This window comes from Pezoporus wallicus, unplaced genomic scaffold (genome assembly GCF_028554395.1).
Source record: "Pezoporus wallicus isolate ANWC-B61680 ecotype Strahan unplaced genomic scaffold, APGP_CSIRO_Pwel_v1 contig_3815, whole genome shotgun sequence".
Lineage (NCBI taxonomy): Eukaryota > Metazoa > Chordata > Aves > Psittaciformes > Psittacidae > Pezoporus > Pezoporus wallicus.
Window position 1 is genome coordinate 776,674 of NW_026637911.1, and position 66,023 is coordinate 842,696.

The 66,023-nt window shown below is 39.7% G+C and overlaps 1 protein-coding gene and 1 long non-coding RNA gene across 5 annotated transcripts; both read right to left on the reverse strand.

Annotated features, from left to right (window-relative positions):
• Positions 1–27,186: 27,186 nt before the first annotated feature.
• On the reverse strand, positions 27,187–60,433 carry EMC2 (ER membrane protein complex subunit 2). 4 transcript variants are annotated; one of them, XM_057408199.1, is made up of 11 exons: positions 60,302–60,433; positions 56,417–56,530; positions 54,245–54,309; positions 49,840–49,925; positions 47,251–47,308; positions 38,111–38,196; positions 37,888–37,947; positions 36,050–36,131; positions 34,834–34,944; positions 33,297–33,401; positions 27,187–27,331 (listed from the first exon to the last, which is right to left on the reverse strand). In XM_057408199.1, exons 1-11 carry the CDS (start codon positions 60,339–60,341, stop codon positions 27,245–27,247), a joined length of 894 nt encoding a protein of 297 aa, XP_057264182.1. In that variant the 5' UTR covers positions 60,342–60,433; the 3' UTR covers positions 27,187–27,244. The 4 variants fall into 4 exon arrangements, with proteins under 4 accessions (XP_057264182.1, XP_057264184.1, XP_057264185.1 ...); XM_057408201.1 differs by lacking the exon at positions 33,297–33,401 and having other exon boundaries at positions 60,302–60,356; XM_057408203.1 differs by lacking the exons at positions 27,187–27,331; positions 33,297–33,401 and adding an exon at positions 34,673–34,714 and having other exon boundaries at positions 60,302–60,356.
• LOC130598621 (uncharacterized) lies at positions 54,471–55,644 on the reverse strand. Its single transcript, XR_008972039.1, has 2 exons — positions 55,489–55,644; positions 54,471–54,816 (listed from the first exon to the last, which is right to left on the reverse strand). It is a non-coding gene; the product is annotated as an uncharacterized LOC130598621 (long non-coding RNA).
• Positions 60,434–66,023: the final 5,590 nt, after the last annotated feature.

Consider the following 66,023-nt stretch of genomic DNA (forward strand, 5'->3'; position numbering starts at 1 on the left):
AAATTATTTGGCAGAAGCCCAACATCCATAATTCAATCTATTAAAGCTTAAAATGTCTCAATTAGTCTTTATTGAAAAACCTGCAGTCAAAACACTTTAAAGCAAAAAAGTTTATTGCTCCCCTCAAAAAGATCTGTGAAACATTTACCCCAAAGTACCATCAACCAGAAGCGCATTGAAGGCTTCTGATGAGCCTTCAGTCAAAAGAAGATTTCCTCTGGAGAAGGACAGGAGCAGCAGATAAACTTCAGAGGAGGAGAAAATCCCATTGTAGCAGCAGCAGCTGCAGATCCTGCCTTAATCCACAGCTCGCCTCACCCCTTGGTTTCAGGGAGAAGGCGCAGGACCTAATCTATCCCATATGGTGAACTAGCTTCTGTGCACTGCTGCACAGATATCTGCCCGGAGTCTATTAATTTTAAGATAAAGTAGCACATGCAATGCTCATTCTTCATGTGTCATTGCTATCTCTAATTTACAGGCACAGGGAATTGCAGAACTAAGCAACAAGTTGTTATTAATGCTAAAAGTGGCTCCCAAAGGCCTGCTTGTGCTTGCTCCCCCACCCATCCAGGATGCCCACCTCAGAGTAGGCACAGCACTTGTGCCCCACAGCGCGTACCCCACACCTTGCACCCCACACATGCACAGCCACCCTAGGCAGAGAGGCTGAGGTGGAAAGGGGTCTCTGGAGGTCCCCTGGCCCAAGCCCCCAGCTCAGGCAAGGCCACCCAGAGCCAGCTGCCCACACTGCCAGCCCTGGTCTGCAGGGGAACACAGCCCAGTGAGGGTAAGAACCGCTGCTGGCAGTATTTGCTGTTGTGTTGTGGATTACCATGCGGCAACCAGAGACATCACAGGTATCAGTTTGCTGGGATGGTGGTAAAGCTTTTATAGAACCATAGAATCATAGAGCAGTTTTTGAAGGGACCTTCTAAAGTCATCCTGTCCAACCCCCTGCAATGAGCAGGGACATCTTCAACTAGATCAAGCTGCCCAGGACCCCAAGCCTGGCCTTGAGTGTCTCCAGTGATGGCGCATCTACCACCTCGCTGGGCAACCTCTGCCACTGTTTTACCACCTTCAGTTTGAAGAGTTTTTTCCTCATATCCAGCCTGAATCTCCTTCTTTTAGTTTAAAACTGGTTTCCCTCACCTTACGACAGCAGGCCCTGCTAAAAAGTATCTCTCCATCTTTCTTTTTGGCCCCTTTTAAGAACTGAAAGGTCACAATAAGGTTTCCCTGGAGTCTTCTCCAAGCTGGACAACCCCAACCCTCTCAGCCTTTCATCACAACAGAGGTGCTCCATCCCTCTGATTATTGTTGTGGGCCTTCTCTGGAGCCCCTCCAACAGGTCCATATCTTTCCTATGATGAGGCCTCCAGAGCTGCACACAGTACTTCAGGTGGGGTCCCACAGGAGTAGAGTAGAGGGGAAAATCACCTCCCTCAACCTGCTGGTCACGCTCCTTTGGATGGCAAGAATCAACATTTTCTGACTGTGGCCTGCTGGCTTATTTTTAATGAACGTAGAATCATAGAATAGTTAGGGTCAGAAAGGACCTTAAGATCATGAAGTTCCAACCCCCCTGCCATGGGCAGGGACACCTCACACTAAACCATATCACCCTAGGCTTTGTCCAACCTGGCCTTGAACACTGCCAGGGATGCAGCATTCACAACTTCTCTGGGCAACCCATTCCAGTGCCTCACCACCCTTACAGTAAGAACTTCCTTATATCCAATCTAAACTTCCCCTGTTTAAGTTTTAACCCGTTACCCCTTGTCCTGTCAATACAGTCCCTAATGAAGAGTCCCTCCCCAGCATCCCTATAGGCCCCCTTCAGATACTGGAAGGCTGCTATGAGGTCTCCACGCAGCCTTCTCTTCTCCAGGCGGAACAGCCCCAACTTTCTCAGCTGAGGTTAACTGTTGCTATTCTTTGCAGTGTGCAAAGCAGTGGCAGGATATTTTCCACCTGCAGCCTCGCAACGTTTTCTTGCCCTTGTTGTAACCCATTGGCCATGGCTGAGCAGAGCCAAGGTAAGCTGCAGGCCTTTTTCCCTCTTTTAAGTAGACACTACAAACATATAAATTTTGTATTCCTTATGCAGACGTCCCTATTTTATCACTGCTGCACACATTTAAATGTGTCTCCAGCATAACATTTGTACTGTCCTGCATACAAGATCTCTTCTGAAGTGTCAGAGATAATTCCTCAGTCTCAAGAGTACGAACATACTGCATAGCCCTGGACTTTTCAGCTTGATAAAAATAATCATTCTTTTCCAAATATTTCAGAGCTCTGTCAGCAAACAAAGAGGAAATCTTCACAGCCCTCAGCATCCATCCCCAGGGTATTAACTTTGGGTACTTTTTTAAAGATATATTACCTTAGGATCAAAGTATTCACAGGGCTTCAGCTGCTTTCAAACTTCCACCTGAAAGTTTGTCCCCATGGCTGGGACCAAGGAGCAGGTAACTGCTTAGAGCACACCTGCACCCCATGGCCCCCGGAAGAGTACATGTTTCCTCTCCATGGCCCCTGGAAGAGTACATCTTCCCTCCCCATGTCTGCTCCCAGGCCTGCCACACACCACTCATACAGGAGGGCTGGCAGGGCTCCTAAACTGTGGGAAAGTTGCTGGCTCATCCATGGCTCCCAGATGACACCAAGCCATGGCAGGAGGTGCCAGGCAAGGGCATGTGAACCATGGTGTGTGGGGTCTGTCTCATGTTTGTGCATCTGCTCCTCTCTCTGCCTTACCCTTGTTCTTGTTAGCGCCAGGCACAGGCAGCGGCCAAGCGTCTGTCAGGCAGATTGAGCATATGGCACATTCCTGAGCAACTTCAAACGCCACTTCCAAGCATGTGCAAGAGCTTCTACGCTGTATTCCCGGCTGTTGCTGTATCGCCCTAGGTGGGCTAATGAAAGAGAGACCCTAATGCTCAGGGGCTTTCTGCAGGTGCTTGGAGTCAAAGTATACCCAAAGAAACATCTACACCTTGTTATTGCTGCTTCTCTCCCCTTTTGGTCTGAATCCAAAGGGGAAAGAATGCAAAGATTAAAATAGATATTCACATATACGAGTTATGTTTATAACATCAAGGCATATTCATGCAACCATCTGGCCAACCCTGGGATCTGTTGCTGGTCAAAATTCAGTAATGTTTATGTTTGCAAAGCAACACTAGATGTTGAGAAGACATATGACCAATGTAGATAGACACTAAGAAAACAATCAGTGTTAAAGAAAGGTAAAGGTTAAAATTACATGATAGTTTAGTGGCATTTGCAACTTTGGAGTAAAAATTTTTGTTTATCCTTTTAGACATATTAAAGTGAGTAGTTTATGTTGCAGAACTCCGGGACAGAAAGTAATTACATATAACATGTTAATCTAGATGAGGAATTTTGCAGTACCTGTAATTAAGGAGAGTGATAGCATGCTAAATACTAGCTACCTAACCTCTGGCAGGGAACCCGGCTCCTGGAACCTGGGGAACCCAGTGGTGATCCATCTCCTACATGCTTTTAAAACAATACTAGAAAAGTTTTAACTTTTCCAGATTCTTGCAATGAAATCTCACACTACACAAGTGCTTCCTGCAGCACACTCTGCACTAACAAAAATTGCACTTGTGCTTTGGAAGGGGCATTGGCACTACTGTGACCAGAAGGAAAGCATTTGAGAATGCAAAAAACTTAAAAAACTTCATTTGAATAAACCACCAAGAAAAAAAGTTATCTTTAGAAGTACCAAAGATTGACCTAAATATTCTCTTCTAGAAGCAAAAAGAGGTGTTTTGAAAGACTTCGTTAAAAATGCCTCATGGAAAGCTGGCTTTGACATTGGGATTCAAATTCATGCAGAGGAGATTCAATTGTTACTAAGGTAAACTGAGCTTCAGTTTGATTTGACTGGTCTTGGGGTTCAGCAGGTCATCTGTGCAGCAACCCAGCAGGCTGACACCACAATTCCTTCTGCAGCTGGAAGGTGAGCTGGAATAAACCAGCAGGGGTTTTGGTCCTGAAGCTGGGAGAGGAATCCTAATTCACACTGTGGATGATAAACGTACTCCCTGGGCTGAGGGAAGTAGTCGGTGGCTGCCTGCTCCACCTAAGCCAGTGAGTGTAATGTGAGTAAGGGGTGTGAAGTGTCATTTCAAAACACGTGTGTCAGAGAACACAGGATTAGCCAAGGAGCTGAAGAGGTGAGGTACATCACCCCTGCTGCTTCCTCCTCAGTTCTATGCCCTGTCTCTGGTGGGACCCCATGCAGCAACACCCACTACAGCTATAAGGAAAAATCAGCCCAGGCTAGGAACCAGGCTCAAACACTGTCATGCAGCTGCCCACACTGTTTAGTTACGTTTCTAGGTGCCAACCAGGGAAGTGAATGCTTCATGGGGATGGGAATGCAACATGCCAGGCACTGTTAGCAAGACAGGGAGCGCTATAGCCCTGCAACCCCCCTGGCCCCTGAGCTTCTTGTGAGTGTGAATGCAGAGGAAGAGTTCATCTCAACATTTACAAGGAAGCAAACAAAATATCTTCAAAATTCTAAGGCACTTCAACTTGGCTTTGTCAGTTGTGTGGTGCTGGCACAAGGCATTTTTTACAAAGACACACTGTTTTGAAAAACAGAAATTATCCTATCCTAAATCATCATCTAACATTTATTAAAGCCACTTTCTGAATAAATTGCATTTTAAGCATGGTGAAATGTCAGACCGGGGGGGGGGGGGGGGGGGAAGTTTAAATGGACCAAATACATTGCAAAACTCAGTGATGACTTTTATGACTCTCTGGGAATGAAAATGACTAAATCCTTTTTTTACCCCTGTTATAAACCAAAGTTCAAAAATTGGAACAAGGTCACTTTTAAACAGACACATTCCACCCAATCATCGTTTAGGTGAAACAAAATATGAAAGTCACTGCAGATTTATGCAGTAGCCACCAATGAAATTCTGTTCGATATAAATCAATGAAATTGGATCTATTCAGATTGATGGGGATAGGGGTCAGGGAAGCATGCCCGTTCCTCAGCAGTCAAAGTGACAGATTGTGTAGGTTTTCTGCAAATCTGACGTGGTTTCTTAATTAGAAACATAAAGGAAGCGGATATACAAATCCCACTGGTATCCGGTGGAAATGAGAGGAGAATGCCAAATGATAAACCAATATTTACAGGGGATTCTTTCCAAGAATTTATTACATTGTTTTTCCATTTAATTACCTTGAACTGGTCCTATAGAAATATTATAAAGAATATAAATGTGCTCTTCTTTTAAGAAAATGGCAAATTCCTGTTTAAAGTGAGCTAATTAAGCTTACTAAATACATTTGAGATCTGCTTTGAAATCCCAAGGCTTAGTCTGCTTACAGCATAATCACCTTAGCTGACATCTCTCAATGGAAAAGTCTAACCTTTATGGGGCACTGGAAAAGATGATTTCATATATTATTCCAGCATTTACAAATCTCTAAGGCAGCTGGATCCATTTTTAGAATAAAATCATACATATTGTATGATTTGAGGTTCATTATTTGCATTGAAGAAGTTAATTGTGCTTTTGTAAGAGAAAGAAACAGGCATCAAGAACGCTGTTTGCAACAAAAATCACCTGGGGGGAGGGTTTAGGTAAATTTTTCTGAAAGAAAGTTTTAAGGAGGGACTGTTTTTTTGGATTTGGTTGGTTTTGGGGTTTGGTTTGTTTGTTTTTTTTTTTTTTCCTAGAAGTGTTCAGAATTAAACAGCAGCAAATTTGTGCCATTTCCTCTCAGTCATATCCAAGAACCCAATTCTGGTACGATTTTTAACTTTAAAAAAAAAACATCTCGGGAAATTGCTGGAATCAACACCTGCTTTGAAATCAGAAATGGTAGTCAGGAGCTACTGTTTCAGACCAATAAAAGTGTAGCAGTACATATGAAAACAGACAAACACTGTGAGGCAGCAGGAGACAGGGTGTATTTCCTGAAGGAAGAAATAGGAATAGGCATTTTTCCAAGTATTATTGTTCTTAAAAAATACTCTGCACTGCAGTAACACCTAAGAGTTTTATTCCTAGACCTGTCACATTTAAAAAAATGTATGATCCCTTCAGAACTTAAACCCACTTCACAAAAAAACACTGAGCTCCATATGTCCTATTAAAATTCATAGGTCTGACAAGCTTAAACATGTTTGCAAACCTCAGCTTTTCAATCAAATTTGAAACAAAAGGCAATGGCTAGATATAGATCAGCAAGACTGGTAAATGAATATGAGCTATCAATAGTCAGTGAGACTTATTTGTCTAGTTTTCCATCGGCAGCAGGTAAAATGAAGATCCACGTGTAGCTGTAAAGAATGGGAATGTGGACAGAGGTCCTGCCTGGGCTGCAGGACAGTGCGGGATAGAGCTTGACAGCGTCTGTCTGAAAATCCGCTGTGTAAGCAACGGAAGCTGGGGCCCATTTTTGATACTGAATGATGGGCAGGATGCAGATAATGTTTTGAAAATTTTTAAGAACTGAGACAAAGGGGCTTATTTTCAAAATGATGAAGAGGGAGCCAGGGAATGATTGCAAAGGGAAGTATCACAGTCATGGGAGCAAGGCAGAAAGATGACCCATGCAGGAATACACTCAGTGGAAGGGAAAGGCAAAACTTCATTTATCAAAAGTGGAAAAAGTGCGTAGAGAAATCACAATGCGAGCTGATGAAAGCTATGGGGTGAGGTTAGCTGTGCAGTTAGATAGCAAAGGACATTTCTTAGAGATGCTGGGCAGACTTCAACTGTTTTTTCTCACCTCACTCCTCTTTCCAGGTGTGAAAATGTTGAAAGATGTGGGAAAAGGATTTGTCAGTTAGGGGGAATGACAGACACATACTGCTGCTGTCTGCAGGAATGATGATGGAGTTGGGAGGCTGGTATAGAAACATAGAATAGTCAGGGTTAGAAAGGACCTTAAGATCATCAAGTTCCAACTCCCCTGCCATGGACAGGGATGCCTCACACCAAACCATGTCACCCAAGGCTCTCTCCAGCCTGGCCTTGAACACCGCCAGGGATGGAGCATTCGCAACTTCCCTGGGCAACCTATTCCAGTGCCTCACCACCCTTACAGTAAAGAACTTCCTCCTTATATCCAATCCAAACTTCACCTGTTTAAGTTTTAACCAGTTACCCCTTGTCCTGTCACTACTGTCCCTAATGAAGGGTCCCTCTCCAGCATCCTCGTGGGCCCCCCTCTGTCCTCCAAGGTGCTCTCATCCATACTAGCTCTTGGAACAGTTCCTTGGCTGTTTTTTTCCCCAGACTGTTGGGGATGCCCTTTCCATGGACATCTTTCCATGAAGAAACATGGGTTGCCACAGCCCAAACCATGCTAGAAATTGTGCTACCATTTATGCCATTGACTGACTGAACATCAGAGCCGTTGCCTTGTTTAGTTTACTAGAAGTTGTAAAGGCTAATTTAGTTTACCAAACTAGTGCTACTTTACCAGTGCCAAACTGAGAGTGTCCACTTGGGGGAAGTGGAATGAATGGAAGGAAATGTATAGTGGGTTGAGTTTACAAAAGAAACTTCTTGAACAAATCCCAAGTTTACCTAACTCACATAATCTCAAGAAACAACATTAGCAAAAGCCTCCCCCACTGCATATTTACTACTAATCTGTGGGCCTGCCTGTCCACTCACTGCAGGCTGTGGGGGGGATCAAATTGGTTCTACCTGTTACATAGCACTTCCTACATACTTACCAATCACCCTAGTACTGGGGAGACATGAGCAAGCTCACCACCCTTGTCTTACCAGGAAAATTAGGGCCAGGTTGTTTCACAAAGCTATAAGCTCATTGCAAAAGTCACACCTTTAAAGTCTCCTATTATTAGTATTTATTATCTGCACTGCAGTACAGCCTATGCACCCTTAGCCTCAGTGTATGAGGTGCTACATACAAAACCAGAACAAAAAGATGTTCCCATGCCCCAGTGAGCTTATTCTGATCTGGCTGCTTAGCAATCTTGAAATGTTTTGTTGAATGTTAAGATTGAACAAACAGACAAGGTATGTGGCTTGTACTCAAATATTTTTTAATGAAATTTTCTGACCCAAATGACCCTTGAAAGGTAGAAGTTGTCATTCTGAGAAATGTGTAGGGGCAGGCGTCATCTTTTATGACACAGAATCCGACACGCTTTCAAAACACTGGCATCAGAAGTAAGAGAGACTTGGGGACAATTTTTGGCATGAACATTAAGGAAAACTGTCTAAACACTGGAAGAAACTGAAAAGTTTACACCTTCTTGAGAATTTAAACTAATCTATGGTACTTTGGGGTATTTTCCTGTAGAATAAGTATTCTGTCTTCTATGGCACTGTACAGTACATGCAGCAGAGGATACCACTTTAGAGAAAGAAAATAAACCTTACGACAAAAATCCTGCTCACCACACTTAAGCAAACATCCTTCATATTGAATCCAATAGGACGACTTATGAAAAGTAGAGAAGAGAATTTGGTCCATTATGTGGCTATCAAATTTAAATTACACCAATAACTGAGATGCATGGTGTATCAGTGACAGGAATACTGGACCCAGAGTGTATGATTACTCAATTACTCCAATGTCTGTTGGATGCTTAAAGGCTAAAACAATTTTGGGTTCCTTCCAGTTAGTGCATATCACTGTCAGCTCTTCAGACAGTTTACCTTTCCCAAGAAGCTTTTGCTTACCTTATCACCTTCCCAGATCTGCTGCCTGCGTTCTCCAATTACTGCACTTAACTGCAAGCCACGTTACATATACTTTACACTTCATCTTTATCTGTTCCATTTCGGTGATGCGATATTAGGCAAACATCTTAAACTTACAGCGCTGGGCTTTAAGTCACTGACATCTTAGATTTATTTCCCCCAGAGCTTTCAGTTCTAGCAGGAGCTCAAATGGAGCTGTCAGAAAGCAGAGAAGGGAGACGTAGCCACAAATGTGGAGGCAGTTTGGCGAAAGAAAGTATTCTTAGCATGCAAGGCAAAAGGGAGCAAAAATCTGCAATGCTCTGTAGTTCTGCCTCATGAAAGAAATCACAAAATTGAAAACAAGCTGAAGCAAGATGATCTAAATCACAAAGGAGAAATGCGTGAAGCAAGGGATCTAAGTAACCTAAGTTAAAAGAAATCTGTAAAAGAGAACACATTAGCTGGAAACATTTCCTATTATGATGTATTTCTACTTAAAAAAAAACAAAAAAAAAACTTAAAGAAAAATAGCTGTTCACAGAATGAGCAAGAAATAACCTATTTCCTCCATTAAACAATTTTATCTGATTCAGATTTACCCTGCAGTACCAATATTTGAAATGTAATGCACCATCCATGGGAATAACAGCCAACCCATAGCTCACTCATAAAAGGAATGTGGTTAATACTTAATACCTAAAAATCAAACTCGCTTGTTTGTTCTAATTTGTCACATGGGTCTTAAACTGGCTTCTGTGTGCTGATAAAATGAATCCATAGCCAAGTGGCTTCTGCTTCCATCATTTTTTTAATGAAAATTTAAGATTACACATTTTGAACATCAGTCATCACTTCTTACAAATGCTCAATGATATTTTCCTCAGTTTGCTGTTTCTCTGGATGCTTTTTCTGCTCCAGAACTAAAGCAACAGTTTTGTAATGCAAATCAGAAAAAAAAGTTTTCAGAGACAAATGAGACAAATTGCTTACAGACAATATGTGCAGAAAACTCACACCAATAAAGAGAAATAATAAGAAAACCAGCAATGACTACAAAATAACCAAACTATTAAACTTCTTTTCTAATATTTTTAATATTACAATACAGTTTTAATATGAGATAATAATTGGCACATTTTTAATACTGTCTAGAGAAAGTGGGACTCTTTGTGTAACTCTGGAGTATTTCTAATCCTTGTGCTTTCAGGGTAAGAGCTCAGGCCCACAGAGCTATTCAAGGAAGGCTAGAAACCTAGATACTTCTTCAGAGCCAGTGTACAGTCAGAACTGGGTCTCTGAAAAAGACTTTACAGTCATGAAATGCACTGATTTAAAAGCATCTTTGGATTTCAGGTAAGCACCTAAGCATTCACATGACCATAAGTGAATGCTTATTGTTGCTGACTGAAAACGCGTGCTTTCTTCATAGGGTACCATCAGCACTACTGGTTGCTTAGCAGCTCTGTAAATCACGTTATTCCCTGGAGGTGATCCTATTTAAAATGAAAGGCATGAAATTTTAAAATATCATGTCCAAGTCACACACACATAACCCACCCATCTGTACATAAAACCAAATCATACAAATCCATGGAGTGCCTTGCCCAGCAAGGCCACATAAACACACTCCATTATTCACAGTTCAAGAAAAAAACCCTCTCTAGATAGTTATATTAATCATTGATTGGAACTTTGGAGACTTCAGAGCCGGTAACCCAAAACCTGCCTCAAATTAGAAAAAATGGATGTGGTAGTAGTTAACGTTAAGGTGGAATTCTTCTGATTGAACTATTTATCTGGTAGTGTTTCAGATAATTAAAATTAGGCTCTGAGTAATATGAAAGGGTATAGTTATGGTCAGTTTTCTATCTTCTAGCACTGCAGGGCTGTTGGGACTTGAAAATTATATGCAGGCAGGTTTGGAGGGGGCCCAAGGTAGACCACACTGGACTAAGTAACATCTGGTGTATAGGGCTTAGGATTTTAAAAGTGTGTCTGGACAGCTGTAAAATGGAAATGACATACGTCTCTGACTAAAGGCTATACCTAAAGTTGGCAGCAAGTTAACTGTATGTTATTAGGAAAGGCACTGTTCTCATCTCAAAGCTGGGTGCAACCAGGTACAACCTGGAGTATGTGCAAAGACATTCCAGGTACACTTGTAAAGAATTTATTTTACATCAAGTGAATTAGAAATACTTGTAAAATCTTTATCTTTGACTAGCATTTCTCCTGCCTCCTTTTCATGTTTAACAAGTTGAAAAAAACCCCAAACCAAAACAGTTCTAAGACCTTGGTCCAGCCCCAGGATGTCACCAACACAGACAACCTACAGATGACTTCAGAAACTGTTTACATGGCATGAAGTGCTGATATATATCAATCTAGTCATTGCTGAATTTAAACAGTTATATTTTTTACTCAAAGTTTTCAAAAAAAAAAGACTTTTCTGTAAATGATAATGTACAAGCAATGTCTGCCATCACTGTCTCTGTATTTTTCTCCATACTGGTGTAATGACATGACAGTGTTTTCTTCTGTGAAGCCATAAAATCACCTTTCCATAGATAAGAGCAAAAGCCAGAGGAAAACAGATGCTTTCCTGACCCCTACCCTGAGCACATACTGCATGGTGAGGAAGGGTGTCAATGGTGGAAGGGTGGCAGCAGAGGCTAAAGTTTATTACCATCTGTTTCTGGCCAACTCCATTCCCAAAATGTATATTTGCATGTTTTCTAAAAACAATAGCTAAAGAGTTCCCAAGTGATTATAATCACTCTTGGGAACAATGGCCAGTGCCCACTTGTGTGTTTATTACAGTCAACCTGATCTCCATTCCTCTCTCCAAATGTTCGTTGCATTTCCCTGTTGCATGATGTCTTAAATAGAAATGCTCCTGGGAAAAGTCACATATCACATGTATGTCCAAACAGCAACTTAGACAATAAGAATAATATATCGTTATATCATAGAATCACAGAATGGTTTGGGTTGGAAGGGATCTTAAAGCTCACCCAGTTCCACTTCCCAGTCAGGGGCAGGGACACCTTCCACTAGACCAGGTTGCTCCAAGCCCCTGTGTCCAACCTGGCCTTGAGCACTGTCAGAGATAGGGCAGCCAGAGCTTCTCTGGGCATCCTGTGCGAGCGCCTCAGCACCCTCACAGGGAAGATTTTTTCCTCATATCTAATCTAAATTTCCCCTCTGTCAGCTTAAAGCCATCTCCCCTTGCCACAACATGCTCTTGTAAAAAGCTGCTCTTCAAATTTCTTGTAGGTCCCCTTTAGGTACTGGAAGCTTTTCTTGAATTACAGGTCAGTGTGAAGCCACCCCTGGCTATGCTGTTCTGGTCTGAATTCAGATATGTAAATATAACATATATGTACATATAGAAACCAAAAAAATGTCTCATTCTCTCTTACTCATCACCTGACAGGCCCATGGGTCTGCTGAAAGCAGACCTCTCCCAGCTAACCACTGGTCTGGGTGCCCAGCTAAGTTCCAGTTGTGGTAATTAAGTCCAGTCAATACTTCAGTTAAGAGTGGGCTGCACATATGCACCAGCCAACTAGTCCTTGAGTCTACCAGAAGTGAATCCTTTTTCTTCTTCTCTGCAAGCAACACAACACATCTTTTTCCCAAGGAATCACCACAGGCTGTCACCTGCTGCAGCCATGCAGGCAAAAGGTTGGGCTGGTGGCACCCTGTGAGAGCAGTGGTACACATGCACACCAGCAATCACATCTGCTCACTCCTGGCTGGACGGAAGCCACTTTATGAAGGTCTGTGACCCATTGCCTTCACAAAGAGTCACACTGTAAAACTCCAAGAGACACCCCAGGACAAAGCACCTGCAAAATACACTTACTCCAGCAATACTTTTTTCATTTAACAGCATCTGAAACCATTAAATCAGCAAATAACAGTGTTCCTGAAAGTGGAAAAAAATAAGCCAAACCATTTTCCTTCCAAAGTCTGAAACATAATTCCTAGGCTGTGAACATCGCCAATTTTTATCCCACAATTACATTTTTGCTCGTTTTAAAACTGAATCTATTGCAAACTGTGACTGAGATTTTATATCATATCAACTCAGTACTTAAAACTCAGTCACTAATTCCAATATGACAGATTCCTTACAATAGGCAAAATGGACCTTTAACAGCAGTGGTTTATATTAAAAAGTGTTTAAAAAGGGTTGCAGGACTCTTTACCATAGGAATGATCATTGCAAAGGTAAAGCAGGGAGAAATCAAAATGCCAGAGCTAGAAATAGTACTGCCTAGGAAAACATTTCCAGTGCCCAGGGTAAAGAATGAGGAAAAGTTTTACTATCAAGAAATGAGACTTGGTAACAGTCTCAGATGAGCAGTGCCTCCTTATATCCACTGGCTAAGGGATGAAGAAATGCAGGGAGCTGAAGGGTATTACAGGTGAAGGAAAGGGCACAAAAACTTTCTGTGCCACAGTGTCACTGGAAGTTTTCTCTTCTACACTCTGCCTCTCTTGGTTGAAGTAAAGCTCCTGCTTCATGAAATGGCTGCAGCCATTTCAGCGTGGAAGATACTAACAGAACAGCCACATAGCAGTGTGTAGTAGCATGCTGAGCCACAGACTTGCCAACATTGTGCTCTTGCTTCACCATCTTACACTGTGCACTTATGCTGGACACTTTAACATCAAAATCTTCCTTTAGCAGAGACAGCTACTCCCACTAAGCCGCAGAGCTGCCTACCTGCTTGCTTCTGCAAGTACCAGTGCTGTAAGGAAGCTGCTTCCCTTCAACCTTCCTCTGCAATGGTGAGGGGGAATTCATCCCTCCTTTGAGCTCCCATATACACTATCTAAAAGAGTCACATTTTAAAATACTAATAGCTTATTATTTCACTATTTTTCCACTTTCACATAGAAAATACTATTACTTGCAAAGTACTTGCAGCTTTTTGTCTCTATCTGAAAATATTCTTCCTAATTTGAAATACAGGGAGCATGGACGACATCCAGCTACAACCTGAAATTCATACCAGCTTCTATGTAACACCACAGCCAGGGGTCGCTTCACACTGACCTGTAATTCAAGAAAAGCTTGATCAGTTTTCATAAGGCCCAAATATCCAGAAGGTGAGGAAAAAGGCAAATATACTTTCTACAATAAATTTCAGAAGGCATAAAAATGACAAAAACCAACATCTCTGGGTGACCTATAAGTGGATTCAATCAGGAGGTACAAGCTGCAGCTGTGGACTACTGGAGGGAAAACCAGCATACCTCTATAGCATACATCCAAGGCATCCCTGAACCTGCTCACAGCCCTGAGTGTGTCTCACAACCACACTGGGTGGAAACAAGCAAGCCCAAGATAGGAGGCAATGTTTTTTGTTGTGACTGAACATCAGGAGCAAAACTCTGGGCTCACTAGCGTGTCCCTGTGGCATGTGGACACAGCATTACAAACCAGCTTGCCCTGTGTTGTTCTGTGCTTCCAGGATCCTTTCATTTGCTATCTGTGGTTAGAGATGGTTTAGATTTGCATGGAGTAAATTTTCCACATCTTGGTGTTTTCCTAGCTATCTTTCTGACCATGCTGCTCATCCCGGCACTGTTCTTCCTCCACCTGGCCACATCTTGGCTCCTCTCACTGTCCTACAAAGGAGAAGGCCAAACCTGTCCCTCCTGGCTTGGCCCCTGGCCAGACCAGTACAGGGGAGGTCCCTGTCATTACACATTTGCTCCTTCCCAAAAGACAGGAGTGGCTTTTTCCATTCCCTACAAGAAGGATTATAACTTCCACTTGTAGAAAATCACATGTAACAACTCAAGTCACGGCCAAACCACAGCTACTGCTCCTGTCCATACCCCCAGCCATACCATGCGCCTAACAAAGACCTGTTTCAAGTCAACATAAACTGAATTGAAATCCATGCAATGGTTTACCCAGTGTAATTACAGCAGATTAGGTTTAATTTCCCATTGTAGCTTACCATGGGAAGCGCTCAGCACCACCACTACAGCCTCTACCCATGAATGGTACCTTGCTGCTGAGCATTTTCCCATTGTAGCTGTGTGTGCAGCTGCGATGGGCAATTTCCTCAGCTGACCTGGCTGCCATATGAACAATTTGATCAGATTGCCAGGGTAAGTAATGTCCTAGCTTAATCTCTCTCAACATCCATACCTACAGTGGTTAATAACTACATTTCAGTAGCAGCCTGGCATATGAGTTTTCAGAAAGCTTTTATTTTCTCCAAACATGAACACTGTACTTTCAAACCAGTCGCACAGAAAAAACATGCAGCACAATGAGAACCCAGCAACATCTCTGACTGACCCTTGACCTGAAGCCTACTATTCAATTCCTGCTAAAGCAATATTCCCAATAAAAAAATACAGGATAGGAGGAGGAAGGTAATACAGCACCACAAATAACTCACTATAGACGTTTATGGTTGGCAGCAATACATGTACAACCTTCACAAATCAGTGACGAGGTTTAGCCCAACTTTAGCCTAAAAGTCATTCAGGCTTTCACTGCAGTCCTGTTGAACCCTTCCAGTTTCCACTGAATCCTCTGTTACACCATGAGCAGGCATAGAGAAACATCTCCAGCCCAGCATGCAGTGTATAGGCCACCACATGCTCCACATCCTCTCCTGGGCACCTCCGTGGCATGTTCCTCATCGGATTTGCTTTTGAATGTAGCATAAAGCTGATTTTCCAAAGCATCCTGGGTCTCTGAGCTTCATGAGCGCATGTGGGATTTGTCCCCCAGACAGAAATCTTCATTACAGCCTGGCTGTGGGGAGGGCTCTCTCAGAATGAGCAAGCCCATCAAGTTTGGATATACTATACCGCATCAGGTAGACGGTTTATCAGGACTTAAACCTGACTATACCTCATAAACATGTCCTTTCAAAGAGCCCCTCGTAAACTGGAAACAACACACCCTGCAAAGGAGAAAGCGTGGCCTACAGATAACTTATTTATTCCCACCTAACATACTACAGACTCCTGATTTTTACAGCATTACATGTTTTGAACCTTTTCAGTAACGTGGAGGTTTCTCATTTCAGCCTAACTGCTGTTAATCTGTTCCAAATGTTAACATTGCAAATAAGGTCTGGTTACCGTCTCTGCCCCAAGTCGATAATAGGAACAGAACTGATCAGCATCTGGTTTAGTTCAGAGTACAACTTGCTGCCTAATACTGCAGAATTTGGGTTGGAAGATCGTTGCATTTCATGAACACCACAAGAAAAATTAAACTAACAACACTCACATACAGTCATGTGTCATTATTTATTGCTCTATAGGCTTGCTAAAGATGGAATACTGCATTACTAATTTTGGCAAATTCCAGCACACATAAACAGGCCAAAACCTCTTAACATAAATTATACCAGAGCTGCCTAATGATAATTAAAAAAATTCAGTCTCTTACTTTCCAGACTTGTGATGGAAAAAGAGTTTAAAAATAAGAGAAAATTTTAGATCAGTTTCTTATTTTATCATGCACTTTGAACACTTGAATTGTTATGTGTTGGGTTCAGTGCAAGTTACTTGCAATATGGCACTTTGAGTATATAGAAAACTATGGCTATAAAGGAAAATGGTCTAAAATTTATTTATAAAATACAAATTAGTATTTTAGTGAAATACAATCATTGACCTAAAACTCAAACCACCAAGTTCAATTTTAGATCAAAATAAAACCTCCTGCTGAGTTAAATCAGAGCTGAATCCAACTCTCGCTATACAGAATAATTCACCTCAGGCTTAATTGTGACCCCTCTAACACTGAGAACTACCTCTCCTTTTTTCCTTCAGGCACTTTTTTTTATACTTTATTCCAAATTCCTTTATTGTCTGATCTATTGTTTTGCAGTTGATTGTATAAAAATTCCACATACAACATGCTTTGATTACATTTCTTCTGTTAACCTAGATGGCAGATTATCCTTACAAACTCAATGAAGAATCAAAAGCTCTTGACATGTATAAAAAAAACCATGAATAATTAATGACAGTTTAAGGTTAGCAAGGCACACTAGCTTATCCATCAACTATTCGTATTAAAGTTCAGCTGGAGAAAAAAAATTAATAACTACCTCGAATATTAAAACACCATTTTCAAAATGAATGTGTGGAATGTTTAAAACATCTGGAGCCTGTATAAAGCATACATGAATTCTGCCAAATTTACCCTACACTTTCCTGTCACCCGAAGCACTGACTGGGGTGACCCACATGATATAAATTTCTTCCTACCTGAGAGAAATGACACAGAAATTGCTTCTTTCCCCAGACAGATGTAACTGGTTGATCAACCAACTAGCAATACAGTATTTATGAAGTTAACCAGGGTAAAACTGATAAGCACTGTATTAATTCATGGTGACACCAATGAGCAGTGATTTATTGGGCACAACAGATTCCCTTGATCCTATTTTATATTCAAGAAATCTGAAGCAGAAAAATTCTAAATTAACAAATTGCATCACATTGCAGAGCCAAGTCAGTAACAGAACTCAGGAAGTGGCAGGCTGTGTCATGCTGGTGACAAAGCTATACCATTGCTCATGTTTTAGCAAGATTTCTCTCATTGTAACAGACTGAGTAACTCCCACTCCATGGGAGGGGGAAATTATTAATCAAAGATGATTTCCAATAAACTTACCTATTTGATGCATACAGATTTCATCAGAGACACTTCAAACTACTTCACAGGAATAAAAAACGGAATAACCCCCCACACTGGATGACTCAGGAGATAAGACATGTTATCGGTAACACAAAGATCAGCATTTACATGTGTCTTTTAAAAGATCAGCATATCAAGGCAAGCAACCCACTCAACATTGCTAAAATCATACACAAAACCTAAAACCACCTTGATCAGGTAAGAAAAATAAACTGATGTGAGACCTGTCTTTGCTGAAATGGCAGGGGGGTAGAACTAGATGATCTTTAAGGTCCCTTCCAACTCAAACCATTCTATGATTCTATGATTCCTTAACAGCACAAGTTACACCATTTGTACCCTGAACCAAGCAATGTGCTAAGTTAATTCACTATAAAGAAGTGAAGATGCATCTGTATGCCTGAAAGATAATTCACCTTATTCACTCAGTTATCACTTCAGTAGTTCGCTGATACATGAAGTTCTTCATGAAAGAAAGGCAAAGTGTCTAAGCAAGGTTTCTTCTCCTTTCAAACTGCCAAGAGAAGGAAGACTTAATTACGCTGGTCCATCTCCAGCTCTGGCTGACTCATACAGAAGCAAGGACTTCTCATTCTCACCTTTATCTTCTTTTAAGCTTCTTAGAAGTAATTTTCTATATATTGTTTACAGAATAGAGAACTAACATTATCAGAAGCACCAAAATAATTTTTTTTTTGTCTATGTTCCTCCTTAAACAGAAACCTCTGCCAGGACAACCTACTTCCTGGCTTCTCCCTTTTTCCATGGCCATCCCATGAGCTGCAGAGTGCCCCTGCAAATGTCTGCATGTGTAATGACCTTCTTAGGCACCCATCAGTGGATAAAGCTGGGAACCTGGCTCTGCAGAGACACCAAGGATTCCAGACGTTTCTTCCACCTGGTTTATCTGCACTTGAGGAGACTGGGCTGAATTTGGTCCCTATGGGCAGCAGAGTCTGTACTGACATCTCAGATTGTCACCCGGGCTCCCTCCTTCACTTGCTCTTCAGAACAGAACCAGCTGTGCATGAGCTTCTTCTCACCAATCACTGCTCCCTCCTGCCTCCAGTCTTTACAGAGAAGTGATGCTTCCCCTCATGCCTCCTCCCAGCCACAGCCCGGAAGTCTATTTCTCCAGAGAGAAAAAGAAGATGGCCAGGATGACCAGCCTGGTGCTGCTCTTACAGTGAGCTTGAAAGGAGACTGGGAAAGTCTATAGGGATCAAAGCTGCCCAAGTCCCCACGTGAGCCCTGCCCTTTCCTCACTGGAGTCTGCTGGAAAAGCGAGCTGTGCACAAGAGAAAGCAGACAGGCTCCTTGGATAAACCAGCTCACCTTTGCATTTTCAGACACAGGCAGAGCTCCACAGAACTGTCTATTCTGAGCAGTGGCCTGCTCTGAAGCTCAGCAAAACCATCCACATCCACACAACAAAGTCCATTAGTAAGCAAAGAGGGAGCAAGTGCCAAAAGCAGATTCATGTTTTCTTTTCCCTGTAAAGTTCCAAGTTTGTTAGCTGTAAAAGATGCAAGTTACTGTATATTAAATAAAAGGTAAACCAATGTCCTGGTTGCAAAAGATTACAATTAATCGTGTAGTCATTAGGACCCATAAACGCAAGAGGCTTTCCACAGAAAAGCATTTGTTTCACTGGAGACTTCTCAGGGTTGAGTTTTAGTGAGTTTTAATGAGAAACCCAACCTATCAAAGCTAATTGGCCAATCTCCTGTTGAATTCTCCCATTTTCCCAAGCATCCATGGGCCAGAGACTGACTCAGCAACATGATGGTTAGGTCACTTGCTGGGAATACAAATAATTTCAAAGTCTCTCTCTCAATCAGGTAGACAACATAAACATCCGTCTCCTACAACCCAGGGAAATGACTCAGTCATTAGGTTACCGGTAATCCAGTGGGGAGTCAGCCTTGTGGCTATGGCTTTTTCAGCGGGGAAAAGGTTTCAGTTTTTTTCTAATATGGAACAAAACCAGAAATCAAACCTCAATTTTATTGTAAAATAGAATTCTTGCATTCTGGCCAGTCCTCAGGAATATCACTTCCCATTTAAACAGTCGTCACCCATGGTATTACTGCTTCCCTGCCTTCCACTGCCATGGTGGCATCTAAGTGCCACAATAAAGACACATACCAATCCACAGCTTACTTCAGACCACGGCAGACCTGACACCTTGATTTCTATTTCACCTGCCTGAAGTGACCAGAAACGAGTCAACACGGCCAATATCTACGCCAATTCTGGCATTTTGGGTTCACTGCCAAAGAACACACCTGCCGTTCTCACCCACCACCCAAACCAGAACAGGACAGAACCACTACCACCCTGACGTGACCAGATGTCATCCCTCAGTTCTCACGTGTGTCACATTGGCCACAGCATAGGGACAGAAACCCTGCCCCAAAGAACCACTGCGGAAGATGTAGCTCATGAGAGGTGACAGACTAGAGACCACAGGAATGGATGGAGCATGAGGAAAACACTATGTGGCTCCACAGCCCAGCAGAGCCCAGGCTTTGTTACATCTTCATTTCAAGCAGACCTTCACCTCACTAACTTCTAACACTTGCAGCCTCTGCAGCCTTTCTTGCATTTTTTGTTTAAAACACTGCTCTTACTGCATTAGTCCACAGTCACTTTCTTCCTATGATTTTAACACATAGATGGCCACAATATGAAAAGACACTTTTCAACTGCTTACAAACACACAGCCAGGGTGATTTAGACAACTATTCTGCTTCCACTTAGGAGTCTGGCAAATGAAGGACACAAAAGAAGTTGGTACTTAAATTTAATAATCGAATCCATGTCTAAGCACTTAAGCACTTAATGTGGCCTGATGCTCAAAAAAATCTGGCATCAAAAAAGTGCCAGCAAGGTCAAATGGGAGCTGATGGCTTGGAGAATTCCATCCCTTATTTTGTTGCCTAAATAGCAACCCAGGAACAGGACCCAGGAGCTCACTTTAAACAAAGTATTTGTATGTATGCTAGCTAGAGCTGGAGGGAAGAAACAGGATCATTGATCCCCTCTGAATGGCAAATTGCTGGAATTTTATAAAAGCATTATGCATATTACACAGGCATTCAGACGATTGTATATGAGAGCTGGGCAGTGAAAGGACACAGAAAGGTTGCTCTTGTCCTGAGGACAGCTGCTAGAACTGGGTAAGAGGCCCATGTGCTCTCAACCTGGAACCTGCATAAGACATGGCACCTTGCATGAACTCCAGCCACCTACCAGCGTAACAGGCTCATACCCCTGAAAATCCACTTTCTGTTACGCAGCTAGGCAGCTGACACACAGGCACCAGCCAGGCTCATGAACCTTCTTCACAGAGGGCTTTTTCTTCAGCAAACTTCACATTAAAAAGAAGGGCCGACAGAAAACCAGACATAAACCTCTTGCAAGGCTTCTTTATCCAGTTCCCTCCTGAAGTGATGGTGTCACGTATCCATCTGCTCTCAAAGCTGCTCCCAAACAACCCAATCTACGTCTCTGCTTTACCAAGAAGATGGCTTGTAAGTGGAAAAGCCTTGATGTTCCCTGAAACTGCCTGGATAACAGGCGTAGCCTTTTCTTTCAAGTAGGTAATCAGGCTCTACATTACCTGAATATGGGAGCTTCCCAAGAGGAGTAAATTATCTATGTGAGCAAAGGCTCCTTTCTCAGTCTGGGTGGTGCCTACACTTAACTAAATCAAAGTTTATTTAAAGCTTATTAGAGCTTTTGGCTTCATACAGGCATCACATTTCTGGGAAGTTTTGCTGAAAAAGCTTGGCATGGCTACAATTACAATATTGTTACAAGTCACTAAATGTTTTTGATATATTTAAAAGAAATTCTGTGCTCATTTTCTATACAATTTATCTCAATTGCAGTCAGCGAGACCAAGGGATTTATAGGCTTTGCAGAATTTTCACCCTTATTTTGAATCTTCCATATTTCCAGCTTACAACAAAGCCTGATAATAACACCCAAACAGCCCCCACAATAATCCTTCAGTTCAAAAAAAGAGTAAAGGAATAACACTGCTGATTACAGAATTACAAGGATGCAGCAGCTACTCAGCTACTTACTTTTAATAGACCTATTAATAATTTTTCATGGTTTTCATCCTTGATTCTAACTTACAACAAAATGAACTGCAGCAGCTGTCCAGAGAAAGAGATCCTGTTCTACTGGGTACTTTTCTTATGCTTCTGCCCACATTATGATCTATCCACATTTACACCATTTCCAGACTCTAAACTGAAACAAATACCCTCAGACGAGCAGTGACAGCCTTGGGTGCTGTAGCTGTATTTAACAGAATAAAAAACACAAACCAACTTGTCAGACACACCACTGTGTCAAGCTCAATTATCTAAATAAACAGAGATAATGGTTAATTTTACTTGCTGCTCTTGTTGAAACTGCCTCAGTGTGGATTTTTGCTGTCTCTTCCCAGGAGGATTACATCTGCCCAGTTTAAAGTTTCACTTCCAAACATCATGTCCAAAACCTAAAAGCTTGCTACAGAAAAACTGTAAATTTAGGAAAAGATCCTCCATTATTTGGAGGAAATTAGCATTGATCCTAACAGGAATCTTATTTAAGTGTCCTGGGTTTAGCAGTAGCAGTCAGTTTTTCTCCTTCTTGGTAGCTGGTGGCCCGTTTGTGGGATAAGTGGTGTTCCCATTGCCGGTGCAGGTAGGTTGTGATCTGCCCTAGTGGAAGCCCGTCAGGCACATTTCCTAAGTGAACGGTCACTCTAAACATGTCTTCATCCCCTGGTGGCCCTGGGGCAGATGCCTATATGATCATCAAATGGCACAAAGCACCTTAACATCAACATGGTGTTATTGAAAGCAGTTAAAACACACAGGGATGAGGAGAAAAACATTTTTTGAACTACAATTGCACGTTATTTTGTTTTAAACAGTCTTACGCCTCATTATTGATGCAATGTAAAAGAAGAGCATATTTTGTCATCTTGTGCAGGGAAGAGAACTACTGGACCTATGCTGACTCACCCGAGCCGAAAGGTGGCTCTCCCTCTCTCCAGCCATCCCTTTGACCTTGGTTCAAGGGCCTTCCATCTGGAAGTGTTTTTCCGAAGCTATTCACTCCATGCTTTTCCACACACATACAAAAAGGCCCAGTGACTGTGAGAACCAAGCTGCAGCCACCATGATACCACAAGTGATTTATTTATATACTTGCACTTTGTTCCGTGTGGGTAACATCCACCCTCTTGCATTCTTTGTCAAGCCCCCACAAAGGAGCTACCCAGACTGCAGATGTTTCCCAGAACAGGCCTGCTGTTCAGTCCAAAAGTAAAGGTCCTTATGCTGACCTTCAGGTGTGCACTCAGTGCACTGAAGCTAAGAATGTGCAAAACCTTTACGGGTCAGGATCAATCCCACAAACTGATCCATCTGTATCCTCACCTCTACACTGAGCTCCAACAGAACTGATAGGGTAATACATGGGCACGGATCTCCTGCAAGATTCCCGCTGTGCAGAGGCCAAGGGGAGAAAAGCAAAATACAGAGCACAGTCCCTTGCAGGGGCAAAATCCTGCAGGCAGATCCACACCAACATTCAGCCCTACCAACAGCTGGTGGGAACTCACATCTGTATTGGGTCTCTAGGTGCATGTACCCAAGTCCCTGCTCTGCACGCTCCAGGCCATGCTGCTCTGCTCTTATGCAGCCCTTTTCAGCCACAACTGTGCCCGCCCACCACGGATGCTCACCTCTGAGACCTTAGCACAGATGAAGAGTGTTTTCTTTGCAGCTTGGCACACAAAGTCCTACTACAGCATATGGGTTGAACAGGCCTTTGTGCCACTCTGCAGCCTTTCCTCCATTCAGACAAGCATTAAGGATTGCACTGCTTTATACAGGGGATTTCCTCATCACAAAACAAACTCACCTATGAAGTACACTGATAAATGTTTTCCATTTCACATCCAGCAGCTGAAAAAGAACTTCCTTTACAAGAGGTGGGTTCTGGAGGGTTGCTTTTTTGTTTGATTGGTTTGTAGGGTACTGCTTGGGGTTTTCTGGGGTTGGTTTTGGGGGTGTTTTGTTGGGCTTTTGTTTGTTTGGGGGGTTGCTCTTGTTTTTTTTTTTTTATTTGGATTTTTTTTTTAAGAGGCAGTAGATTAATGACCACTTATTTCTAAAAACTAGTCTCTAGGTTGAATCCAACTTCGAGACAGTGTCTATCAAGAGAATACGGATCTATAAGGCTGCACAGTTGTCCCAAATAAGACTAATAACTAATTTCAAGCACTTTTTTCTCCAAGTAGACTCAAGTACCTATAGTTAGTTCTAAAACTCTATTCATGCCCCAAGCAATGCAAGAAGTAAGTACTACATCAATCCATATTAAGCAGCATTCCTTTTCTAGACAAAATCATATTCCAGAACTGCCCTATCACTCTTCTACTCTGACACCAACTTGAGGAAGGGTGGGAGAACTGTATTCTCCCTGCATACAGGGGTACATACACACTGCATAGCACTGCTATGCTGGAACCTGTATGGTTTGGATTTTAATGGAGTGTTGGTTTTAGAGCTGAATATATGGAAGCTCTTGAATTACAAGAAGAATTATTATTGCAAACCTGACTACAGCTACAGTTGGTGTTCTTGGAAGATGAGGGTGCAAGTAACAAGAAGCTAACAAATTCGCGCCAGTACATCAAGTTTAATTTGCTTTTCTTTTCCCCTCCCTTCTAAAACTGGCTGAAATGCAAGTTCCACTGTAAATGCAGTGACTAGCAAACATAGATGCCATCAAAAACACAGCGCTGCCAAGAGGAAGTCCTCCGTTGACTAATAACAGTTTCCAATAGCAAATGCAAGATATTCTGGGCACTGAACTGAAGAGATTTAGGGATATATTCTATACAAGATGTGCTTTTTGCAGCTACAGAATATGAACTGTATAACATTTGGACAAAAGGGTTTTAAGAAGTCACCGGTAACTTGAGAACATAGGCAGAATCAGGTTTGGTGGCTCTTCAATGACCTTTACTTCAACAGGTAACAATAAGGTTTCCCTGTCAAGCCTATTATCAACTTATGACTTCAAAAAATGAAGACACAAGTCATTGCTATAGAGTTTGGCATTACAGAGGTCTCAACTTTTTGCTGTTGACTGAAATATGAAAACAAAGTCTTTTATTTTGAAAAGAGGACACTGCTTGCTTGATACTATTATTTTTGTGTAGCATTTGTCACTGTCAGAGCACAATACAGAGCATAATCAAGTTCATTTGTCAGCTACATAACCCACTCTTTGAAAACCTCTTTTTAATGCAAGACAGCGTCAGTGATATATTACAAAACCAATTACTAGAACTGAAAATTACTTCTATAAAGATCCCATTATATCAAAGCTTATCCTCTGTACCCTTTGCTTGCTGAGAGTGCAGGACATTTCATATAGTTACTTCTCCTGCAGACATAGGATTTTGGTTTTCATTTGAGTATGAAAAATACCCTGAATTTCCACTGCTGGGATTCAGTAGTTCTATCAAAGACTGCCCACGTATTTTCATAGGAGTAATTTATTTTACCTTTGAAGTAAATACAAATTTGTCAGTTTTTAAGCTATACTACGTGGAGATTATGCCAAAATACAAGCAAAAAATCAGAATGTTGAATAGTAATTTCAAAAAGATGCTAAGCAGTAGTGAAAAGAAGGTTCTAAGCAGCCAAATGAGGAGAATTTGTCATCAGATCACTCAAAACAAGAAACAGAACAAACTTCCATACAGAGAAACTGATATATTATGTGCCCAAGTTGGACACTGTTATGTTAAAAGTTGCCTCTCAATAAAACATTATATCCCACACTTTCCAGCAGCATAGATGCCACAGCTGCACAGGGATACTGCACTGCTGGTTTTAGTACCTTGGAGGTAAAATGTTATGCCCCACTAGGTAATTTTGGTCTACAGTACAGCTTCCCACCATTCTTAATTTCATAATGCAACCAAATTCTATGAGATGTAGATAAAATAAAAAGACTAATGAGCATTTACAACTCTAGGTGGCACACTCATACAGTAAAAGACTATAAATCTGAACAGAAATACATACTGTCACCCAGGATATTTTTTTGGATTTTCCACCTGATACATACAACATCTATCAGCAAATACTGCTCTGAGCTGGGTTGTGAATTAGTATTTAGAAGGATCTGCACTATTTCCCCAAGTTAGAATTGGGTGATTTAAAAATACTCTGCAGAAGTTGCAGTTTTATATTTCAACAGTACTGAATTAAGTTAATTTATGACTCCATATACAGCCAATTCTCATGGCATAGCACCCTTCCCACCACACTATCAAACTCCAACCTACTTCACGGATAATAGGAATAAGACCTTACATGTTTCTTAAAGGCACAGTCTCATCCAACAATCAGTTCAGTTACACACGTTTTTAAGCTTTGAACTTACAAAGGAAGTTTTTGTTGCTGCTTTGTTTTTAAGACGGAGCTCAGCTTTGGTTTACTACATCAAATCCACATCATAAAAAGGCCATTTTAATACACAGCCTTTAATTTACCCATCTACATAGTGTAGGCAGTATAAGAATCAGCTGCGATGGTGGTGACAGTCATAAAAATGACATTGCAATACTTTTATTACAGTTTGCCAAGGGTATGTTGCTGCTGTTATGCAATCTTCCTGAAGCCGTAATGAATGAAACAATAGCTGTGCAACAGAACTGCCACAGCGTACACCTGAACAACTTCAGGAGTGACTGCAAAATGCATAAATTAGTGTTTGACTAATTATCTGAGTAAATAACCTCATGCCTAAAGACGAATACAATGTAGATTTACACTGTTCTAGATGTTTCATGCTAATGGTGTAAAAACACTGTATCCTCCAGCAAGTACAAGGCAGGGGAACAAGCTGTCTCTCATCCTCCCAGTGTGGTAACACTTGGCTACTGTGGAGAAGCTAACATACCACAGTGAATGGGCACCCATACTGTAGGTACAAAAACTAGTACAGACCAGCATGCAGCCCTGCCTTCAGATGGTTTTGAAATTCATGATGTGGAACATATGTACAACAAAGGACACACAGAGGAATAAAAAAAATGCACATGCATGTACTGACTGGAGAACTACGTGGACATGGAAGCATTTGCCCAAAAAGCCACAGAGGAGAATGTCTTTGGCCTGAAGCCAGTACAAGCACACCTCAGAAGCAAAGTACACAAATAAGTCTCTCCATTTCTTCAATACTGGATATCAAATCATTAATAAAAACATTAATGTCAACTTTTTTCTCCAATAAAATGTATTTATAATCACTCCTTGCTGTATAGTAAACATTTGCCAGAAAATGTACATCTGTAGCATGCTTTCACTCTTAAATATGCAAATAAGACACATATTGCTATCATTTGTCGTTCATCTACATACATAAATTCGTCATTTCCATTTGCAAGTCCAATAAATGGTCACTGTCATTTTTATAAATCATTTAACAAGTTTATTTCTACAAATTGTGACTTAGAAGCAGGTACTATAGATACAAAAATCTGAAAAGATTGATGTGCAGCACGTGTCATTTCTTTTTGTTGTCCAAGTGGATAATTTACTCATTTCAGTGGGCATTCATCACATTTCTCACAGCAGCAATAAATAGATATTTTACTTTCCATAAAACATTATTTTAGATAGCAGGTTAATCAATACAAAATTAGCATTTAACAGCATTAGGTCATCGCAGGGTGATCATGGTATTGGAAAATTTAATATTAGATCTCTGTGCCCACCTAAGACTGAGTAATTTGCAGGGTCTCCAACATGTCTTCCACTGCCTTCAAAGAGTATTTAGTTTCTTTCTTACTGTGACCTGCAAACTAAACAACAACAAAAGATTGTCACATATCAGAAATTCTGTGCATAGATCCTGCGCAAATACCAGTTCTAAGCATTAAGTACCAAAAATTAACTCTATTGACTACAAACTTAAAAGCATACTGACTGTTTCACTCAGCCTCAGTATTTTTACAAGCTACCTCACCTTTCCTCTAATATGTACTGGAAAATACAACAGAACTCCTTAATTTCACCACTTGCTCTGAATTTGAATATTCAGCACTAATAAATATTCCACTTTGAAACTGAACATTTATCTGAAGTGAGATCTTCCTGCTGATTTGCTTGCCTGGTAAACTTTAACATAATTTTTACTTCAGCTTTGATTTTTTAATGTGATCCAAATAACATATTATATATTAAACGTTCACAATTTAATAGCAGTAAGACTTGGACCTGTTATTGAAGCTAATCTATTTTCTATTTTTGTTACAGTGAGACAGTGCTACTTACCAAAATCTCCTGTAAAATAATCCAGTCACCACATAATTATATTTTATTATTCAAAGTAACTGTGAGTAATGACCTTGTATTTGAATGTAACCTCCTATTACAGCAGCAGTTTCAGGGAGCATTTGAAATAAAGTCTGTCTGGATAACAGAGTACAGCTTAATAACTACTATTAATGGCTTTAGATTCCCTAAGACACATGCAGCCATGTTTGCGAAAGAAAGAGGCAGAAGGGTAGGAGATGTTGCTCACCCCATACTGACCTCAAAAGGGTTTTTCTAACAGTGCTGATGATTCCCACCACTTACCATCCATATCTAACACAGCAGATTTATTGACTAGGTTGGTCTTTGCTCAAATGAAACTCTCAACGATTTTTAATACACCTGCATTAAAAAGTTTTGCATTTTGAGTTGGGAGGGGTGGCAAAGAAATTACAGAAGCAGTAACTGTAAGTTGCTGCTAGTAAAACACCCTATTCTCTACCTAAATGTTAACATCTAAACACTCAATAAATTTTCAATTTAATGTTTTTTATTTCAAATACCACTGGTGTCTCACATAGTTAGTCCTTGATTTATAATGTGTCCCTTCTCTCTTGCAATTAACTTAATTTAGCAAACTCTTCATGACCTGTTAAGAAAGATTAAGTCATCAAACCCAGGTAATATCACACCATCAACAAGCTGCAGGACCTGTTAACCTGCTTTTGACCCCCAGGCTACAATCTAACACTGGGACTCTCAATCAGTACTGAGTTCTTACAAAAGTAGTTTTGGCACAGTAAATGAAAAGCTATTCCAAATTAAGTCACTAGGAGAATGAAATGTTGGTTTTGTGACAGCACTTTATAGTTAAGAGACATACTAAACCCACTGTATTTTCACATTTCTGGATGATGAACTGATGTGCTGTGTTTTGACTTTAGCAGTACGCATAAACCCATTCTTCAGGTTGTGCAGTCTCCAGAGTGACCTGCAGCCATCAGTGTCAGAGGAAAATCAAATTCTTAAACACTCTCCCATTTAGGGGAAAGTAACTATTGCTTAGATCTAACTCAATACTCTTTTTGTTTGTTCTCAACAAGAACTGTCCAAGCAGATACCTGGGGAGTCTTCAGAAAAACAAGAAAATGATAAAACAGAGCTCAAAATCCTCCACTGAAAAACTGTTTCCAATTCAAAGCATTCAGAGATTTCAATACAAAGCACAGAAGCCAGAATATACTGTGGTCAAAAATCACTCCTGGCAAGACAGAGAAAGCACGCAGAGGAAAGCTTCAAAATCAGAAGAATTTCATTTTACCTCTCTTCAGGGACACTGAAAACAAAACTGACAGAAGACATTAGTTTAAAAAATGTTACTTGCTAATTTCAAGAGTAGTTGCCTTCATGATACTGACATGTACTTGAAGCTGAACAAATAAAACCAAACTCTGCGTCATAACAAACAGGAGTATACTTGGAAATGTAATCACTTCAAATTTGCCCTGACGAACAATTATTTTGTCTATTCTGCCATTACACAGCAATTTGACTGATTGAGCCGGAATCCATTTCTTAAAATCATGATTTAATTTTCTGTTTCCCAAATGGTTTGTAACAAAATCACCTCTCTCTGACCATAAATAACATGTGGATTGCTAACACATAAGAATTTAGCAATGTACCCAAGAAGCATGTATCTGGAAAATTACTACGAGTAGGATCACATAAAAGATTTTCGTGAGCATTAATCAAACTCGCTTGCCTCTGCTGAAACGCTTCTACCAGAGGACATGCTAAACCAATTACCTAATTGAAGAGCACTAGGTAGCCATATTTTGTTTCGATGTTAAAAAAACTGTGACTCATGTCGTCAGTCAGAACAGAAACACATTTCTTCACAGGGTCCACACAGAGAGAAGAATCTGGCTTCCCAGTGATAAGGCAAAACTGAGCTTATAATGAGAATAATTCTTTGAATAACGAGTATTTCTCTAACATCTGAAATGAAAGATTAATATTTTTTTTCCTACCCAGTCAATTAAACTTAAGTGGCCCAGAGAATAATGACCTTTCTTTTAGCGCATGTGCCAGCAGCCAGGAATTCCAGCTCCATAAGAAGCCCTTGCTACAAAACTTTTCTGTCTTCCTGCAAAAGCTTACATTTCTCCCAGATTAGGCACAGATGAGAAGTACTAATTAGCACATTTAACATTCAAGTAACTATATTAACCAGATGGAGCATCAAATATCAGTACTTTTTAAGAAAATTATTTCATTCAATTGTCCTTTAGCCCCATGTGTCCTGGTAAACAAACTGCTGCATAGTCTAAGCAACACTAGCAACAGTAAGGCCTTCCCTTTCATACCCAAAGACTGTTTTCTTTAATCTACAATAAATGTAAAAAGTTCCTCTGATTTCATACAGAAATGCACAGCAAAAGCAAAAATTAAGTGCCAAAGCAAACTGCCTGAATGAAAACATAAAACTGAAAGAAGAGGACCAGTGAAAATATTTTAAGCAAATTGCATATAAAATTAAAATGCAACTATAGCCAGTGCTGAATTTGAAAAAGTAAAGGCAGTTTTCAAAAATTACTGAGCAAACTGCTGGTAATTCAAGTTTAAATCCAGAGTGAAAAAGAAAATGGGGAAAAATCTCACTGCAAGCCAACTGCTTGCCTGTAACTTTTTGAATTAATAACTTCATATTTTAAGGTCACAAATCCGTATCATTTGTCTAGGCACTCAAGTCAGGATTCTAAATGCATCTTATTCTCTAGAACATGAATACTGGAAAAACTGCATTTTAACAGTAAGACGGTCTAGCTAATAAAACAAGTCAATGCCAAACTCAACAAGCTCTTAAGGCTCTCATTACACTTTAGAAAGTGCTTTAGATAATGAAGGAAAGTGGGGAGGATTTACAGAGATAATATTAAATATCTTGCTTAAAACCTGGTTAGACAACCCCTCATTAATGAAGGAATGCTGTAAGTGTTTCGACTGGCATAAGCAACCAAGGTTTCATCCTTAGGTCCAAGAGATGACAATTTTCAACTCAACATGCTAAGGGAGCAACAAACCAATACAGACTCACAGGGGAAACTGCCTCCTACTACATCACCAAACACCATTTGCTGTAGCAGCTGTATGTGGTATGTGATACACACTGGAGTGGCCAAACCCTTCTGCTGTCATGTAACAAGCTCAGTAGGGCTGGGGCTAGGGCAGCCCCGTCCGGCTGTACTCACTAGAGCTTCTTGTGGTACTTCTAAGAAGACAGGGGTGTTCACACCATTTGCACACCAAATCCTAGCTTGAGCACTTACATCTCTGTACCAAAATTCCCCCTGTGATTAGTCAGACACGGTGTTCATCACTTTATGTCTGAAGCAGCTAAAAAGAGCAGCTGAAGTATGCAACATCACGAAAGTATGAAGTCACAAAGAAGCTACGACATATGTTTCAAATATATGTTAGTTGTGTTAACATGAGCTGTTCTGCATCAACCAAAAATCCTTAATGCAGGATTCAAAAGAGCTTCACAGAAACAGGGGAACTGCACTTTGCAGTAAAAAAAATCCAACAAGACCAACCTCCTCAAAACCCCCCACAGACAGAAACCTCCTCCACCCTCCCCAATACAAGTCCTGTTTTGTTAGAAATGTTGTGATGTTAACAGGAAGCCATGTGGAGCAAAAAAGAAAGAAAAAAAGAGGCAAGCTTATCTGGCTGTAAGTCATGTAACTACAAACTGCCATAGTTAAACTTTCACTACACTTAGAATCAGGAGATGCCTGTTTCTAGGTCTTAATCTTGATATGCCACATTCCACAGTCAACACTGGTTCTATGGTTCAATCCTGAAGCATCCTTTGGGCTGTTTCCCAGAAGTGCTAGCAAACGTCTACTGGTGGTAGAACTGGAACTGGAAACTTCAGTCACAATATTCACTTGCAATACATGTTCAGAACCACTCTAACAGTTCATTTTATTGAGATGTAAAGCACGAATAACAGTTTTCACTATCTTCAAAATTCACACATCTTTTAAAATCTGTTTTGTTCTATCAACAGTGAAACCATTGTCTATCCTGTTCTTCAAGGGTTTGGTTTTTGCTTGTTTGTTTTGTTGTGTTTTGATTTGAGTCAAATTTGAATTTTCCATTACAGGAAATGTCAGACATACTGAAGCCAAAAGAAGTCCCACTTATTTATGGGACATCAGACAAAGTTGGTAACTCATAGATACCTTACTGTTGTGAGCAGGTAAATTAATGTAAAGCAGGGAGTCATTTTAAAGAGAAAACCAGAGAAATCAACTTCAGGCACGCAAGTATAAAATGCTTAATTATGTCCTCAGGGATACAATATTCTTCACTGTAAAGTACAGTCAGAAGTTACAGGGCCAATCAGAGGAAATGGAAAATACTTCAAAGTTGTAATACATCAAAACCATGTCACCCAGAAGAAGCTGCACTCCTGGCAATAAACTGAAATACTGTATTAAGAATTAACTGCATGGGCCATAAAAGAAAATCTAATTTAATTCCATAATAGATGGAGCTGGTCAAAAGGCCACTTGGTAGTATTAACTGTGAGACAGTAGCAGCCAGAGAAAGATTAAATACTGGGTTCTGATACTGAAATATTACAGAAAGAAAGGAGTGTTACGCGTATATAAAGTCTCTGCATTTAATACCAACATTTTTGCTCAGAAAAATTTATGGGGAAAACATGACAGCATGATGCTGATGTTCAGGATTACCTACACATGAACTTTGGCAGGTCATAAGGAACAGCTGTAAGGGAGTCAGACATACTATGTCTGGGATGCATGGACAACAGAATCTATGAGCTAAAACCTGTTTTCATTCATAGTTATAAAAAAAATATACAGACTTATAATGCAAAAGCAAAATAGCTATTTATGCATAACTCTGCAAATAGCTGAAAAGCCTCCTCATGAGTTCAGTAAGCTTTGTGTCCTACAAAGTCAACATTTTCACAAATCAGGGGGCATTTTTCTATAAAACTATGCAAACCCAACTTCAGTCACAATTATTAAGATAATTATCAGGAACCCCATTAAATATGAGATTTGAAAGGTCAAAATAAACCGAAGGAAAATAAAATTCTAGAATTTTAATTTGTTTGTTAGTAACAGATTGAGTCACTCTAAGAATTAAGACACACCAAGTTTTATTAAAATACTGAGCTGTAGGACTGAGTCTTGGAGATCAGCACTGCACTAGTGTCCATTCAGTTAATGTTAGTAGAAAAGAAATCTGGTTAAAGCTATTAAGTAAATAATACAAATTAATCCCTGTAGAATACCAACTTTATATTCATTAAAGCTTCCAGGACATCAAAACACAAGTAGAACATAAAAAATCCAAGCAGATTATGCCAATTTACATATGTCATATCTAGCCTCTTGAGCAGCAGCTGATAAAAGTGCAGAAAAGAATTACACGGCATGATAAGACTAAAAACACTGATGTACTAACCTGGTATGCTCTATTTATTTGGTTGGCTGCCCAGCTGGCATATTTCATGTTATCTTTTTTCATTTTTGCACTTGCTTTTGGATTGGAGGCAATATGGCTGGCAGACTAGGAATACAAAAATAAATCCAGTGTAACTATAAAATAGATGCGCATGAAATTAACTGAGAGCAATCAGCACCTTTGCATTCAGAGCCCCACACAGAGCAACAGTAAAAAAAAAAGGTTAAAAATACCCAGTTACTGGTAAACAGCATCCAAATGAGAATTAGCTTAAACTTTTTAAACAATTGTTTGTTATAAATAAAGCTAAACCAGACTTCAGTTCAGTTGTGTACCAAGTCAGGAACCAAACCTGGACATGATCAGCTAATCCCAGTTGTTTTCCTGAAGTGAGGGTTACGAATTAGTTTCCTCCACTCAATTTGTTACCAGAAATGTTTTAAAATACATCACCTGTGTGTTCAAACTGCCATTAAAACGACATTTTTTCGGATCAGAAAAGCAGGTAAGACTACACATAAACTACACCCCCCAAAAAAAAAAGAGAAAATAAGAAAAGATTCCTTAATCTCAGAGACTTCAATTTATATAAATAAAATCACTCTTCAAGGAATCATTGCTAATCCTTCCCACAACACCTGAGTGCAAAAGTACTTGAATGCAAAGAACCACAAGAACCACCAATGAAGAACCTCCAGGGAAGATTTTAAAAAGGAGCATGGAAGCCAATGGCTTCCATGAATTTATTCCAAATGAATAATACAGTTCAAACTCAAAGAATGTTCCCTTACAGCTATTTCCCTGAAACTACCTGCAGAAACAGGAAAGGAGCAAGACTGTCAGAGAAGCAGCCTCCACAAACTTGGAAATGCATTCTCCGAAGCCATGCCCAGATGCATTAAATTTGTGATATAGTACAAGGTCAGGGACCTAAGATGGGGCATAATTCTGTCTGGTTTCCTGAATTTGATGAAGTATTGACCAGTTTCTTTGGCATATACAGCTGAAAGCCTTTGTGGAGCATTTACCAGAGTTATCGACATTCTTTGGGGGACTATGAACATTGGGCAAGTCTGTCAAGTAAAAAAGCAGCAGCCACAGCAAAACCAGATCCTAAAGCCTGGAAACAGCATTACAAAGAAATAAGGAGCCAAAAGGTAAATTAAAAAGGCTGCTTAAAAATTAAAAATAATAATAAAAAAAAGCAGCCATCACACTGTACTGGTACTCCTCAGCAGCTCACCATCCTGTAGAGAGGAGCATGGCTTTAAATCCTTATTCATGAAGTTACCTTCAGGTGCCAATAATTACAATTCTTTAAGAACACAGGCAAGACTTAAAGGTTAAGAGCACTTCAAGTAAGGAGTACTTACAGGCGTAAGACTGTCCTGTCAGTATTTAAAAACAGTGTTAATAATCTGTTAAACCAACAGAAAAAAAAACCACCCAAACAAGCCAAAATGATAAAGGATAATATACATGCATAAAAACATGCAACATAAAAATGACAACCTGGAAAATATGTAATTGTGCTTACCATGTAAAGTCCAAACAAAGCTCTCATATTTCGGTTGTTAAGCTTCAGTGCCTGCGCGAAATACTTTCTTGACAGCTCAAGGTTTTCAAGCCCCCCTTGAGTGTATTTAACCTGCAAAAATTATAAGCTCCTGAAACTTGCACATCATCTGTACCTGAGACATTCACTCTCGAAGCAAAGATATTATGAAACTTCACTTCAGGTTTGTTTCACATGATATTTCAAATCAGATGAGTGCTACCAAAGGCCAAATACTAGCTCTGGAGAAATCTGAGCTCTTTTCAATATACAAGTTTTTAAATATTTAATTATAGGAGGAAAAAAGGCAGCATTAATTTGCTGCCACAAGCATGAAAAGTTATTATTTTGCACCTTTGCATACTTACAACATTATAGCCTCTTCAGTAAAGTAACATGAACTTTAAATCTAAAGCTAAATTCTTACTACTATAAATCCATATTAACTTGCATGCGCTACGCCAGTACACAAAAGGCACCACAATGCCTTTCATTATCTACTCACTGCAAAACAGTGCACAAAGTTTAGGAGATTACTGCATTGTCTTTCTATTAATTTTTCTTGTTATTAGATCAACAAAAGGAGGGATAAATCCTAGAAGACATGCATTACAGTCTTTCTACTGGAAAGGTATTTAGACTTTCAAGTTTTAAAGTTAATCCGATTTTATCCACATTAACAAAACAAATAAAATCCATTCTAAGCAGATAAATTATAATTTAGGAAAAATAATAAATATCTGAAAAAAAGAGTGCAAATGGCTAAAAACCCTGAACTAAAACTGCTAAGGGCCCTCTCTCCCCCCAGTGCTCCTTCACACAAAATTTCCTATGTGTATTCCAAGATCTGGCTCCACAATAACAGGCAATATATCATAACCTCCTAGGCAGCATTGCAGTGGTAAAATTTAACTTCTCATGCACTTAATCTGAAAAGTGCATAAACACTTCAACAAGAATAGCTCATTTACATGAATTTTTACCTTCAATAATTCCTGCTCTTACTCTTCTATTTAGCAAGTAAGAAACCAGTTTTATTAACATGTTAAGTTCTATGAGATGTTAACATTGTCTGTGTACTCTATTAAATCTCTTGGGAAAAAGTTAAATAAACCATTTTTATTCCATTTTCACCACTTCATTAACATAAAACCAGAATATGCATCCAAACATAACTGATTCTTCTGAAAATACCTACTTCAGCATATTGCTGACAATATAAGTGGTTGTGTGGATTAGTCATCATAAGCTCCTCTAAGCAGAACGCTGCCTTTGCATAGCTGAGGAATATAAAAACAAAAGTGAAAACATGAAGCAGAATATACAGGTTGTTTTTTCAGTGTCTTTACAACATGATAAACAAAGCCATACTTTTTTCCCCATTACTTCACTATTCACAATTAAAGAAGATGTTTTCTTTTTAAAGAATGTTTGAAAACTCAAGTTATCATTTCTAAATTATGATGAAAAGTATACAAAAAATTATAATCTATGTATACGTGGTAGAGCTCGTGGAAAACATTTAATATACTCATTTCCTATAAATAAGTACTATTTCTTATCAAGAATGATGAGTAGAAACAGGCATTTCATACTAAAAGACACTGAACTCAGAACACAAAAGAATTACTTTTTTCTACAAGAAAATTCAGCTGCTTAAGGACTGACAAATACAGACCACAGAACTGAGATAAAAAAAAACATACTAAGAACAGTCTGAAAATCAAATTGTTCAAATCTATATGTAAAGATAGCATTATACTAGTCCGAACAGACAGCAACTTACCATTAGAAAAGGCTAATACTTGTTCTTCAAATGAAAGGTTTCAGAGAGAATTAAAAAGTCAAGCTCAAAATGCAAGTTTATTTAATTACAGAAATCTTAGCTTCGTAATCTTTCAACTAACAGAGTTTCCTGCAGAATTTGCATCTTCTACAGATACATGATAGCACTGTTGAACAAGAGTTTACATGACAGGCTTCCAAATTTCAGAGAGGCAGTGTTTATAGAGAGTGTGGATATTTAATATCGGACAAAAAGTAATTTTGCAATTATGAGACAATACTAAACTATCTGGATATCTAAATTCTAGATTATTCTGTAAATCAGCATTTGAAAGAGTTTAATGATTATTTTCTTTGAGAATGGGGTGGAAGAAGTGATGGGGGAGAAACCTTTCTGTCACAGTGAGAATTATTATTTCTTCCTTGAAAATCTGATTCTTTTACTACTCTCTGGAATGGAAGGAAGCAAACAATGTGACATAATTCAGGCTGGGCTGAAGAACTAAAGAAGGGGGGGGGGGGGAAGATACGCCTTTGGGTGGAAGTTAGAATTAATGCTGTGATATTAGAAAACTTGCACTAAGGCTTTGAGCTAATCCTCTCACACTGGGATTTCCTCCTGTCACTATAGCAATAAGGAAAAGCTAACAAAAACATTAAATATCCAATAAGCAAGTTACTACAACATGCAGCATTCTTGATTTCATTGGGTTTTGTACCCAGGCGACCTGATGCCTCTAACTCTGGACCCATGTTTTGTTTTGCTGGTGTTTTTTTTAAGGTTACTAAAAGTTCTTACAGAGGTAAGCTAACAGAAACTCAGAAAAATATCAGTTGTTATTGATCAACTGATTTTAGAAGGAAAGAATTTAAGATCTATAAGACTATATAAGATCCAGTCAAAAAATCACCTGGACGAAAAAATATGGGGAAAAAAAGGTGCTGCTCCCTCCTACATGCAAACCACTTCTTTTAAAACAACAGATTAAAAAAAAACAAACAAAAAAAAAACATGACTGAAACATACAGGTAATTAAATAAACTGTTTCTTTTTTATAATCAAATGCCTTCGTAAAGCATTTGGTACTCAAATAAGGTCGGCAGTTATTTCCTGTTGATGCTTGTTATACTGGAAATGAGACAGCATACTTTCTAACACTTGTCCTTCAGGAAAAAAAATCATTGAGGTCTCTGACTTACACAGAGGTTTCAATTTAACAGTTTTTTATGTGGATTTAGCAAACAACTTACTCATGTTCATTGATGTAAAGTTCTGCAAGTTCATGCCAAGCTTCTTGGTCTCCAACAAATCTGTATAGAGAAGACATGAGAGGAGAAAAGGAAAAAAAAGAAAAGAATATGCAAGGGATTCTGTAAGTGGAAGCAAAAGCGTAAATCAAATGCAAATTCCATTTTAATTAAAAAGATTTATTAGAATAGCAAAACACAATCCGTATTCTTGTAAGACACTCACTGTTCCAGATACTCATTCAGCTCCCGGATGGCCTCAAGATTTTTCCCCTGGGCTTTTCGAATGGCAATCTTACGCTTTCTTGCTGCCTATGGATTGACATTAATAAAGGATTAGGGTCTCATAATTCCCTGGGTTTTTGTAAAGAAAGCAATTTGAGTGTGCAAATTATTATCTCAATACCAGTGGAATTCTGCTGCAGAGAAACTGCTAGGTTGAAGTTTATAAACATACCCTATGACATCCCACTGAGAGACTGAAAACCTCTTCATACAATCACATTATGTATGCTTTTCTTTGGAAGCACAAACTGTATGCATTATTTCATTCAAATAAACGACTGTCCAGATTCTGATAATTACAAAACAGCAGGGGATGTTAATCTTCAGCCATTCCAAAGACCCCCACCTTGTCAATCACAAGATCCATGACTACAGAGGAGAGATGGGGATGGAGTCTTAGAGAATCCCACAGATGCATCTTGATTACCACTGTATGAATATGGCTTTCAGCCATTTTTCAAGATTCTTGTTGGTGTGCTGAATGCCATCTTTAATTAATGTTAAATACACACCAATTTCATAAACAAGTCTCTCATCACTCCCAGAGCACAAAGTAGGCTCTTCAGTGTAAAAGCAATAGAAAATAGCTATTTCAATGCCAAAACTGAGCAGTACTTTGGTATGTACATGGAAAATGTATTTCAACATAAACCATATAAGAACAAGTTATAAGATGTAAAATGTTTTTACATTTTGAACTCTATGAAAGTTGTTTCAGACCACCAGCAGAAAAGATATGCAGAATTTTAACGTTGATGATTCTGTGCTTCAACACATGATTGCAGTTTGGGAATCTGGCAGAATAAAAGTGAAACCAAATTCCAGCATAACAAAGTTGGCCTCAAAGAGTCAACACCATCAGCTCATAACCCCTGTTACACCCTCCTGTGTGATCACAACCACTGTAGTCAGACATGAGAAGACAGATGGCCTGGTGTCTGTGATGTGTCTGAGTGTACACACACGCACACATAGATGTCATTTCTGCATGAGATAATATTAATGGGGGGAAAAAAAATACACTTTTCCAGTAGTGAAGTCCCGCTGCTCGTTCCCCTGCTTGCTCTCATGCCATTTCATACCTTATAAAGAGGCTTTACAGTTGGGTATCACCTTATGGAAGCCTTGACAACTCCTCAACAAAACCTTAAACTATTTTAATCTTTGGCTTTAACATAGCTCTGAAATTTGTTTCTTCATGATGTACCTTCCTAAGATCACAGTCACATACACCCCAAAAGAGTTCCTGTATTTTTACAGTATTTTGAACATAACTATTCTCTTCATTAATTTCCTATCCTCTGATCATCACTTGAACAAATTAATTGCTTCCAGAAGAAGAGCACAGCATTTAAATAAACTAGTTCAAGCTACCAAAACAACACAGCTAGAAACACTATTAACACTAACTGTAAGTTTATTCTTCCATTTGAGATCATCCCCTTCACTTCCCTCAGAACCGTATATTTCATTAAAATTCAGTGAAAATTACTCAAGAGCGGAAAAAGCATTTCATTCTTCTGTTTAAATGCAAGGCACAGGCAGAGAAAATTCATCAGAACAATCAAGAGACAAATTAGGACACAGGCAGCTGGGGGGTTCACCCACAGTCATTTCGTTTTCCACTGCTTCTTTGTCAAACTGCAACCTGTGAAGTTTCATTCATCATTCTACTTTTACTGGGAGACATTTGGCTAAAAGCCATAACTGCCTCTGGAAATTTTAACTGCTGACCACATTTATCACTATAACAATAACACACACTGTTTACTTTTGAGGTTTTAAAATAAAGATTAACAGCATAATTAAACTTTTTAAAGACTAATTCCACATGCATATCATGCTGCTACTATTACTAAACAAAAATACAAAACAAAAAAAAACCTAACCAAAACCATTGCTCTCCATCACATTTTAAGAAGAGGTCCCAAAGCATTTTGTAAAGTAGCTCCACATGCTTATGGTGGGGACACCAGGGTAGTGTTAAACTCACTACCCAAAGCCGGTATTATACACAGCCCAGTGAACTGCCCACTGAGCCCGAAACATGAAAGAAGGGAAAGTGGGGATAACAGCATGCACAGTCAAAGGAGCGTCTCACGCAATTATGGCTTACGATGACAGAAGCTTCTTCGCAGGTAACAGACTATCTACTATAAAATTTAAGTTTTAGATTAAAAAAACAGCTGTTATTTTTAAAACATAAAGAAAAAAGCAATCTAGAGTCTGATCAAAACTGAACTGCTAGAGAACGGAAATCATCTGTTTCATTTATAAAATCAATCAATGCCTTAATTCGCAACAGCAAGCAGGCACAGAGTACGTAAGCCACCCTTCTTTTTTGTTTCTAATGCAACTCTTTTAACTGCATGCAAGTCAGGCCTCCAAAAGAGCCTTGAAAGATATTTTTTCTATGGCTGCTTTATTTCTTAGTCACAGCACTCCCAAGTAACATAAATCACTGGAACCTCAAGACAAATTTATTTATAAAAAGCTACAACTAGTTCTAGTCACAAACATTAACTAATGTTTGTCTATAATAAGCATGTCGCCTCATGCAATCAAATAATGAGGATAAAAGGATTAGACATAATTAACATGTTCACGTTAAATGAATTACGTGTACATTTGACAGAATTTATCTGCATCTAAACTACACTAAATCCCACAAAATTGCTGCAAAATTACATTTTTCTTATTTGAGGAAAAATAGGATTTAAAACCTTTTTATCCACCCTACTTATCACCAGAAAAAAAAGGCTTGAAATCTGCACTCCCATCACCCTCAAATAAACCTGCAAAAGTGATGGGTAAGTTTATTTACAGAGAACCCGCAGCTCACTAAAAAGAGGCTCAGCCACTGAGAGCAGTGCTGACAGTCAATGCTGTATGGTAGCACAGTTTTCGAAAGTGTCGTTAAAACCACTGGGAAGAAGTCAGTGAGGATGTAGTGGTTTTTTTAAAGCAATTGCTAACATTTTTCCATCACGTAAATAAAACTGTAACACAAATATTCTGAACACATTGCTGAAAGACATACACATAGGTGCTCAGTTGATCTGAAGTGTTCAGATCTGTGATACCCAGGAGTAGTAAGACAGGCTAAAAATAAAGACATGAAAAACAAACCACTATTGCTTTTATCTGTATTCACAGAGTACACCTCCATCTGACTTTCTAGTTTATCTTTGGATCATACAAACTATCAGTATTTTTTTAAGTGAAAACTGAAATCCAGTGACTTCAGTAGTCAATAATTTAACAAAACCATATATGAAAAAGTCTGTACTAAAATCAGGACACAGGCCATTTGGAGCACTGTAAACATCTTAATTCTTGTTCTGATTTATACCTTTCCTGAGCCACTCTCTAGCTCCCTGTGTTTATCAGCTTCCTCCTCAGTGAGCTGGGACTTGCACTCCGTATGCTGAGTATCCTGAGGACAGCAGCTTAGCTAACCACCATTTACACACATAGCATCAAGCTTTATTTCCATCAAATTAAACAAAATGTTTTACCGTGCAGACTAACAACCACTTCAGCAGACAAAAAACAGTTACTTGAAAAGGAAAGCCAGACTCCCATCAATTCTACAGAAACTTTAGGTAGCATTTATCTCATATACCCAATTTATTACCAGCCTTAGTATCAGCTGATACTAGAAAACCAGACAATTTCACATCTTATTATGTTTCAGGCCATTTTTAATATAAATCTCAGATTTCAAAATATAAGGTCACTTTCAGGGGACCTATTGCAAGATACTACAAAACTGCAAACTGCAGAGTACCAATCTGTTCAATCATTAATTTAAAGTCCACTGAAAATATTAATAAGAAACTTCATTTTAACTACAAGATTTGAGATTATTTGAAATCTATGAAGCATTCTAAGATAGCTGTGACAATTCTGTTAATAAAGATAAAAAATAACATTCAAGAGTTACATTTTGGTTCTCTACATCACAGTGAGATTTGTAAGAATAAGCCTAATACAAAAATGAACTCAAGCTCCTTTCTCCTTCCACTTTAAATCAAGAGGAAAAGACAAAACTTTCAGTGCTGCAACAAGATCTGCAGTATTTGACCATGCAGAACCTATCACGTGGAATTCCCCCTATCAGTTTTCCAGAGTTTAAAACAAAACACTAGATTCTGTAAATCCTGCATTCTTAACTGAAAGATATATGCCACTTTATGCCACTTATACCATAATCAGTATCGTATGGACTAAGGTACTTCAGTATGTCACATATTTTTTAAACACAGAACCTTTCTAAGGTATTTCTTTTAAAGACTAGTAATCCCTAATCTGGCACAAGAACTAATCCTCCATTTGTCATGATTCTTTTTAATTAGCATTAAGTAGACTCAGAGTGAAGTGAGAAGTTGAACATTTATCAAATTCTGCATTTGATTAGTCAAACACACCAAAACAGAGTCTTAAAACTGCTCTAAATTTCATGCTTGCAAGGTATTAGCAGGAGAATTTTCAGGGACTGAAACCTCTAAGAAAGGCAAAATTTCATACCTGTGTAACTGCTACAGTGTTACAAGAAATTATATTTTGCATCTTAAAAAGAAATTATTCGATTTTATAAATTTATAAATATCAAGGACTTCACATTTTAGAAAATGCGGTTTTGATCTAAGGGTTTGATACATCAAAATAATTCCCTTCAAATTGCAGTATAAATAATCAAAACAAAACTGTAAACAACTACAACAAAGATAAAGGGAAGGAATTACTAACATCAAAAAATACCACATAATCTGACTACAACCACAGTAAAAAATTAGACTTAAGAGTTCTTTCAACATCAGTCATGGAAGACAGATCAGGCCAAAACTAGCAAATGGATCTATGCAGGCACAGAGCTGCTGAGCTGAAGCTGCTCCTTTAGGGATAACGTCAAAGCATAAATAGCAAGGCTGAACATAACTTTTTACAAAAAAATAAGGAAATTTGTCTACTCCATGAATAAATTCTGAAACCTTATTTCTGCATAATGCAGACACATGCACCCCAAACTTACACAAGTTCAAAAAGCAGTAAAAAAAGACAAAAACATAAAAGACGAAGTTCTAATTTCAAAAGAAGAAAACATTTCCTTAGGATCCATGTAGCACATCCTCAGCTGAACCACTGGTCCTTCTTAGAGACTAACTGAAGCAGCAGCTGAAGCTCTTCACACTTCCCACCAACTCCATCCTGCATCAGACACAGCGCCAAACACTCTTACTTGACTCCCTTTAAAACTACCACTATACATATGTAAGCATATGACTTGTTGTGTCTTTCCTGGCAGAGCTAGCAATATATTTAATGAAACTTACACACAACACCCCAAAAAAATTCCCATCAGTAGATACTTCATTTGGTAAGAAATTTTCTTTATTGCAGCTTAAAGCATCCTGTAGATTAATTTACAAAGCTGCAAGAACATTCAAAATGAATGCACAGCTACTGCAGGAATTTTACAGAATTATCACTGTTCCAACCTGTCTTCAACCACCTCCTGCGCCTCTTCTGAAAAATGTCCAGATTCACTAGAAAAAGAATCTCGAAATAGTATGGAAACTGTAACTTCATGTGACCATATGCATGCAGTTGCTCCTGCTCACTCCCATAAACAACTGAGTTGTTAGTGAAGTATTTTATGCAGCCTGAAAGAACAACTTCACCCAGAGCACTATCTTGTTCTGTAAAGTCTAACTCTTAATTCTTCGTTCACACAATTATATTACTAGACCCATGAAGTTAATGAGATTATCCACATGCCCTAAGCTAAGCAAGCATATACGTCTTCTTGTATTAAAAGCTTAGCTGAAAAAGCGGCAAGAAAAACAGCAGAATTATCCCAGTAAAGACATCAGATTTTCAGTGGGTTAGAATTAAGGCAGAACTTTGTGCCGTATCTCACTTTCCCCTGGTGCTGACCATGTGCTTTGCAATCTTCTTCATGGTAAGCTGAAGAATCAGGAAAAATTGCATATGCATTAGGATGACAGTAGTGGATCAGACACAAACCTAAGTCTTGAACACATGAACTCAATTTCCTTTTTCATCATCAATCTTGTTTGCACTCCTCGACAGGACACTTCAAGAAGGGCCTGACTGACAAAAGTCTAAGGTATCGAATTAAAAGGCTTTCCTCCAAAGCAAAGCAGGATGAGGATTCCTTAATTAAATACATTAACAGCAAAAAAAAAAAAAAAACAAAACCAAAAACAACCCAAAAGTCCTTACTACCAATCCTGCTAAAAACCCAATGCCTCCCATATTTTGTTCTGAGAAACAGACTAAGCATTTTATCTGAAGATGTACAAACAACTCAGCCACTGTTCAGCATCAGTATGAAGATTTTCAATTGACACATTACATTTTAATTAATTAAAAAAGCCCTACAATGTAAGATGTTATGCAGCTTTAATAACAAGAGTAATCTGCCAACTACCGCTCTAATAAGCCTTCATTTCAACCAAAATGGACAAGAATGGAAATGATACCCATTATTATCCTACTGAAATTCACACCAGTTGTGCTTTTCACAGCAGTCACACTTCATTCATTAATGTTAAACTCTTCAGCGAAGGGATAGACTCTTACTCAACATCTACTGAATTGACAACATTTAACATTGCACCACTGTCAAATGAATCATCTCTTTCAGCAGGTAGGTTCAGAGTGAGATAAACTGTGGAGACATGGTCATCTTTTAAACACAAAGATTACTTTGAATTCTATTCTAAAAAAATTAAATAAAATAATTACTGCTATCTTAATTTCAGCATTTTGCATGCAATAAAACCTCATCCAAAAGTGTAAATGTCCATTACTTTTCATAACGGAAAAGTCTACAAGGTGTCTGAAATTAATAATGTTTTGGAAAAGCTTTCTTCATTATTCTATATGAATCTGTCAGTCGATGCAAAGTATGATTTCTACATGATTCGTGTGAAGAAACGTCTGTGTTTCACTTACAGCACTTGCCAAAATGTTTAATGTACATAAGCAAATCCATGCGTCAGCAGACCAGAAGAAATTGCTGTAAGGTAAGGTGAGTGCCAAGACAAACTCAGCAACAGTTTCTTTTTTAAAATCTTGAAATACTTATTTTCCTTCAGCAGCCACATGTGCGCATGGAAATAATTAACAGGTAAAAGACGCAAAGACATCTGCACGTGACAATTTATCAAAACTTTCTATTTAACTTGTATTCTTCACATGCAAGGCTTAGCCAACCTACTCTGTAGTTACATAACAAGAAACCTTTGCTTTGCATTTAACACTCTCCACTTCTATTCTCAGATCTTAAGAAATCCAAGAGATCATGCAGCTGTTCTAATATTTACATCTTATGCTTCTAAATATTACCATTGTATGGATCTTTATGATTTTGTTAAGGAGGAAATCCAAATTAAGTAATAGGCATACATATTACCTAAATATATAGTTTTGTTTTATAAAACCATCTGACAAACCACTCAGATGACGAAAGCCATGTTGAGACAGCTGAAGAGTAAAGCTGCCAAAAATGCATATTTCAAAGATGTGTGGGCCACAGAAGTCACTGTAATATGGTGCTCCATTTTCCACTGGCTTCAGCAATAAGTCACAAAACATGCACCCAGGTGACCTATTCTTGTGGCTTCACTGTAAATGGGTTCCACCTACTTTTCAAACATGACTCTGAAGACTTAGTGTCTCTGAAACTCTTTGTGGCCTACACTGATAAAATCCACCAACATTTATTGCAGACAACTGTGCACCTTGCGCTCAAACGTCTACTCAAAAACTACAGGCTCTCAAAGGAGAAGCAGATCGCTTACATTTGTCACACAGAACACAGTTTATGTAGTTGTGCTCTAGGGAAAGCGAAAAACAAGAGTGAAGAAGTTAAATTTTTCTTTTTACCCTTGCCTAAAAAATATGAGTTCTATCACTGCTAAAAGACAGTTTTATCTACCACTGTCATCCAAGTCCTTAACTTGGTATTAACATTTTCAGATGTGTTACCCTGAAAATTTTCTGGTTTGTTGGGTTTGGGTAGTTTTTTGTTGGTGGTGGGGTTTGTTTTGGTTTGTTTTAAATTTGTTTCCCAGTGGTTCACTTTCGTTTAAGTGATAGTACTTCATCTATATCCAGCTCTGGCTCATTCTACTTAACCTGCTACATGTGTTTCTGTGGGTCTTCCCCTCCTGAATAGCAGACCACACTAATAAGCTGAGTGAAGAAAGGCAGAGGTTCAAAACACAGAAAGGAAGGTTTACATGAGACTGACAAAACATCTGCAATATCCCAAGTATTACATTTACATGGAGTTCTACCCAGGAAAGAGAACCAGTTCCTTGAAACCAAGTAACAGAGTCAAGCATATACCTGCCAACAGACAATGATTAATAATAACTGACTGCAACATGTGGTACAAGATTTTGAAACTCCATAGCTTCTTATTTCTAGTTTTATCCTTGTGACAAAAAATGCATGAAAACTTATTGCTACAAGTTTCCCCAGACTTTAATTTTTGGCATCTAACAGCTTAAGGTGGTTTATACAACCAGTGTTCAAAAACCGCTTAGAAGAAAAGAACAGCCTGTCTCAGATTTTGTTGTATATGACTGGCATGCTTTATAACATTTTGAGTCAAAAGCTAGTAAAGCATCCCAGACAGTAAATCAAAATAACTGCTATTCAAGCACTACCTGAGTGTATTCATACTTAATCTTTGAGCTACATTGAGCATTATGAAGAGAGAAGACACAGAGCAGACTGTGTTAGTCCTTTAAATACTTAGTATTTAGTGAAAATGTGAAAGCTGAAAGGCCCAATCTAAACCCTACTAAGACTGCATGGAAGTTTGCTAGCTATAATCCTACCTTCTAAACTCAGTTTTTAAGCACTTTAAGTGCCTTCTCATCATGAAACACATCTCATTTGTTCTAATGAAGGTAATACAGATTATACTAGGAAACAAATACAGTAATACAGGCCTATGTTTTCCCACAGAGAAACCCACAAAATGTAAGCACAATTTCAAACAAAACACCACTGCAGTTCAGAAAACTATTTTGAACTTACTGTGTTAGTTGAATCTTCTTGTAAAATTCTATCATATAACTGGATAGCATCATCATACCTGTTCAAAGAAATCATTCACATTTATTTCTGCTAAGGCAGAACTCCTGACTTTTTGACTGTCCTTGCAATACTTAATAACCCTTCTACAACTTTTAATAATGAACATATTTAAGCAAACTATACTCATACAAAATTCTCCTGAGTGCTAAATATGAACAGCAGTATTTTATGTTATTGAGCTAAATAAAAAGTACATAGTAATTGCTTTATGGAATATTGTTTCAGCAGCAATTTAAGTATCTTATACCCAGTATCTTACTCTCCTGCCTCTTCCCTCTTTTTCTTTTACCCAATAGGTCCAATTATCACATCCCAATTCTCTTTTTCACTCTTCCCAAGAAACAGAAGCCCCAAAATTTGAAAGGGCATCCAAAATAACGACTTTTTACTTCACAGTTGTAATTTAAAACTTCATGTAAGTTTCTTCTATTATGATTTTATAAAGTATAAGCAGCCGCACACAGTAAACTAGCAGGATTCACACAAGAGTCCAATCCTTGATTATACCAGAAATCTTGTAAAAAAATCTTCTCCACCATCACTACATAGGTTTTATTAATTAACTCTGCTATTTGCAGTATGCACAAAACAGGTTACTCCACCTGCTGTAAATGTTTTAGACCTGGGAAACAGATCTGTGTGTTCAGCCAGCTGTGTACATGATCCAAATAATTCAATTTAAAACACATCTGACTACACAGCTGTTGCGCTATTACCACATAACTAGGGCATATATTATGTCTTCATGTACAGTTTGACAACTAGTTTTTCAGAAGTACTGCTGACTGATTTTGATACTACACATCCCATTCTCACCTTCAACACCACTTACGTACTCTCACTGCTCCCTAAACACTGCTGACATTAGCATAGCTCAGCTGTCCAGTCCAGTTACCATAAGATACAAGAACAAATGAGAAAGCAAGCACAAAAGCAGAAATGAGTAGAAGGTGACTGCTACAGACTTGGCAGACACGCTGTAAAATGCTGCATTCATGTTCTCTGTAAGTTGCTACTTTATCAAATATTTTTTACAAGACTGAACAGGATGGCCATAATCCCAGCTTTACAGGTGAATTTCCAGAAAAGCATTCTTTTGATCAGCAAGTATCTACAGAGATATCTCAGTCTACAGGAATGTCCTTCACGATTTCCTATTTCTGCTGGGGAAAGCATGATCCTTCTAGATCCTAGAAGTCACTTAGAATTTAATAAGAAGCTTAATTCTTCAATTGAAAATGTGATACCCTCCAGCCTAAGTCTCCCTAGGCATCATTTATACTCAAGGGAAGAGAACCAGGCTTCTCCAGGCCATGGCTGAGAGCATCTGCAGATGAGTTCCTGTTCAAAGCAACGCAGAACCAAAGCCTCCATCTTCTCTAACTTCTGGAGAAAATCTATCAAGATGAAACCTCAGCTTTCGTTAATGCGTCTGCTCCCCTGATATTCCAATCTCAAGGATCTAACATGCCAGAGTCATTTAGTCAAGAATTTTTATGAGTGCTTTTGGAAAACCGTGGCTCAGTATCACTTCATTGCTGAAATAACACATAATGTTCATGCAGCAGTCATCTCCCACAGAGATCTGTTCCCACTTATTATATTCAATGTAGGCACATAAGCCTAGGACAGAATTCTGATCTTTTGCACTTCTGAATAGGTTTTGGGAATGGAGAAAATCTGCTGCCATTCTCTCACTGTCTTCCTACCCTATATCAAATGAAGACAGAAAAAGAGCTAAGTTAATGGAAATTCTTCATGAATACGTATTTGATAGGAAGTGAGTGAGAAATGTGGAACACCTAGTTGCCTTGACACTGCCTTAGAACAGAATGTAAATACCAAAGATTATCCAAGGAGAAAGGCAGACAATAAAGGTCAACCTCAAACCCTGAGGTCATTAATCTTGGAAAGCTATAAAGTTTTAAGCTGTTCATTATTTTAATAATTCCTGCTAAACTCGCTATGTTATAACAGGATATTTCTAAATGGTCAGTTTAATTTTTAGGTTCTGCCATCCTATTTGGTATAGGTTTTGAGTTGTTTCTATAATGAATTCCATAGATTTAATCCTCATTAAGTTCTATTGGATTTATCCACACTCAGAAAACAAGGGAAAAGAGCTATATCCTGCAGTGATTAGGAACACAGGAGAACAACAAAGGCAAAAAAACACTGGCACTGATTTTCATATGCTGCTCTAGCTCTGTGAGATGAAATGTATGCCTCCTGGACTCCGCCAAAAAAGTGCCTAGTGTTGTATTGTATAATGACTTATACTGTGAGTAAGAGACCTTTTCACTTTATGAAGTCTGATTGGAAGATGGCAAAAAAATAACACCGCACAATATATGCAAAAATGCAACAAAAATGTCTAAACATTATAATATGATCATGCACACCACTGTTTTCTATAAGGAAACTGCCCAGCCTGGATTTGCCATGTTTCCATAGTGCCTGAATGCCATTTTAAGAAATAGCAAGCATCTTTCCAGACAGAAAGCACAGTGTTTTCAATTCAGGTTTTACCTTTCCATAGCTTCAAATCGCATTCCAGTTAATCGCTTAACTCTGTGGCTCCCAGGAAACTGCCGCCTTAGCTCCTGAAGACAAAACTGTACAAATAAAAGCCAAGATACTATTGTGAATACAATTATCTACACAGAAGCTGGATGAAAAAAAGAAAAGTCCTTGGCTGATAATTTAACAACCTGAAATGGCATTTCTGAGTAAAATCAAACAGCTATTTTTGAAGTAATCACTAAAATGTATTGATAAAAAGAAGCTTGGAAACTGAAACTCTGTTAGAAGACTAAATCTAAGAAATATCTTCCATACAGGTTGTTAGATCATCAGGCTTTCCTGGACATAGTTATCTGTTTAGAAAATTAAACTCATGTACTAAACCAGTTCTGATACTATTAAAACTTGAAGTCTACTTAGTCTACTATAATAACAGAAGACAGTAGAAAAACAAAACAAAGACAGTAAGAGCTTATGTGATACTTCTTTAATAAATGGGTATCTCTCAATGGAACAAACTATGCTAATACTATGCTATGTATTTATTTTTAAAATAAAACTTTGAAATCCAAAGAAAATGTTTGTCACTGGCTTGGGCTGAGCCTGCTGGCAGAAGCAGCACAGCTTTTAACTCCTGAAATCAGTGAGACACCTGGGCTGGATAAAAAGAATTCATCACAGGGAGATTTCTCTGGACTAGTGAAAAAGGGACTGAGTCACAACTTCCCCAGAGCAAATTAACTCTAACCATATCGTGAATGTGGTTAGATAACATTGCAGAGCCTGTAGCTGACTCATTATAATGGGAACCAGGACAGTCCACAGGCTCCCTAAAAGACCAGTAGTTTGAATCACATTAAAAGCTTCACACAGAAACCTCCTGTTCCAACACTTAGTTATACAACTCAGTTTCTAAAGTTGTTCTTCAGACGCAAAATTTCAGCAGAGGCCATCTACATAATCTGTTCCATCTTATCAAATCCACTGATCAAAAGAATAATACAGAAAAAAAAAAAGAAAAAAATCAGTAAAATTTAGTAGGTTCCCTGTTTCTATACAGAAACAGACTGCCAGAGCACAGCAAAGAGAAACAGTCACATCTCTCCCAGATCCAGAAAAATACAGAAGAGAGAAGGGAAACATCAATCAAGGAAATAATGCATAGCTTCAAGTAAGCACAGACTATTTTCATCATGATCACTTTAACTTGCAATGAAACAAGATTATAACAATGCCGCAGCACATAGCAAGGCTCAGGTTTAGTACAGGAACAGTTTACTGGCACTTTGAGTGACATCTAGGTGAACTGCTGCTGCACTGGACAACAACCTGTCATAAAAACTATATGTACTTAGCAGCACATTACAGATAGCTGAACTGATCTGTGAACATTCTTAAGAGATGGGAAATCTTATCTCAAACTCCAGAAAAGTAGTTTCACTCAAGCTTTTACAATCCAAACCACCTTTTAGATTTAAAAAAGAACTTTCGCAGACAATAAATCCACCCTGTAGCCCAGTGATCTGGGAATCATGAATGACAGTGATTTTCAGTATAAAAACATGAACTTTTACTGCTTTTCCACAGTAAAACTTTGAAATGTCAGAAATTGTAACATTTGCAATACTACTAAGCTCCAGAATCTGCAGATGGACTTTCACATCTAGAAAATCGCCACTGACAATATAAAAAAGCTGATGAAGTAGCAATCAAGCGCAGGAATACTATAAAACCAGAACTGTTCACATTAGATCCAATTATGCAATCATTATTCAACCAAACTCTGCAGCCACAAAGCCAAAATAAACTCCTGTAGATTAAGACATCAGTCACAAAAAGTGACATAAAAAGCTGTCAGACAGTCAAAACCAACTCACTGTAACACCTCTGAAAACAAAAGTGCATGAATAAACCACACGAGGTAGATCTTCAAAATATTTTGGACTCAGCAGCACTGAATACCCGCTTTTCAAATTTAACTTGTATATCATTTATGTTATTAAGGATTTATTCTGCACTATGTCAATAATCTACTTGGGAGATTCTCTCAGAAACTCAGCAGTTACCCTGGCAAACCTCATTTGTACGTGAAACTTTAATTTGCAGTCAATTTGCTTTCTGATTTTTTTTTTTAATCACATCAGGTTTAAATTTTAAAGGTCTGAAAAGGCAAAGAAATATAAACCTGGACTTCAGTATGTGAAACACTGGCAGTGCAAGTGCCTGCCAACAGTAGGTGACTGCACTATAGAACAGCATGTGGAATGGGCTGGCTGCAGTAGGGGCATGTATTATGCACAGTCATTCTGTACAGGACAGAGAGGACATGAGTAAGAAATAAAAGAAAAGAAAAAATTCAGATAAATGACTCTGAAAACCATCTCAGATTCCTCATTCAGAGCAGATGAGACCCATCCCCCTAAGCAAAATGCATCACAGCTGTCAAAAACTCACTGCTAAAAAACAGAAGTTCCAAAGCTGTTTGTCTACTTTGAGGCTACAGCTGTAGCAAAAAGCCACATATGATGTTGACTTGTCTGAATTAACTACTTCTTTGTTATAAATCAATCAAATTAAATTAACATAAAACAAAAAACTAAATTTCCCTCTAAGCTTTTAACCTCCTTTCTGAGCTGCATATAAACTGTTGCATTCCCTCATCTAAGCAATAATCCTTACAGGGCACAGAAACTGAAATGTAAAATCCCTGCCAGGGTTAGTAAAAAAAAAAGTGTCTCACAACTGATCTTTCAACACTGGCTCCCTCAACAATTTTGTGAAAGTCTTCCTAAAAAGACCCTGAAAATAAAGACCAAAACTGGTTTAGATATAAATCAGAACACAGAAAAGTATTTATTTAAACAGTAATTCTATTTGTTTTGTTTAAACAGGCAGCTATACAACAGTATTTTCTTCTGAGGAACAAAGGAAAGAAAGTTCAGTGGGTTCATGACAAGTTCAGAGCATTGTGCTGTAGTTTCCAGCGCACACCCATTTTACCATATATATGTGGGATGCGAGATAAACTTGTCTAGTTCTGCCTACTTTCAAACTGCCTTTCTCCCAACTATATCCTCTAGGCTGACCCTTTGTATATCACAGATCATTAAGTTTCACCCAAATGACACCACATGAAGCTCAAAGACTTTATGGGGTATTTTTGCCATCTGACAGAGCAACTCACTGGAAGAATGAAAGACCTGGACTCCTGAAAACACCTTTCTTTTCACTCAGAATAAGCTCAAGCTTGCTGGTTTTCAAGGCACAAGACAAGGTCATGGTTGTTTGTTTTTTTTTTCCCAGCATTCAGTGAAGGAGGGATGAAAAGATTATTAAATTTTTCCTGAAAAACACACTTTTGCCTTTTTAAGTTGCTGCCTTTAAAGGATCACCTAACCTAGCTGGGGTTTTTGTTTGTTCTGGTGGTTTTTTTTTATTTTTAATCTACTCAACAGGTGTTACGAGTTATAAATAAACTCATTTAATTTAAATTGTTATTTGCATGATTCAAATAAATATCCATACAAATTAACTAAGTCCTAATATCCATTAACAATATTTTTTATCAAGAATCGCTGAACAATTTGGACTGTAACAGACCTTTGGAGGTTATCTGCTCCAAATCCCCCCTCAAAACAGAGCCAGCTTCCAAGTGAGCGCGGGGCCACCTCCCAGTCCATTTCTCAGCATCTCTAAAGGAAATGCCAGGGCATTCGTCATAAAGTGTTCGCTAGGTAACCACACTGTTAAAAACTTCTTCCTAGTATCTAATTGTAATTTCCATTGTTGCAGCTTATGTCTCTCACACTTATCTTTTGCTGCAAATCTACTAAAATCTGTGTCCACCTTCTTTATACCTTCTCATTAGTACATATCCGAAGATAGCAATCAAATCCCTTCTTAGCTTTCTCAAGACCTAACAAACCCAGATCCCTCAAGCCTTTCCTTATACATTATGTAGTCCAGCCCCCCACTCATCTTGAAGACCTGCTCTGGTATGCAAAGGACTTTCTTTGATGATAGCCAATACCACACATAATATGACATGCATAACAGGACCTTTTACTTCAAAACATTCAAAAACCCCAATATAATTTGAGAGGTTTCCAATAAACAAACATTCTCTGTACAACATGGAAACTTCAATATTATTCATGACATCTAGCCCATACTGGAGTAGCTGTAAATATTTTCATGGCTATTGGAAGAGACATGATCATCGAAACAAAATTTACACATGAGAAGAGGTAGGTGGTGGTACTTTCTTCCCAGCAATGTACTTCTCAACAGATATGCTAGAAGTCCAAGCTATGGAGTTCAGAATATCCTGTAACTGTCCAAGGAACTAGCTGCAAGAGACACCCAGAGGAAAACTTTAAAGTTTGAAGAGAAAGTCAACTTGAAAACTTACCAATGCCAAATCATCTCGACTGCAGTCCAGGGCAGCAATCATCACCTGTTCATATATTATCCAAACTGGACACAAAAGAGACATTACATGCAGATAAGTGATTTTTTTAAGGTAATGGGAAACACCTACAATGTAAATAAGATTAATGAATTCTGTCTGTGTATTTTCCCCCTTCTACTCCTGTGGATCACTACTGAAACAGAGACATTCTAAGAAACTGCTGGAATTAATTAAAAAGGCATTAAAGCAATTTTATTGCTTTTAGTAACAAAGTACCTTTTGACATCTTGAAAGGCAAAAAGGCTCTAATTCTCTACTTTTCCTAACATAATAGCTGCAGTCTTCTAAATAGATCCCCACTAGGACTTGCTCTCTGATCAGACCTGGAGAACAGCCATATGGGCTACAAAGAAAACAAATTTCCCTTAACTGTTTCACTACTGAAGTCCCACAAATGTTGTCTTCTTCCTGGAGTTGAACAACATCTCTAAATCAATGACATATTACATTATTTCTGTTCTAGGCCTACCAAGCTCTTGAATGTAAAGAACTTAACAGCATGGCTTTACAAGCTGCCGAAAAGAAAGGTTATGGGTAGAGGGAAACACGCAATGTAAGTATTAGAAGTACCAAGTGCTTTGAACTCATGTAAATCTAATGAGGTGCACTCAACATGTTACAGAAATGAAACAGAAATAAATGTCCTCCAAAACAAAAATCTAAAATAAAAATACAGTACAATATAGAAATAGCAATAACAAGAGCCCTCTCCTTTTAAAACGTTAGCTTCTATGATGAGAATTTTCACTACTTTTTTTAAGAAAATACTATTTCTTGCTAGGTATATAAAAGAAAAAAAACAGGCATTAATTTGCCTGTCAATCCTCTTCATTGGAACTATCTGTAAAATACGTATTCTATCTTTATTATGTAATGTATCCATTTTTTCCCAAACAGACAAAATACAGATAACATATATCCATGACACTTGAAAAGAAGGACAAACTGAACCCTGACAAGAAAGAAATAACTCAGCCCTTATTACTGAGAACAATGTTTCAAAAAGGCATCAGCAAGATCTGAGAGGAATATCAAACTCCTCAACAGTTCCTTACTAAAATATAACTCTCAATAAATTACTAAGCAACGTGGTAAGAAGAAAGTAAAATCAAGGTTAGCTCTCAAAGTTCTTCTACAGCAGTAGGAACCTTCAACTCTCTTGTAGGTGGGTGTATTAAGCATACCCAGTCTAAAACCAAGCATGCTCCTCACAACTACAATGCAAGACCCCCACACAAGTGCAGTATCTGCTTCGAGCACTGGACCTCCAAGCGCACTTCGCGACTCACTGCTACGCACAGAGGTGTCTTCAACACATGATACTACGGGTAGACAATCCATGTATTTACATCCAAAAAAAGTACAACATTTGCAGTGGCCAAGCCCCTCAGAATGGAAGGAAGTCCAGAACAGAATTACAGCTGAGAGGGTACAAGACAGAACCAAAGCAAAGCATGATACAAAACAAATTCTACCTTTAGAACCCCAAAATCAATACTGAAAGATTCCTCACCTGAGGGAGGCAGTCTTCCTGAAATAACCATGTGGACCTTAATTCCATGAACATGAAGTTAGGGTTTTGAAATTAAAGTTAGTTTACTAAACTAACTGACCAAGTTAACTAACTGAATAATCATATGGAGTACAGTAACTGTTATTAGTAAATAGAATGCACTGCTGTGGCTGCTAAAATCCCCTGGTGACTATGTAACAGCAGTTAATAAAAGTAAAGCACAACAAGAGAAATGTATTAAAGAATATCTATATTAAATGGCCTGAAATATAAAAAAGGGGAAAAAAAGGAAGAAGCATGAGCATTAAAATAAAAACACATGTAAGATTAATATGCAAACCTATTCAATCTTGACAGCACTTTATTACACTTACTTTATGCCTATAGTAAAGAGTTTTTCCACCTATTTTCACTGCCGCCCATATGTGGGAAAGAAATAAAATCTAGGAATTCTGGCAGCCTATTAGACTTGGAAAGCAATAAATATTCCATCAACATAAGCAGATACAGAAAGGCAACACATAAGTACAAAATAGAGACTAAAAAGAGAAAACAAAATCTGATGATGGAAGTTTTGAAAATAATGACTGTTTACTTACTGTCATCTCCAAGTTTAGATGCATATTCATTAATTAACTCTTCTCCAACATCCACTATCTGTTCACTGTTCCGGTAGTTTTCTTCCCTCCATTTCCTCATTTTATCACGCATATCTGGGGCAAAAGGGAGAAATAAATAAAAATAAAATATTTAGAGTTCCAGACACTAATGGAATTTTAATTTTATTTCCAGAAAATATGCATATGGAGAATAGGTAGAGAGAGCACTAGATTTAAGAAAGTGACTTCTACTGATATTAGAAAACTACTAGAGAACAGATAGCTACACCAGACTTCTGAAACCGTGTCCCACAAACTGTGCTCATGCTCTAATATCAATTCAACTTCCAAGTTTGTGGTCTCTCAGGTTATTAATATATGCAGTAAAAACCCTTTATACCTAGTTATCCAATAAACAATAAAAGTTAATGGACATTCCCCCTGCTTAGGAAAAATAGGCTACAAGAGATCTCTCCCAAGTAGTTTCACACATTTACAAACAATACTAAAACTGCTTTTCTGCTCCAGGTGGATAAATTTTACTTAAGAAATTTACAGTTGAAGTATTATTAAAACCATGATAATTCAATCACTGCTCATGTTTATCAGTGTAAGCAAAATGCTGTGAGCTTTCACTCACAATCTACACACTCCTATGGAAAGGAGCCCCAAGAAAGGCAGACATGGAAGCAAAGGCCATCTACACCAGGGAACTGCCCAAAGGTATAAAAGTTACCACTGTTTATCTAGGTCAGATAAAAAAAAAAGTTTATTTTAGCATTAGGATTTGTGTTTCAAGTTTACATTTTACTATGATCAGATACCCAAGAGAGCCAGCTCATACTCATGAAGTCAGCTAGTGAGCAGTACCTAGCCCAGGTTTTATTTATCCTCTGGATGAGGAAATTGCTAAGAATGTGATTTTATATACACATATACATTTATATACAGATAGATGTTCCATATGTAAGAATAAATTTTGAAGAAACTTAAGGAAAATAGGTTTCATTACTAGATAGTGGCTTTATTAACATGAAGGTACCACAATAACTATTACGAATATTTTTTAACAAACTTTAAAAAAAAACAGCTGGAAAACCAAACACAACCATAGATCTAAACACTGTCAGTTTTTCTTGCACTTCAAAACACATAGTTAACATAACTGACAGCTAAAAATTAAGCACCGAACTTTCTTCCATCTACCTGAAGTGATCTCAGATTGCTCATAAGACTGTTATTGTGCTACATTTTGTATTTTGAAATTCAACCAAAACCACCAGAGGGTTACATTTCATATGCATGGGTAACGTAAAATGGTTCTAGACACATAATGGTCCCTGGAAATCCAAAGTTAGACAGCAAGACTGTGAGAGAACACAAACATTCACAAAAACTGACAAGCTAAATGCATAAAGATAAACAAGCTGTCTGATTTCTACCCACTCATTTACTTGGAAATTATCAATGCCTCCATTCCAGTGTGACTCCAAACGGAAAAGTGTCTGAATCATGCATTAACAGAATGCACATCTAGCATTCATCACCCAAGTACAGAATTTACAACGATGGAAAAAAAACTGCAGGACAGAGAACAGTGTTCTCATTAATGTAGCTTTATTGAGAGGCTCGTTGGTTTGAGAGATACCTCATTTTGATTAAAAGGTAGAAGAAAAAAAAATGCAATACTAATTTAATGATCCACATAACTTAAGAAATTTAAGCCTTCCTCCTGAGAAGAGTCTCTGCATGGTCTACTGCAGGACTCCACTCATTTTCACTTTATTTTGCATCTCTTAAAATTGAGGAAAAAATACAATATTTTTCAAATGCATCCTTCTAAAGCGGACACAGTCCCTTGTACCAACACAGATCTTCCCCTACACCCCAACTCCTACACTTGGACATAAAATGGCATATACCAACTGAGAAGTTGATATGACAAAACTCCCCGGCTGGTCCCCAAAAATTTCTCTTTCAATATGCACAAACTATGCACATAGCACAATGCCACAGATGTCCATCAAGATTCTTGGAAATAGAATATCTAGGGAATATCTAGGTTATTTCTAAGAGTAGGAAGTTCAACTCCAGTATGAATTAGCCAAGTCCCAAACCAGCAAACTTAAGCACTCTATACCCAGCCTTTACACTAGAAGTTAAAGATACCAACTCTGCAATACTCTCAGCCAAAACAATCTAGGCCTAAACACACAGAAACATACCCACAATGTATGCACCTATCCCATGAAAAAATCTCATTTATCTAATCTCTGACACCTGAGAACAACAGGTTAAAAACAAAGCAAAAAACTAAACCTCTGGGTTTTATAAAAACGTATGTTCAAGCAAAATAAAAACCGCAAAAGTTCTTTACACAAGCTGTTTTACAGAAACTTCTGGAAAAGCCCAACAATAACACCAGAAAAACTCCATACAACTTCCCTGCCCAAGCAGTGGCCGGCCTGCACTCTACCCCAGCTGAGCTTCACCACCGCTGTACCTCCTCACAAGAGATATACAAGAACAAGCAACCAAGCTTTTCTCAAAAGCGACATCATGGTGATGCAACCAGATTACAGAGCAAAACTACCTGTAAACTGACCACAAAACATACTGACAAGAAAGACCTATTCTTCATCCTAAATCATTTAGCTACAACACTTATTTTCTTCAACACAAAAGATTTTCTGAGATTGATGCAATTTGACCCGAAAACTGAGTATCTGAAATTCCATTTTGTCTTGCTTCAGAGTCCTGCAAAAAAAGATGCAGGAAAGCCAGTATGGCCACTGTTTCTGATGGGCAAGTTACTGGCATCTGCTAAAATACATCCCTTGCAATGTTGCTCCTCCTATCCACATACTACAAACCTAAACTAACCAATCATCTATAATCTGGGAATTATTTTCTCACTTATTTCTTCACAGACTGGCAGAAAATATATAGATATAGACAATATATCTAAAAACAAAGAACATACAGCTGCTCTCTGCATTACCTTCTCTACAGTATGTTTGTAACATGTGGGACCACCTAGCTGAAGTTTCCCCCTTTACAGCCAAAACTATGGAGAAGCATGAATCTGTTCTTGATATGAGACAGTAGTAGGCTTGAGTGCTGTACAAACTCGTATTTGAACATGTACTGCTTATGAGAAAAGAGCCACTGGGAATGTCAGGTAAACCTCAAAAATGTACTGCTATAATTAATTATTAGGATTAAACACGTGAATGCTACAAAGAGCAGGGGAGCAGGATTTTCAGGAGTTTTTATGTCAGTTCAGAGCTCCTGCGAGCTCCTCCACAAACGCACACCACGGAATTTCTGGAAAACATCAGGTATTTTTCTGGCGCTTCAGGAGGTGAACTGACACAAACTGCTCAACCAAATAAGAAGCCCTATGTTCTTGTAGGCGCTACATCAGTATTGTGGGGTCGGAAGCCGGGCCGAGAGAACCCGCCGCCGGGCTCTGGAGAAACGGGGCTCCGTCAGCACGGAGCAGAGGCAGCTGCTGGGCCCCGCCGCACCGGTGCGTGTGGAGACATCCCCATCCCGCAGGAAAATGGACCCCCAGCCATGGGGGCAGGCGCTGGCGGCTCCGCTCTCAGGGCTCTGTGCACGTTACCACCGGCGGAGCCGCGGTCACCGCGGGGCTGAGCACGGGCCGCCAGCTCCGCTTGCGCCGCCCGGCCACCCACAGCCCGCGGAGCCGCCGGCCCCGCCCGGGCCCCGCCACCGCCCGGCTCCGGCTGCCGGGAACAGGCGGCGGCCTGCTCGTCCCCGCCGCGCAGCAGGGCCGAAGGGGCTGACCACCTTCACCCTGCGCCCAGCGGTCTGGGGGTCGGGCCGGGCCGGGCCCGGCCTCGGCGGACGCGTCGTTACCTTCCCAAGTCACGTCGTACATCTCCGACACCTTCGCCATCTTGGCGGCCGCCCCCGTGACGCGCCGCCGTGACGGCCCTGGCCCTCATTGGCGGCGGGGCGGGAAGCGGGCCCGCCCCGCGCAGTGCTGCCGGGGCCGCCGCGGGGTCCCAGTGGCATGCCTGCACTACTGCTCCCCACGCCTACGCACCGGCCGGGAGCATGCACCCGCCCAGGCGCGAGTCCCTAGGAACCGGAGCTGGCCAGGACGGAGAATCAAAACGCTCGCCTTTTCCCCGGCTTGGCTTTGGGGTTTATGTAATCGGTGTTCGCGTCGGGAGCGAAGATCACACACCATGAGACGTGTGATCGCCTTTTCCGTGGCACCCTGCACTGGTCCTGCCCGTGGCCAGGCAGGCCTGGCTGGGCTGAATTGAAGTGCATAGAGCCTAAACCGGAGATGGCGCTGAGGCCTACAAATTGATTTCTCTTGTATTATAACCCACATACACTTTCCACGTCCAGTTTGCGTGGCACAATGTGAATACATGCCTGTGAGGAGGTGCCTGGTTTGGTTTGTGTTCAGCTTGCTAGCTGCCAGTGCATGTCAGGCCCTCGGGATCCTGGAGATGGGCATGAGCCATCAAGGATGAGCCAACTATTCCTCATCTTTTTGCTCTGGCCACTGTATGTGGCCACCACATCCCACAAATTAGATGTGAGTCAGAGAAGCGCTGAGGGTCCTAGAGCCCAGAGCAGCGTCAGGGGCCAGCTGTCTGCTGTGCCCACCCCTGTCTCCTCTGTAACTTATTTTTCAACACCATGGCTCCTGCTGACAGCCAATCATGGAGACGAAGGGTTTCTTAGTAAAGCAGGCTCCTGATTTCAATACTGCCTAGTCATTAAGAAATAAAGGTATCTCTGCTTAAAGATATTAAGAAGATGATGGTGGTTTTTAACTTCATGTATGCTAAAGGAACTGGTTTTTAGAAAATATCACCAGAAACTTGTGAGGATGGAGGCACAGACCCAGAGGTAGAGTGCAAGCTGGATCGTTTATTGAACAGATTACACGATATTTATATGCTTCCAAGCAATTAGCCAAGCACATCTGTGTTTGCCTTGCGGTTACATCAGGTGAAAGGTCTATCTGATTTTCTTATTGACATCCTCTTTCCAGTTCCGACATCCTTGTTCCTTGCCAGTTCCAACATCTTCCAAGTACCAGTCAGGGACAGGTCACTCTTAATTGCCTACTAAAGTTCCTCCTTCCCATGGCCACTCTTAATTGCCAGCTTTGATACATTCCAACCCCCACAATTCCCCCTTCTTGTTTTTGCAATGCAGTATACACATGTCTCTCAAAAGCTTGGGATAACATTCGCTACATCCATTGTAGTAAGCAAGGTACAACACATATAATGGCAAAGAGAGCAAGCAAAAAGATCATTCCTCCCGTAACCAAAGTCAATAGCCACCCAGTTATGCCCCAGTCAGAGAAGAGTGATGATAACCAACCTTTATCATCCTCCCTTAACTTCATTACGCTGTCTTTTAATTTACGGATACTTTCATGTATGGATTCTGAATGGTCTGACAAATTCATGCAACACATTCCTTCCAAAATTTCGCACCCATGTCCATGCGCTAAGAGGAGAAAATCGATTGCTGCTCTGTTTTGCAAAGTTGCATGTCTTATAGAGTCAACATCAGTGAGCAACGCAGAGAGAACAGATGCTGTAGCATTAGTTTGTTCAGCAAGCCAACATCCTAACTTATTCAATGTTGCTAAAGCTTGAGTGCTAGCTACTCCAGGGGCTAAAAATGAGGCAGCTATTATTTCACCTGGGTTCCAAAAATTTACTTTGTCATCACAGCTCGGCTGAAAAGCATGCGTTGATCTCCAAGAGCGCAATCCTCGCTTATTCATTATCATGGTGTTATTGGGGATGAACATGCCTAAGGTCCCTACTGCACATGGGCCATCCTTTATATGGGATAGCACCCTTTGCCAGGCCCAATCTTGTGGCAACTGAGGCATGGACTCTGTTTCTGGCTACAAACGAAATCCCTTATTGAGTGAGCTTACAGGTTTTTATAGTATTCTGCTTAGCGGTTAGTAGCAGTTAGTTCTTTTGGTACTTTTCCATCACAAAACAATTTTATTGATCACGCAGTCTTTCAGCCAATCACATTACTGTCCACACACCTTTGCTTAATTATTTCTAAACACAGTTCTCTGCTATCACTACTCATTACAATCTCACTTTCACTTCCCCTTGACTACACATTCTTTATCTTAAGTATCCTCCTGTTTCCAAATTTACAGTCCTCAGAAATTATCTTGATGCTTTTTCTTCTGTTCCACCCAGTGTTCTTTCTCCAGTTCTTCCCGACTTGTCCCGTTCAGTTCTCCTAAGGTTTGTGGCTGGTAAGAGTCCAGATGTCTGGGCTCTCGTCCAGGTCTACTGGTGCAGCTTCTTGTGCAGCATTCCCCTCATCTCCCCCTTCTTTGTAAACTAACAAAACATTGTTAACAGACTTAGCAAACGAACGATTTATACAAGCAATTAAACAAGGAAGTTTGATTAAAATACACAGAGATTTTTACACAGGTTAATGTGATTTTAATAATGTTTTTCAAGCATGCACTGATGCCCTATTCTGACAGCAAACTTTCTAGCCAAATCCAGCTACTCTCAACTCGCAGCTTCTGAACTCCATCCTTTAGGTTTTGAATTGCATCATGGACAGACTCAGAATGATTAGACAGGTTCATGTAACACATTCTATCAAAGTCTTTACAACCGTGTCCTTGAGCTAATAACAAAAAAATCTATGGCAGCTCTATTTTGAAGGGTAGCGTGTTTGACTGAATCGTTATCTGTTAACAGACTATTGCTGTGGGTGAAAGACCTGCGGGGCAGAGGCTGGGTTTCTTCCCGCCTCTCACCGGGAGGAGTGGACCCCGCAGCGCGCATCTTGGCGGGCGCAGCACAAAGGCGAGGGGTGGGCGAGCATCACAGCCCTCTGCCCGCGGGCAGGCAATGGGAGGAGCCCGCCAGAGCCTGCTGCTGCCGCCGCCGGGCGAGTGAGTGAGGTCGCGGCAACGGGGAGGTGGAGGCGGCGCGCCCGTGCTCCGCAGCTCCTTATCCCACCGCTGCCACCAGGTGCAGCCCCTCGGTCGGAGGGGAGCCCCCGCCGCAGCCTCCACCCGGCTCCCGCGGGAGCTCCGTTTTCCTCCCCGCCGTCCAGCCCGCGGTTCGCCTCGTGACGGACGGGATGTGGAGCATTCAGTTTGTGGGGCAGGCTCACAGCACCTTGATTTTCCCCTTCTTTTTTAATGTTTTTCCACGTATCATGCGGGTCAGGGGGGTAGAGGTCGGGTTCTCTGTCAGGGTCTATTGGTCCGGGATCAAAAGGGTCATCTTTGCTTGGCTCATTTGCTGTTGCAGCCTGCTAGCGGATATCTTCCCGCAGATCGATAAGCGCGGGACTGTGTGTGAGCACCGGCAAAGCTTGTGTCTCATGACAGCCAATGCCAGGATCAGGCGGGAATAGACCCGTCTCAGTTTCTGGGTCTACTGGCCCCGGGTCGAGAGTGTTCTCATAGACTGAGTGCCATACGGCCAGCAATCTGGGGGCCGCCGCGTCATCCCTTGTGGCTGCGTCCCAAAGGTAGACCCCAATCTTGTCCCATATTCCCTTCTGATAAATATTAGTTGATGTCGCCTCTGGGGCATGGGCTGAGGCCCATATTAATAAGTCTTTCAGTTTATCTTCATTTACAGTAACCCCTTTCGTTGCTAAGAATTTCACTAGTACTCTGTACACCGATTTGTGCTCGGGGGATATCGAGTTCCCCATGTTCCCATTCCCAGCCGCTTACCTCAGTCAGAGGTATCGGTTAATTGCTGCAGCCTTTCGGAGTTCGGCTGGGCTCCTCACCAGTAGCCAAGTCACAGCTCTCTGTCTTGTCCCTGTTCGGGTGCCATTTCTGAGGATGGAGGCACAGACCCAGAGGTAGAGTGCAAGCTGGATCGTTTATTGAACAGATTACACGATATTTATATGCTTCCAAGCAATTAGCCAGGCACATCTGTGTTTGCCTTGCGGTTACATCAGGTGAAAGGTCTATCTGATTTTCTTATTGACATCCTCTTTCCAGTTCCGATGTCCTTGTTCCTTGCGAGTTCCAACATCTTCCAAGTACCAGTCAGGGACAGGTCACTCTTAATTGCCTACTAAAGTTCCTCCTTCCCATGGCCACTCTTAATTGCCAGCTTTGATACATTCTAACCCCCACAGAAACTTAATTGTCTGATACTCAACTCTCACAAGATCTCTTCTGGAAATGCCTCAGACTTCATACTCAAAATTAATTCCTTAGCTCAATCAACAAACGTGCCATAATATCAAGAAAACTGTTTCTGTATTCTCTGTGTTGCTTCCTCTGACTAGAATAAACTACTAGTTCTTAATACACTCTAGTGTAATTGCATGTAGAGTTCGTCAGCTGAAAGGCCTCAACTGGAATTAAAGTGGTGGTCTAGAAAGACCGTGTGCCTAATTTTTCTTCCTTTGAAAGTGTTTTTTGATCTTCTAAGCCACTGAATTATTTAGACCTTGTGTAGCGCAGTTGTACTTCAAACTAGTTTTACAATGCCAGTGTCTGTGTTACCTGAACACTTCCAAAAGCATTTATGTATTTACTCTTGCAATGTTACTGTGAGTAGGGAAGTATTACTCCTCTTTTGAAAGTAAAGGGATGAATGCAGAATGGTTATGTGCCAGATCCATAAAGGACTTTGCACACACCTGCTCTGTGCATTACAGTGAAATAGATGAGGTAAAATGAGAAATTAGCTTTCAGGGTTCTGTGCTGCTGAATTGCTGAGCTAGCTGTAATGCCTAATGTGGGACGCAGACAGAACTTTTAAGCATATAAATCCCCAATTTTGATCTGTTTAAAAGCCCTGTCAGCTGTCACCTAATGCTGAAGGAACCGAAACTTGAGAAATGTGTGTTTGAAGTGTTTGGGAGAGGTTTGGACTTTCTCTTCCCTGGACATTGAGCTCTGTGCCTCTGCACCTGCCCACAGCTGGCTCTCTCGGCAGGAGGCAGGAGACGGTACCTCACAGACGCCCGCTCCAGTTACTGCGCTCAGTGATAACTCTGATCTCTCCTAGCTAGGTTCAGACAGCTCCCTGGTTATGCTGGATTGATTCCTAAGACATGCAGCCCTCCACCTGCACTGTAAGAGGAGACTGGATCCTGAAGTTATGCAGTGTGTTGCCTGCTGCCTTATTTGGACGTTGTCTTGAACAACTTGCCTAAAATCACATACACCGTGTTCTGCCAAGCTCAAAATTGACCCTTCCACTGCATTCCTCTGCTGTTACTGTGGAGGAGAAAACCATCCACACTCACCAATTACTGCTACAACATCCCATTATGCCAGATACTGTTATAGTTGGAAACAGAAATGTTTTTTGTATTAAGGTTTTTCTTCTTGGAAGCTAGAACAGTGGTTTTCAAAGCTGTTTTCTAATGCCAAGGACCTCCAATCACTTAATTCAAAGTTTGAAGTGTTTTGTTAATAAAGATTAAAATGCTCTAAAAAGGGAATAGTTCTGTGAAATATCTTTTTTTGGATCTGTCATGTTCTGCTCTTGTGCCCCTTCTGCAGGAACCAACCAGAAAGGCAGTGGTCCAAATCTCACATAATAATGGTAAATGCAAG

Coding starts and splice junctions, on each gene's coding strand:
- EMC2 (XM_057408199.1), bottom strand. CDS start 60,341: ATGGCGAAGGTGTCGGAGATGTACGACGTGACTTGGGAAG. Junction 54,310..56,416: donor ATCTAAACTTGGAGATGACA/GTAAGTAAACAG, acceptor TTTTGTGTCCAG/TTTGGATAATATATGAACAG. Junction 49,926..54,244: donor GTCGAGATGATTTGGCATTG/GTAAGTTTTCAA, acceptor TTATTTGTACAG/TTTTGTCTTCAGGAGCTAAG.